We start from the raw sequence: 71,785 nt of genomic DNA, 5'->3' as shown, positions 1-71,785 counted from the left end.
TTGACATTCTTTGGGTTATAGATTTCATTTTAACGTCATTTACAGGTATCGATACCGATAAATGCATTTTTGCTGTTCGGAATTTGAGACAAAAGTGTTCGGAATATGAATCAGTGACAAAAATGGTGTTCGGAATTAGAGACAAATGTGATTAGTGTTATTCTCAGTTTTTCACCATGAAAACATATTTGTGAATCAATTTTTTTGTAGTCAAATGAAAAAGAAGGCTCTATTGTATCCAAAAATCAAATGAATTTCGCGAAAAAGTACCATTTTGAGTAATGAGACACTGTTTAAATGCCATCAAAGCTTAAGTGTTCTTTAGCATCTTTTTTTAAACTTTAGCATCAATTTTAAAAAAGTGTCAAAATTACCTTTTTATAGGGTTGGGAATTTTGCAAATGTTGCAGTAAATTTTAATGTTAGCAGATAAATTTTTAGCATAGTATATCCCCTAAACTCCTGTGAACATGTCATATCGATACGTTCAGCCGTTTTTTCTAGTAAATCGATCAAAGTTTAGAGTAAATTAGAGCAACAATTCAAAGCACACTTTACCAAAATTACAAAATGGCTCCAAATGAACGATTCGTAACTTCCGTTTTCATGCGTTTTGGGGTATGACGATTGTAAGGAGTGATGATACTCACACATATACTTACGTATTTTCACATATAAACACCCTCTTCCCCTCCCCAACGTAGCTTTAAAAGCGGCAGTCCTAGCATTCCCTGATATGTTCAGGACAGCCATGCAGAAGTGTCTAGACGAATGCTACTTTCCGGATCGATGGAAGGTACAACAGCTAGTACTACTGCCCAAGCCAGGAAAGACGCCGGGTGGTCCAGCATCGTATAGACCCATATGCCTGTTGGACACTCTTGGGAAACTTTTGGAGAGAATCATCCTTAATAGGCTGACGGAATGCACGGAGGGAGTTCGTGGACTGTCCGATAATCAATTCGGATTTCGGAAAGGGAGATCCACGGTAGATGCCATTCGCATAGTGGTCGAAAGAGCCAACAGAGCATCCAAACAGAAGCTCAGAGGAAATCGATACTGCGCAGTGATAACGATCGACGTTAAGAACGCGTTCAATAGTGCCAGCTGGGAGGCCATCGCGACTGCGCTCCACACGATGAAAGTCCCAGACTACCTGTGTAGAATACTGAGAACCTACTTCGAGAACCGTGTGCTGGTGTACGAGACAAACACGGGCCAGGCGCAGATTAAAACTACGGCGGGAGTTCCGCAGGGCTCTATCCTGGGCCCATCGCTCTGGAAAAGTATGCACGATGGTGTACTACAACTGAATCTGCCCAGAGGTGTGGAGATCATTGGCTTCGCGGATGACATCGTTATTCTCGCGACAGGGGAATCTTTGGAACGGGTCGAAATGCTCGCGACCGAGTCGATAGACATGATCGGAAGGTGGATGCAAAGTGTGAAACTGCAGATAGCCCACCACAAGACGGAAATGCTGATTGTCAGCAACCGCAGGGCGGTGCAACGTGCAGAAATCACAATTGGAGAGCACTCGATAACCTCGAAGCGAGACCTAAAATACCTGGGGGTGCAGATCGACGATCGACTGAACTTCAACAGTCACGTCGACTACGCTTGTAAAAAAGCAACGAAGGCAATCAATGCACTGACACGAATCATGCCCAACAACTTTGGCCCAAGCAGCAGCAAGAGGCACCTCTTGGCTAGTGTCTCCTCATCGACACTACGTTACGGTGGTCCAGCCTGGATCGCGGCGTTAGAAACTCAGCGGAACACGAAGAGGCTGAATAGTACGTACCGGCTCATGGCGATGCGAGTCGCGAGTGCGTACAGAACCGTGTCAACAGAAGCGGTCTACGTCATAGCCAGGTTGGTCCCAATAGACATCATCTTGGCGGAGGACAGCGAGTGCTATAGGAGGAGGGGAACCAGAGGAATCCGGAAGCTAATGCGGGCGGAGTCGATGGCTAGGTGGCAGCAAGAGTGGAGTGCCGCGCAAAACGGCAGGTGGACGCACAGGCTCATACCGACACTAATGGGCTGGGTGAACAGGAAACACGGAGAGGTAAATTTCCATCTAACGCAGTTTTTGTCTGGTCATGGCTGCTTCAGGCAGTATCTGCACCGCTGGGAACATCGTGGAGGAAATGTGTCGTGACGAGGGCACCTGGAACGCAGTAAACAGTGCAATCGTACATATCATGTCCGAGCTACAGCGGAAGTGGAGGACCGACCAGCATGCGGATAACGCCTGACCATAAGAGATGAATAATCGAGACGGCCGCCGTGACGGAGTGCGCGTCATGTTGGAGGGCACTACCTAATCGGCGCTCCGCTGGGAAGAGAAATCCTGCGAGGGGGACTGTGACGGGGCGCGCGTCAAGTTGGAGGGCGCTTCCTAATCGGTGCACGTCTCGACAGGTGAGAAATCCCGCGAGGGTGACTGTGACGGGTTGCGCGTCAAGTTGGAGGGCAATTCCTAATCGGTACACGTCTCGACGGGTAAATGGATGCCTGCGAAGAGGACATAAGCGCAGTGGAATGAAAAGCGAATAGAGAGAAAAAATGTTGAGAAAAAGGGAAGGACAACGCTAGTCAGCGTTGAAAACTCGAAGAGTGCATGAGCACAGCCGCCCCCTGAAGTAGTCGCCTAGATGTGGTCCCAGGGGAAATAAGGCAACGAGTAGAGGGCTTGGTTTTTGTGGGTGCGATCCCCACTCGACGTCTGGGTTAACCCTTCCCAGATAAGGCTGGTAGAGCGTTCCTCACCTCTATAAAAAAAAACCCTCTTCCCCTCCAATCATTGCTTTGTAAATGCTGTTTATTTATATCCTTGCTAGAGTGCATTTAGCTTTTTGTGCAGAAATTATAGCTATGTTGACGGTCATTCTCATCCGAAGATGACGACAGTATCAACATTCTTCTTGGCCTACGTAAATTGATTATCTTTATTATTGTTCTCTGAGGAAACAAATATTTTTTCTTATGATTGATCAGATACTGGTCAAATTTCAAAATTTGATTTCATAAACATCTTCATCAGAAAAGTCTGAAACAGTTACGTCCTCTAAAACTCTAGATATTTTCGGGCGTCTCGGCATTTTTGGGTTAAGGTTTACTAGATAAAAATATATATTTATAATATTGTTTTTTTTCCCTCAATATAATATAAATATTCACATCTTACTTACACTGCAAACTACCATAACTGTATTTTTTTCAAAAAATCAACCCAATTGTCCGCAATATTGTGAGTATTTCAACTGCACTAATTTCAAAATTACCTATTTCTACCATATACAACAACTGTCAATGAGAAAATATGACCACAAATATGCATCGCAATATATTACAAAATTCTATAAATTTCCCAAATTTTGTGGCTTAGAAGCTGTCATTGTTCCGGAAGTTTTGATTGGCTGGCATCATAGTGGCAGATTGACGTTGTTTCTAAGCAATTTTGGAGTTAGAAACATTGAAAATCACGACCGGTCATTTTGACCGGTCGGTATAAATAGGTATAGCACAAATGTATATCAGAAAAATTGTAAGTGAGAGACCAAAATAATTTATAATATTGATCAAAAAATGAATTTAGAAAAAGTCATAACATCATTAAAAGATATAAAAATTAATTTCAATACAAAACCTTCAGAACAAATTATATAACCGGTTATTTTGACCGGTTGGTATTTCTGGTGTTACGAATGAGGTGTGATTACTGACATGTCATGATATTAAATGATATTAAAACATGATATTAAAATTGAATTAGTATCAATTCATATCAGGGTCGTTTATCAGTTTCATCGTTTTCATTTCATTCAACAGGTGATGAAGACGGCAATAAGCTGTTATTCTTAGAAGATTCGTCTTTTTTTTTTTTTATCTTCGCTTGTTTTACGTCGGCATATTTCCGCCACTTTAGTGCCAATCACCGACATCAGGGAGGCGACTCCACCTGTTCCTACCTATCAGACTCAACAACTCATGAGCCGGGCCAACTTCTTTTACTTCCCTTCCGAAGGAAGACGTAACCAGAGATTTTTCGCCTCAGAAAATCCCAACGACGCCAGCTGGGATTGAACCCAGGCCGATCGGATTGTGAGGCTGTTACGCTAACCACACAACCACTGGCGCCGTCTAAGATTCGTCTTTGATTTTGATGATTTTTGTCTGTTCACGTTTCGAGAACTCCTAAAAGGCCTGACCTGAACCTCGGGTTTAAAAGGCTTGCAATCAGGTAATTTTGATCTTCTTCTAAGTAGTTAAAACGGCCTCTCCAGCGTTTAAAGATGCTCTCATGCGAAGCAAGTTCGGTGTTCTTTTTACAGTCTCACCCTTGTCCAAATACTTTTATGATGATGATGATGATGGTCCCGCCTCCTTCCCCTACAGAGATTTGAGCAAGACGAGTTATCTAAAAGATAATTTAGTTATTTTTTTCAGCATTGAAATCAGTTAGGCACACAAAAAAAACTGATTTTATTTCAAAAAATTCAAAAAATTGCAATGTCAAATGACAAGCCAATACTCAGTCATGTCCGCAACAGAGCCGATACGGTCCCGACGAGGCTCTTGCAGCCGAGTGGTCCACCAGAGCACAAGCCCAACCGCTAGCCTTGTATTGGATTGACTATGAATATCCTCATCCAGAGAAATCGAGAAAATTTCCTTAACGAAAAATTTCTAGACCGGCTCTTAGAAAACTTTCAATTTAATATCCTTTATATCTGTGTTACGAGCGCGACGCTCAAACTTATGTAGACTACTTTTATTTTTTTAACTAATATAATATAAAACAACAAAATAAAAATAAAAATAGTCCATCATCACCAGGATCATGACGGACATAATAGAGAGGACATAAACACAAATTAAAAAAAAAGATAATTTAAAAAATTAAGTTTGCAAAATATAATCCGTTAAAAAAAAACTTCGTCAGTAACAATCTTCGTCATAAAATTTAAAAATATATCGGTCGGCTGTTAATGAAACACAGCTTTCACGTGTGAAATACAGTGCCTCTTAAATTCTGTAAGTGTTGTTGCACATTTAATATGTCTTGGCATCGAGTTGAACACATTTATACCTTTGAAATACAACGAATTTTGTGAAGCACATGTCAAGAAATTGGGTGTTCTCAAATCATTCGCGTTTCTTGTGTTATAACTGTGAAAGACACTTCCTCCTTCAACTCGATCACACAAATATCGAGGCAGCAAATCTTTAACTACTTTGAAAATGAACACCATAGTTAAATAAACAATCCTTTGCTTCACGGATAACCATTGCAGAGCGTCCAACATTAAAGATGAGGAAGTGAATCTGTTACATTTTAGTATCAACCGCATTATTTTATTTTGCAAACGCTGCAATCTCGATATTTGTGCTTCATTGGCCAGAAATAAAATGGAAGAGCAAAAGTCTAAATGAGGAGAGATGATTGATTTGTATGGCTGTATTTTGCTGCAAATAGTCAAATCGTTTTTCAATCGGCATAAGATTCTATACTTCTTGGCAATTTTCTTGATGACATTGTCAATGTGAGTGTTGAACTTGAGTTTGTCATCAATAATCACACCAAGATATTTAATTTCCCGAACGCGATCAATAGTCTCATCATCAATAACAATAGAGACGTTTTCATTTGAACGATTTCGCGAGATTACTATGTATTTCGTTTTACTTATGTTCAATTTTAATTGCTTATACTTCAACCATCTACTTAAAGAATGCAAATCTCCATTTAAATGTGACGCGTCCTGATTTAAATCATTAGCTGCAATGAATAATACAGTATCATCTGCAAAAAGATTGATATCACAAAATCGTAAAACTCGTCGCATGTCATTAATGTACATAATAAATAAAATGGACCCTAATGCACTTCCCTGAGGTACTCCAAGATTATTCCCTACGGGGCTGGAAATGAAATCGTTAAAAATAGTCCGTTGAGTTCTGTCATACAAATAACTTTCAAACCATTTATATGCACTCGTAATTCCAAAGCGCTTAATCGTGTTCAACAACAAGGGCCTAGAAATTGTCTCGAAAGCGCGTTTTAGATCCAAGAAAACAGCAGTGATGCTCTCTTTACATTCTAAATTATCTTTCCATTTTGCTAACACCAAGTTCAATGCGGTTTCACAGGAATGACCTTCCCGATATCCCGATAGTTCTGGTATTAGCAAAGTGTTATGATTTAAATATTCCAACAGCTGGCCTTTAACAAATAATTCCAAAATTTTCTCTAATGTGTGCAACATGTAGATGGGACGAAACTCTTCGGCTTTAATCGTTCCAGCAACCTTTTGAATAGGGACTATCAGGGATTCTTCCCACACCTGAGGTACATGTCCAGTTAGTAAAGATTTATTGATAAGGTCCAGCAAGATGTAGTCAATAACATGAAAGCAATCTTGAATAACTCTAGCATTAACACTATCTACTCCAGCCGTTTTTCCTAAAGAAAAGCTAATAGTTCTAAGTTCATTTAATGTAATTGGGTGAAAACTTTCAAAACTACAATTACTATTAATCGGCTGTTTTATTTCATCAGGTTCATCGACCAATTCAATAGATTGATTGATCAATGAAACACTATTGACAAAATAATCGTTAAATTTAGAAGCTATTATCTGTTCAGACTGTTAAAGTGTGCCATTAAAAGTTATGGATCGCGGTTTGCTATTATTAGGTTTCAAAAGGGATTTCAAAATTTTCCATAACTCTTTGCTGTTGCTTTGATGCTGATCAATCTTCCTCTGAATATATTCACAACGAGTTTTCTTAACAGATTGTGAATATCTATTGCGCGCGTTCGTGTACATATTCCAATGATTTTCATTATTAGTTCTACGAAATTTATTGTACCACCTGTCTCTCTTACGTTTGAGACGCAAAAGATCCAAATTGTACCAGCTGTTCGAGTTTTTCACACATACAAACTTTTGCGTAACTAATCGATTGGTACACGTTTTCAAGACATCAGTTAGAACAGCTGCTGATTCATCTAAATTACTCGTCCCGAATGGAAAATCCAAGCTTCTCAACACAAGATTCGAGACGGCATGTTTCGAATATTTCCTCCAGTACTTTATTTTCACAAAATCATCGTTATTAACGAAATTATCTACTACATTAATAACTAAGGTCTCATGATCGGTTATTTTTAAATTTGTATCAGTGACAGAGCAAACTGTATCAAAATTGGAACAAACATGATCAATTAAAGTTTCACTGTACCTGGATATACGCGTAAAATCATTTACTGTTTGTTTTAAATTGAAAAAGTCTGCTAAACGCTTCAAATAGTTTGGATTATGGTTATCTCGCCAATTGATATTGTAATCACCAGCCAATATATTTAATATGCTGGAATCAAGGAACATTTCTAGCCAATTTTCTAAAATTTCAACAAAACGTTGCTCACTTGAGCTTGGAGAGTGATACAAAACACCATAGTTACCCATCTTCATGCCACGTTCAACTGATGCAGCAACATGTGGAATTACCTCATATATATAAAAGGCCAACGCACTTCTCCTCCAAGCCTAACAGTTGTTGAGTCTTCAAATTAGTGAATTCTTCGCCGATCATAGATATTTCCGATTGCCATCCATGAGGACAGTTCTAAGTTCGTTCGTTCGACTCGGAAACTACTGAACCGATCAACATGAAAATTGGTATGTAGGGGTTTTTGGGCCGGGGAAGGTTTTCGTGATAGTTTGAGATCCCTCCCCCTCTCTAAGGGGGGGCTGCCATACAAATGAAACACAAATTTCTACATTACTCGAAAATTAATCAAGCAAATGAAACGAAATTTGGCATGTGAAGGTTTTTGGGTGCAATAAGTCTTTTTACGGTGGTTAGTTACTCCTCCCACCTCTATAAGGTGGGGGGGGGGGGCTGTCATACAAATGAAACACAAGTTTCTGCATCACACGAGAATTAATCAAGCAAGTGAAACCAAATTAGGCATTATGAGGTTTTGGGTGCAATAAATGTTTCTATGATGATTAGACACTCCTACCGCTCTCTAAGGGCTGCCATACAAATGAAACACAAATTCCAGCATTACTCGAGAATTAATCAAGCAAATGAAACCAAATTTGGCATGTGAAGGTTTTAGGGTGCAATAAATGTTTCTATGGTGGTTAGACTATCCACTCCCTCTTTCCAAGGGAAAGCTGCCATACAAATTTCAACGGGGTCGATTAGAAAATCAATCATTGAACAGTTCTGCGATTGGACCCATGAACTTGCTCATAGTAAGAAAACGTGAATGTTTGAAGGTATTGATAACAAAAAACAAATTTTGGGCGGGACGAAGTTTGCCGGGTCAGCTAGTATTAAATAAAGGTTTGGATTTCACGTAAAAATAATGGATTTCTTTTCCCCAACCTGATATGAATCTTATACATGAACACGTTTTTGTATGATAAATCCCTGTGAAATTCAATAAAATAACTCACCTACACTTCGCAGTTCGCATTCTTCCGATGATGGCAATTGTTCCCATAATTCATCCACACAATTCAAATTTAATACAACGATCAAACATTCAATGAACGATACATTAAAACTTTACTTATTCACAATCACTGTATAGAAAACGGGTTCGTCGTTTCTTGAAGTCACTTGAATGCATTTCCATTTCCCTCTTTCAGTACCACTACCACAGATGTATTCCGGCTCTTGGCTGCAGGCCGGGACAAGTGCAATTTGACCATTTTAAAATTCAGCAAACGGGCACAAGTCACGTCCTACATTCGGAGCCCTATTTCTTTTCCGAACTTTTCCTCTCTTTTCTTCATCTTTGGGTGTCATTCCCGATCACCATCGATCCGACCTGGGTGGGATTCAACGGTGCTCTCAAAGCACTAATATGACAAGCCAGCCTCCGTAACGAGCGTTCTTTCGATGTTACTTTGGTTAATCATAATTAACATGCACAGCTGCCCGGCTAATGGTTAATGATAATTCGATATTAATTTACGCTGTTACTTTGTTTAATTGAATAATAGGAGTGAGTGGGTAGCGTGTGTGTGTGTGTGTACACACACCTGTGTGTGTTAGTATTTTGGGTACTTTGGCTCTTTCGCACATCGATTATCCTTCGAAATGAGAGCCACGGCATTATATTTTACCTCGTCAGAGCTCGATAAAAACTGAAATGCCGCAGAAACTAAAAACAACAGTTAGGTTAATACAATCTGCCTCTTATTTCATCTTGTTGTAATTTGAGGACAGAGCATGCAAAAGAAGACCTCGGCCAGAAACAGCACCTTTACGCGAAATTTTACTTCCAAGGAAAACCAGTCGGCCCAGAGAGTCGGGAGTAGAGTGAGAGCCGAATGAAAACCGAAAAAAAGCCACAAAAACCAAAATTAGCCCCGGGCCTGGTATTTTGTGCTGCCCAAGGATTGTGTGATGGGCGACGAACGAAAAGGTAAATGGACGAAACACCGTGAAAGACAAAAGGTGTATCTTGCACATGTTGTTCTGCTGCTGCTGCGCTGTAGAACATGTTGGATGCAGTTTCTCTCCGGTTGAGTTATTTTCATTTCGAAAAAGCATTTTTGGTTAATCATAAGAAGATCGACGACGAGCCCAAAGAGAACAGGCCGATCCGCAGCGCGATGGGGAAGAAGAAACTATCCACTTCCTGTCGCAACTGGCGGTGCGATTCGCATGCTATTCGGCAGCAGCTGGCCCTCGAATATGCTGTTCGTGTTTGTGTGTGTGTAGTGCACTACTTATGTTCACAAGCTGCTGTTCGTTTTTTGGGGTTTTATTTCGGCACTAATTAATCTTGCCAACGGCACCAGCAGCAGCAGCAGGAACTTGGTATTTGGGGCTATTTTTCTTGGCAGGACAGAGCCAACAACAAAAAAAACGACGTACCACGTAATATAAAGTAAAATGATATAATCTTAAGCATCACACAAGGCTCTCCATTTGTGGAGGTTAATTTTTGGTGTGTTTCGATAGCTTATCTTGTCCGACTGTTTGGTGGATTTGGAGGTACGGAGTTTTTGTGGTTAAATAATGTGTGCAAGTATCTTTGAAATTCAGTCTGGCTGACGGGGCAGATCAACCTTAATCATCATGTGCTGCCGAGCGTTACCCGCTGTCACGGAAGCAGCAGCAAAAAAACGGCAACGGCAAATAAGTCGGTTGAACTGAGCAGTGTTCCTTGATTTGCCCAACATTGTGGCGCAGTTACTTGAGTGTACTTTTTTCAACACTGGCGACACTGGCCTTAATTTTCTATCGAATTTGCTGTTAAAATCTGAGAGCCCTAAACAGGGTGCTGTTTCTGGACCTATTTACATATTTCTCTACGTATAGAAGTGACGTTAACTCTAGACTGAATGATACTTTACTTGATTACTTTCGCAAAATCGCATCAGTTGCGATCTCTGAACAACATGAGGGCTCCGAATGTTTTGTTTCGCGATGTCTTTTATGAAATTTAGATCGATGAAATTCCCACGAAATCTCCAATCTCGGCCGGGAAACATTTCGATCGCAAGGATCTTTTTTGGTTCGTTTAGTCTTTCCCACATATCTCGGCGGACGGTAACAATATTCTGGGCCGGCAACATAAATCTCTCAATCGCTCTCAGTTCGTCGGTAAAATCGAACCAATCGCAAAAAAACATCGCTGTCAGAAAGACGCAGTTTGCGGTTGGAAAATTTGATCGATTTTTACCTGGAGCCATGAACCCCGCGCGCAAAGTTGCTTTTTGTTATTTGTGTTTCATTGTGGGCAATTTTTCTTCCGATTTTCGAAAGGTTGACTCGTCGTGGCTGAAGTTATACCCAAACAGACGTTCGATAAACGAATCGAAAAACATTTCAAAACATTTGTTTGAGTTGACACTGTCACTGAAAATTTCGTGTGAATATAAGACTCTCGAGGCTGCGCAATAAAAGTGAAAAATTGCTGGTTTAAAAAAATCAATAAAAAAAAACAGTAAAAAAATAGTAACAGATTATGGCAACACTTCAGGATTCAAAACTGTAAAAGTGTCTGCATCTCAGCTGACAATATTGTTCAAAACCGCATACATCTCTGCTGTATTGTTCGCGAAACGTTGGCATCAAAAACATGGCCGCCTAGGACGAGGCTGTTAGGCCGAGACGTAGTAAACACGATGCAAAACGATAATTTGGAGGAAAGCTCAACGCGTACCTTTTAAAGTATGCAATATTTTGCCACAAAAACATTAACACAATATCTAAATGGGGTTAAGCAAAGAAAGCATTTGTTCTCAATCGCATTTGAATAATTTTCCAAAGGTGTCGCATATTAATTTTTTCTATACTATATCCATGGTTCAACCGGGAAATTCTCACAATAGGGACAGCCACTGTGAACGCTATTGATAACCGCTTTCTTTTCCGTACACGTATTACTTTTGAATTTATTGCAATAAATATAATGAGTCGGCTGAGTTTTCATAATATTCATTCTGTAGATAAGAATAAATATTATGTGAACAAAATTAAAAATTTAGCTATTCAATCTCTATTTTTGTTCGTTAAGCACGATTGTAAAGATATTTGTGAAAATTGTCTGGCATCCACCAATTGCGTTCGCACGCGACAAAACACTGCACAAAATAGTAGAGTTATGAATTCCATGAATCTTTCCTGAAAATACGTTATCTTAGTTCTTAAGAGATATAACTGTTTTTATTGGAAGAGAACTTAATCCCGGTTTTTTAGTTTAAGTTCTACTTGATAATTAGTATCAGAGTTGGATCTGCTTGTTTGCTATGAAATGTCGATCGTAACCTAGCTTGGGTTCGGGTTCGCACTGGAGCTTGGGTTGACTTGGTTGAAGCTCAATGAGGTATATGTATATCGTGGTGAAGTTGTAGACGGAGTGTACATTCTGTCAAATATATAGCGGTAATTTGTGTTTTCCAAGAAAATGCTTTATTTATCTTCTAAAATTACAGAGTCTTTCAGATTCAACGCCCACGCAAAAAAATCGAATAGCTCCTTATAAAACTTTTTTCGCTCCGTCGATAATATTCGGCTACTCGTTCAGTCTGATCGGATGGTTGTTAGTGTCAAGATGTACAATTTACAAGAGCGTGTATTTTTAGTGAAATCGTATTACTCGAGCAACCGAAGCCTCAATGAAACTTTGTCCTCTTATAGTAAGAATTTAAACATTTCTCGTTGTCGATTACTTCCTCTGGGGGCACGTGAAGGACCGTTGCTATGTTAATAAGCCATACGGTGATCTGAAACTTTTACAGCCTTACGTTGCAGATGGAAAAAACGATCTCAAAGGTAGGGTGGTATCCAATATGAAAACGAAGAAACAAATATCAGTAACGCCGACGTTGACGGACTGGAAATCGTTGGGTAGTACCATATTCGCCTACGCTGAGCAAAACATTCAATGTTCATATTAATGTTGAGTTCCGCTGTTCGGCGAAATGCGGTAAATACAAATAAAAGTCCGTGAATGAGGGAAGCAATATGGCTGTGTGCAAATTCAGAATATCGATGTGACTACTTCTCGATTGAATGACAACGACGAAATAAGGCGCCAACAAATTGGCCGGTATCTTCTTCTTCTTCAATGGCACTAACGTTCCTAGAGGAACTTTGCCGTCTCAACGTAGTATTACTTGCGTCATTTTTTATTTGTACTTAGTTGAGATTTCTATGCCAAGTAACACGCCTTGAATGCATTCTGAGTGGCAAGCTCTAGAATACGCGTGATCACAGTGCAAGTCGGAGGAAATTTCTTTGACGAAAAATTCCCCCGACCAGAACGGGAATCGAACCCGAACATCCGGCATGTTAGTTGTGACGCTAACCACTCGGCCAAGGGAGCACAAATTGGCCGGTATATCAGCACCAATGAAGTTGTCTGTCATATCTTCGGTTCCACAATTCATGATCAGGACCCAACAGTCATGAATTCGGCTGTCCATTCAGAAAACCTATTTTTCACTAACGAGACCGTAATTAAACAAAATAATATTGATTTTTTTTATTCCATTTTCAACTTTAAGACAAAAATATATTACTTTCTTTCACATCACATTTTACTTATTAACATTATTTATTTTTTACTTATTTACATATTATAAAGTGTTAATATCATACACATCAGTTAAGTGAATGAAACACATTGATATAAGATGGTTTGAATGATTTGTTTTTTTTATTGTTGCCGGCGGTCTTCGCATAAAGCGCTCAATTCCTTTGTATGTCATAGCTCTTATCACCACATATTCGTTTGATCTTCATCAACGAATGAATCAAAAACGTAAAACCATTCAAACATACTTACAATATATTATTGTTCATTCAATCACCAAAATATTCATTGGAAATAATTTATTTGGCAGAACAACGTTTGCCGGGTCATCTAGTCTTAATATAAAACGGTTTTATAAGCCCCATTCACTCTTACAGTAAGTAAGCGCTGCAAAAATTGACATAAAAAGTTATGTGCCCGAAAAGTCCATTGGTACGCAAGCCTATATCACAGAAGTGTCATTGAAAACTATCAGTGTCCCAAACTTCATAAAAGATGTTGAGGTGATATAGTGTAACTTAGGTAGAACTTAATTAGAAGACTAATTTCAATGTAGTCTTCTAGGAAAAACAGTTATATCTATGCACAACTAAGAGATATAAATTATGTCTCATCAACAATGTTTCATGATTGCTCTACAATGCTGCTCGAGACAGAACTTAGCTATCCGTAAGTACAAAAAGTTAGTTTCATTCTAACTTAGATGAAATGAAAATGTTCAATTCTCCGGATCAATATTGATCAATATTAAGAACTTTTCTGAAGACACCCAACCTCAATCTTTTCGGTAACAAAGTCCCACTGTGCGTTGGTAAGTTAGATAAATAGATAAAAAAACCCCGATTCCAGTATGCAAAATAGCTTCATTTGCCTAAAATCATGCCTTGGTTCAAATTACTACATTTTCAGTGATTACCAGACGGCGGTTCTAGTTTCAGTAGACAAAACGGGAAATAAATACAGAATCGTGCCGATTCTAGCAGTAACAAGGAGCGACGGCGATTTTCCTGGAAATCGGTTATCGCACAGTGCCCACCCAAAGTGTTCACCGAACTCAACGACGATGTAACCTCACCAAAGAAGATCTGCTTGGTGGATGGTTTCGCTCAACCGATCTTCATGGGTTGCGGTTTCGAATTATGTGCCCACGGAGTCCGTGGTCGTTGATCTTCTACGGAAGGATCATCGATCACCGTGGCAAGGTTCCTGCCCCCGAATGCCTAGGAGGCGATACTGGAAGCATAGTTAGGGTAAATTAGTTTCACATTTGTGACGGTCGCAAATGGCGTTCATATTTCAGCCACCGCAACATTTATCGCTTTCGGTCGCGGCTGGCGAAGACATATAGAGCTACCAACCACTGCAGGATAGGGAGGAATATTATTCGCTGCAGTGCCATCGCAAGTTTTTTTTTGTATGCAACGAGTTCGCACTTGTCGGGGGCAATATCGATGCAACTTTGTAGATCGCCTTCAGTTCTCGCTCAAACTGAATGCGCGATAATTTAGCGGGGGGTTCGTGATGAATCATTATCGCGATAATGTGAAAAGAGACCCGCTTAATTCTTCCGCCACAGGACCGCAGGCTGGCAGATTTTCTCTCCCCTGCCCTCTTCCATTTCATTCACATTTTGCTGACTCCTGCCGTAGTCGGGTAAAATCCAATCTAAAAACAACAACAGCCAGCGATAATTCCAGCCCCGTCATGATGGTGCTCCACTTCGCGAAGGCTTATTATTACCGCCCCACGTCTCCCGATCCAGGAAGAACTTTTCGGAATCGCCAGCCACCAGTGTTCAAAAGAGTGGAAATAGGATTCCGTTAGATGGAATTTTTACGATCATAATACCGTCTCTGCACGGCGCGTCCGAACCTCAACGCGATCTAGCAGCGTTTGTGTTTTTTCTACCATTTGTTTATTTTATTCAGTCTCCACACTCCCACTAGTATATCGCCCTCCGCTTCTCTCCCGGGTTCTTCCATCTTTTTTTCATCTTCGTTTCCTGCTAAACGATTTTCGTTCGCTCAGCAGAACTTGCTGACTGTATAATATCTTTATATCACCAAGCTTAGAGCGGCGGATTCCCGGCTGCACGAGAGACGTGGCACACAATTCAATATGATGTGGAGTATCGTTGCTTTTACGGAAAGTCTTAGCTCGGGGCACTAACGGTGAAAAATTGACTAATTAGCAGGTATACTCCTTGTGTGCCAGAAACACACAAGAGCGAGGAACACGCTGCTGCTAGTGTCTGAGCAGAGCTCTACCCCTTGGAGTTGAGATAGCGCCCATTCGCACCCATCGACCGCGCGGTGAGTGCTTTTGCTTTGTGTTCTTTTACATTGCAACTATCGACACTTCACAAGCATCACATCCCTCTCTCGGATCGAGCGCGAATGACAGCTGACTCAGCGAGCAAGACATAAACAAAGCATGCGTCGTCGAAATGCACAACAACACGATGCTGTTTGTTGAAGTCTGCGGCGGCAAATTTGATCGCGGTGCTGCGAATTTCACTCTAGCCAGCGAGTGATCGAACAAACGTGGAACTGAAGAAAGGTTCAGTCCCCAATCTTGCCCCCCGGTGAAATGAATTCGTTCTGGGCCACCGCATTTCGCAGAAGTCAAATCGGTTTCCACGAATTCGTTCCGGCGACTTCGGCTCTTCTCGTCCCAGACCCAGCGAAGGAAGAAGACGACACGCCAATAGAAACTTTGGCGTAAATTTTTTTCTCTATATTTGTTTGCTGCGTATTGCGGGATTAATGCCTAACTATTACGCGCCTAATTTAAGCGAACGCGGATTAAGCCCGGGAGGGTGCCTATAGCGAGTCAATTGATGACCTTTTGAGCCATTTGCGGCCTCCTCCTTCGTAGTGGGCGTCGTTTCTTATTCTCTGTCTCTCTAGGGATTAACTGTTAGCGGGTTTGTTGTTAGCGTCGGTTTAGTCGGTCAACTGTGGGTTGTTCTGTACACAAAGGTAGCGGTAGTTCAGGTCATGCACATGCCGTGTTAGTCGGTTATTGCTGTGGTTAGAGATGAGGGTTGGTGGGTTCCAGGCTCGATGAGGCGGCGGCTGTCCCCTGCTGTCACTGCCAATTAACGCGCTGCGCTAGATCGGATTCCCTTACGAGCGAAGTTTGTGCAGGTTTAGTGTTACCCGAGCGGGATGGCGAACAGAAGGTGTGTAAGATAATCTTCAAAATGCACCCAAAAAATCCTTTCGAAGGACCTACAATCTGCGGGTCGCCGATTGAAATTGGACGCTGTAGAATACACGCTATATACAAAGTTTTGCGTCCATTTCAATCGTGTTTCAGTTGAAAAAATCTTTCGGGTGGTACTTATTTCACGCTTTGTTCTCCTCCGGGCTCGGGTAACTCTAATCCGGGCATTGTTCGTGTGGTGGTGATATGAAGATGATCCTGTGTGCTAGAGGAATGCTACGCTGAAACGAGAATCAGTTCGCTTGCACTTACGCTCAACGGGGACCCCGATACCTACCACTGCCGTTCGGGTCGTTCATCGACGATCCGTGACTCATGTTGGAGAGATCCTGCGAGCTGGATTGGTGATGCTGGGAAACATGGCCTATATTCGCCATCGTTTGCTGTGAAAGTGGGGGCGGGGGCAGCGATGTGACCGAGTGTGACGATTGTGGTCCCAAGCTGGACACGTGGTGCAGCGTCGAATGGTGCGCATCCAGCGGAACCGGCTGCAGTGTGATGAGCGATGCTGGCGGGAGCTGATGAGCGACATGTGCAGCCGGTTTGCCGTACGATGGGTGCATCTCAAGGTTGTTGTTTTCGTTCAGATGGTGGCCGGATACCACCGGATAGCTCATGCTGTAGCTGGTCGATGTCGCCGTGTAGGAGCCACTCATGCCCACCACGTTGAGCAGGTGTTGCTGTTCTAGCTGAGATGCCGTCTGCTGCTGCTGCTGTGAAGACGAATGCTGCTGGTGCTGATTGCTTGGTAACATTTTGACGGTGTTTTGTTGTTGTTCGATTTTGTGTAATAAATAGATCCTTTTATCCTAAGCGTATAACTTAATATTTGGTTGAGTTGACAGCCTGTTGTAGCTTGATTTTTTTTGTCGTGAAAATGATTGCAGTTTCGCAGTGCGCTTACTTCTAGTACGATAAAAGTATATATTGCTCGATGGAGGAGTATCGTTAGAATCTAGCCTTACACGTAAATGTTGAATATCTGAAATAAGAAAGAAAAATAACATACATTAGTCACCATTCCTAAAACCGTTTCAATCAATTCAGTGATTAATCAGGTTGAACTAGTGTGAACTGCTTCCCATTCACTCCCTCCCACCAAGATGTGCCCGAAACGGAACGATACATCAAACTACAGCTGCTTGCCTCTTCTCTGAATTCCACCCCATAAAAGCATCAACACAGTGGAATGTTTCGGAGGTAAGCAACAGCGTGGCATAACTGTAAAGTCAACTTCGCCTATTGGGATCACAACGTGTGGACCGAGAGGCTGAAATTCGTTCAGTGTTTACAGGGTCACGTTCTCCATGTTGTTCCCCGCTCCCTTTATCTTCTTGTGTGAGCGAGAGTGGTTAATCTGCATACCCTTGCTTGCATAGTGGGTCCCCGGGGTCCAGAGGAAAAATGGAAGTCAAGCAGAACCGTCGTGAAGTGAAGCACCAAAGTGATTTATTTGGAATTGCGTTCACTTCTCCGATGCTAATACGAGACCGTGCAACACGGGAGCCGTGAAGATTGACCATTGCACTATCGGCTTGATTATATTATCAGTTATGAGCCTCGCCCCGAGAAGAATCGATGTATTGTGGGTTCGGAAAAAACATCGACGGAAATCCCACTCGCCAAGTGCATTATAATTTCCTCAATTACCAACAGCATCTTCCCAGTGCAGTCAGTGTGTAGTTTATGATTCTGTTGCCGCGACTCGGACAGCAATGATTTACCAAAGTAATTAAATTTATATTGCTCATTCTCGCGTTGATAATTGCTTTACGACGTTTGCGCTACCTCCCGAGGGCACGGCGGAGGGATCACAAAAGGAACCAAAGCGCCCTTTCGGAGAGATGCAGTGCTGCACATAGGTCCCGTTGCATACACACACGGGCGCGCGCTGACTCCCATCTTGTAAACTGTGACAAAGGTGAACGAACTGATGGAGTGCGCGATCGCAATTGCTTCTCGCGACACGATCGCGCTCGTTATGTCACACACATCCAGCGCCCAACCCAGAGCGCGGCACCCCGAAACCAGTTCAACCGGGTCGACACGATTCTCCGCGGTGTTATTATGTAACGCGCCCGCGTCGTTTGCGCGGTAGACTTTTCAATAAACCGGAAGAGGAACGGCTTCACTGCAGCGTGGAGAGAGAACCCAGATTTTTTTCTGTCCGGACAGAACACAGCTGAAGAAAAAGAAGCAGAAATACACAAAAAACAAAAGCGCGCTCTACTCAATAGGTGCTCTCTCGTACGCGCATATTTAATTCAACCGATCAAGCGCGAAATCGGAGATGATAAATACACTCGGAGGTAGCAATATATCACCGAACCGGCTCGGAGGTGAACGATGAATAGTTAAGCAGCCTATTCTCTACACAGCTATGGGCACGATCTCCACTGGATCTTGTGCGCACAGCAAGCAGACGCTGGAAACGGAATAAATCATGTCGTAGTAGCCATGACGCGGCCACGAGTCGAAATCTCAGCTGGCTGCGATCTGCGCTGTTCGATAGTGGTATAATTTCCATTATTATGAATTGCTCCGTTGACTGGATATAACCCCGCAAACGATGCATCTGACGGAGGAATTCCCCGTTGAGCTTGTCGCACGACATTTGTCGATGACTAGAGCTGCAACTTGTGGTTCTTCATGGATAGATAGTGGTCGAGGCAAATACGATGTATTTCGTTTTATCGTTCACTTAATAACAAATAACTCTTTAGTAATAAATTTAGTGGTCCTGAAAACAACCGATTGGTTTGCGTGGTTTTACAGAAGCAGCTGAAGGTGGTTGTGTCATGATTCATTCTTTCCTTTACGAGAATATTACGACGAGAACGATAATAATGATTTGCTGCAGGGTTGCCACATATATATTCCGTATTTTACAGATTTTCCGCCAAATTTCAGATACAGAATCTGTATATACAGAATTAACAATTTTCAGCAAAAATACAGAATTTACAGTTTTCAAACTCAATTTCAAACATTTAATTTATTAAACTCTTTCGGAAGAAGACGACCTTTGAAGTTGACCTTCAAATCTATTTGTCCGGACTTTTACACTGAACTTGTGAAACAGATTTCTAAGCGATTTGATTTCAGCGATCCGGTTATCAAAACTGCGTCCTTGATAAACCCTCAAACTTCCGCCAAGCTACCAAAACATAATGATTTGATGCGCCAATTTCCTCAATTCGTTGAAACAGGTAATAGACAAGGCTTGGGCAACGAATTCAGGCTACTCATGTGACTCAGGTATAATTTGGTTCCAGCTGTTGGATGTCAGAAGGCGTGATGGGAAATTTTTGTATCTATTGCTAAGGTTGTTTGTAAGACACTTTTGATAATTCAACATTCATCAGCGCGTGATGAGCGAATATTTTCGCTTTACAATGCCAAAAAAAACAAAGTTCAGAAATCTGTTGGCTCTCACAGTGATGAACTCTATTTTGAAAGCAAAGATCTTTGTATCATTTCATCGAGTTCCATCTTGGAATTCAAGTTGCGTACAAAATCGCATCGCGATTTGATGTTGATTGCTCGCTGGTAGAAGCAAGCCAGAGCTATAGAAAATGAGAAGGAGAGAGTAAGAAAAATAGAGAGAGCAAAAGAGAGAGCGAGAGAGAGGTAGTGAGCGAGCTAGAGAGAGATGTAGTAAGAGAGCGATAGAGAGAGATAGAAAGTGAAAGAGAGAAAAGAGGGAGAGATAGAGAGCGAAACAGAGAAAAGAAGGAGAGAGAGAGAGATAACAGAATCTTAATTGATAGTAATAGAAATTGGAAGCGCTCTGCTTTTATGCTCTGTCCGCAATATTTCCTCTCAACACAGTGTTCGTTTAAATGTTGCAATGTTTGTTCTCTGCATATGCATTTAAGGGACATTTCAAGGCTGACTTTTCCTTTGATATAATAGATATTCGTTTTTTAGTAATATTTCATGGTCAGTTGTATCGGAAGCCTTTCTAAGGTCAAGAAAGAGCGTACCAAATATCATTTTGTGATCGATCTCATCTATCAACTCATCCAAAACTCAGTTATGTCAGTTACAGTGCTGCTGCCACGTCGAAATCTGCTTGTAGAAAACATTATTTTTATTTTTAACAATCTAGAAATCATACAGACATCATATAATCATTTATTGAACACTGATAGGGTTGAAATCGGTCGATTGTTATTGAGGTTCGTTCATGCACCGGATTTGAAAATTGGCACATTTCTAGCAATTTTTGGATTGTTTGGGTATGTTCTTATAGACAACAATACATTGGATACGTTTACAATCAAATTCTGCGTTCGTTTTTTCTTATATTCACTGGAATATTATCGGTTCTGCAACCTTTTTTGCTGTCCAGATCTTGTATGATCGTTGTCACCTCAGTTTGGTTTGACGGATACCAAACATATCAATGAGTTACCATCATTTCGTTTAGGAATTTCACGAGATAACTGTGTTCCGATGCTTGAAAAATGTTCATTGGAAACATCAAAAACTTCACCCGACAATATGTTCATCGTTTGAGGATCATCTATCGCTGTTATTGGGGTGGGGATTTCCTGTCGGAGCGATCTACGGGAAGATGTAAGAATCTTTCAAATCGAAATCATTTCCAAAGTTGTAAACAGTAAATCAGGAAAGGTTTGGTCGACTGAGTGAGTCGATTTATACGGGATCACGGGAAACTAAGTTCATATGCCTTCCTCTTAACACAACAAATCTAATGCAAACGTTAGATGTTAGATGTTAATGAGACTGCGCGTCTGGAGGGCGCCCTAGAGGGGTGGGGGAAAACGAATAGTGCGTTCGGTAGCCTGAAGTGTCTGCTATAAACGTGCGAAAACACGTTTTTGTCACTATAGTAGTTTGCGAGCAGCAGTGGTTGCTCCTCGCCAAAGCCTAATATTGAAGTCCGGCTTTCGAAAGTGCGGATTTTTTCCGTAGGATAATGAATAGCTCAAACAGACTTTGTTGGTGACTTATTCAAAGAGTACAAATGGTCGGTGTTAAGTCAGACCGGACCATGTGACATTTTTATGATTTCGAGAAAAACGAGTTTGGTATCACAAAGGGTTTTCAATGAGCATTCGAAACAATTTCGATTCGTTATTCCTGCTGCACCAGTGATTTCCAAATCTGATTAATGTAGTATGCAGCTTACTAAATGCTTAACCTAATGCAATCAATAACTCGAAATTTTCAATTTTGCGACTTGGTCCCTTCTAACTTAACACCGAACAACGAGACACGAGAAAGAGCGGAAGAAGGAAGAAGAAATTAAGAAATTTTGCCTCCTGGCAAAAGTATTAACCTTTAACGAACGAGCGCATTTTTCTAGAACGATGACCAGGGTCGACGGGTTTTTGAGAAACTAAGTGTTTTTTCCAGAGCGAGAAAAGGTGCTCGGAAAGGAATGCTCCAGATCACGTTACATGCATAAAAAGGGCACAACCTAACCGAATTTCTGGAATATATAACGGAATGCCGCATGTATGGCGGCATTCGATATTTTTGGAATATTTGCAATGTCGCGGGTATGGCGGCATTCGTTCGCTAAGGGTTAATTCTGACAACGCTAAAAGCGTATCCTAAAAAAATGTGACATCGCTATTCCGGCGAAAAAAAGTAATTTGTAGATCAGTAATGATGTAAATAAATAGTTTTTTTTTAAATTTCAATTTTCCGAATTTGCTGACCTTCCTTCAGAGTTTTCCAAAAGTTTTCCGATTTTTCTCTCCGCTATATTGATCTACGAGAAGAGACGCATACAACAGAATAAAGACGGCTTGAATCGGACCATTTCTTTTTCGGGTTTTGCGCTTACCAACACATTTGGTCTGTGTTTAAATTCTATAAGAATAAGTACTTGTAAAACAGGTGATCACACACATGCATCTTGTTCTTCAATAAATCGTTATCCAGATATAATAAATTACATCCCTTCGGTCGCTTTACTGGTAAATTTTAAACGATATACCTCGCAAAGTGAAGTATCTAACAGATATCTGACGGACATATGATTGCAATGAACTGTTCCCGGACAGCGCGCACCACACAATGACGGAAGAATATCACATACTCATTATGGTGGTGGTGATGGTGGTGAAAGAAAAGCAAAATTTACGACCTAACTAGAGTTCAATGTCAAACGCGTTGGGTACCTATCCTCCTGTTAACACAGCTCACCGACGACCATTTGTGGGTAAGCGGCTTTAGCCGCGGCAACAACACTCCCACATCAGTCAAACTGATCGCGGCACGTATAGTCGCTCTGTGTGCCCCCCGCCTGCCGCTTGTGAACAGTGTAGTTCAACAACATCAACGACGACAACGCCAGCGATGATGATGATGAGGCCGATGACGATGCTGGATGATATTCAGACATTCTGCTCTATTCACTGGAGAGATTGAACCTAACCTTATAACTGTTAAATTTCATTACGCCGGCACATACAAACAGCAAAAAGGTAAAATGCTCGTTGCCCTTTCGAGCCGTCAGCTCATCGGACTAATGGAAAGGAGCATCAGTTTTATTGACTTCGTGGCTCGTTTTAATACGTTCTTCACCTGGGAGGCCCACTAACATTCCTACATAGCCATACACACACAAACGCCGTACGGTAGGAAGAAGAATCGGTTAGTTAATCATCCGGATCATCACTTCAATTTGCCTATTTTACTATTATTATTCCATTTAAATCTGTGCTTCGCTTGTTTGTACAGCTGCGAGAGGCCGGAACCACTGTTCCCTCGCGCATTGAGCGCAATTTAACAATTAAATTTATTTGACTGTTATGAGCTATTCCAGAACAAGCTCACTCGGGAAATTTGTAAGCAAATTATAACCCAGCTACGCACACCTTGCGCCACAGTAACTGCCCACGAAGGAAGTGGAAAACGAGGGAGCAACAGGTACGAGAGACAATTCGGCTTTTTATATGAATATTCCCACCGCAATTTCAGTGTGAGAGACTGTCGCCATTGTCATTAGCATTAGAGCCGCGCAGACGTGCATTCAATGTCAGGGCAACCAATGTTGGCATTTGTCAAAGGTACATTCACCCGCGCGCGCCTCATAACAGAAACGATCGTAATTGACCAACCATGTACTTGCGCCGCATTTTCCGCGGCGAGGGGAGCAAACGATGATTCCATCGCGAAGAACGTCAATGCTGTTCCCGATGGCGGTATGTGCGAATCCCAATGTTCTGACAGCTTAAAAGCCTTACAATCTGTCATGACTCGGGCGCAAACCTGCGCACACCAAGTGACTCGCCTGTGGAAGCGTTCCCGAGATTGATATTGCACGATAGAGGAGCACCGTTAGGAAGTGAGATGAGCCCCGATGATGGTAGTAAAGTTAATCCCGTATTAATTTAATTACAATTTTAAGTACACGCCGCGTAACGATATTGTTGAATTACGGCGAACGAGGGGAGCCATTATAGTTTCTTACCTCCCAAAGGGCTAAGTTCTCTCTTTTCCTCTCGCAAGAACTGATGCTTCGGCAAGACTGGAGGCTGTATAAAATTGTGGAGCTCACGATCCCACGTGAAGTTTATTTCTAATTTTCCAACAAATAGTTTTTTATTTCTGTACCGTCTTTTCCTCGAGTCCCATAAAACGTGCGGCTGGCTGGCCGCGTAGGCTGCCGTGTGAGGTTTCAATCGTTAATTGGCGCGCCCGTAATTGGCACTATGGTTGCTAGTTATTTTGCGGTGTTTATTGGGAATATGGATTTGAGGTGTGTTAGAGGCCATATTCAGTTTATAACATTACGTCGTCGTAATGATCGTTAAGAATCTTCAATGAGTTTTCAATCGAAGTAGTTCGGGTTGACAGTTTCAACTTGAACTGTGCCCTCTCAGGGAAATCTGACGTTTGGGTGCTATCAGTAACATGTATAAAATAGTCAATTCACACCTCATTAATAAATCTAGATACACATTTTAATTCACTTTCCAGAAGCAGATGGCATGTTCAAATTCAAATTCATTATCTCAGATACAATCCAGAGTTCATATTAATGTTACAGATTCAAATGTCCAATTCTAACTCCAGAACAAACACTCGGATTTTAGCAGATTATGCCTTCAAATCTCAAAGAAAGCTTGTGTTACGCCTTTCAGCAGCTGTTACAAGTTCAGGGTGCATTTCTAATACTAATGAGCGAGGTATCAGGAAGCATTCAATGTCCTTACAGTAGGTCAAATGTGACATGTCTTCTCATCTACTATCTCTGACTAAACTGTCCCGTTTTGTAATTTACGGAATCACTCAATTTAGCGATTAAAAAACATTTAATTATTAACAATCGGAACAACACAGTTACCACCCTGTTACTCACGCCATTAACACTAAGCTTTTCCGTCGAAAGAATTTCCTTGCGCATGAATTATATGGTAACAACTTACGAGCTGAGAAAGTAGACGCGTGCTCGACGCCAAAACTCTATTGTCTGTTTTCCCAGCCTCTAAGCCTAACACTAGCGTGTCGAGCGACGTTTTTCGCCATTTCTCCAGCCCAAAGAGTTAAAATATCATCAAGAATCTGCGGGCTCGCGCCAAGAAAAACCCACGCGCCTGCTATGCCTGGGGAAACCAAACAATGGGGGCGTGGAGAAATTATGCAGTCGCCCTCTTCATCATAATTATGTGGCAACTCTGTTTTGTCTTATCATCACACAAGTTGTTGTTATTGTTGTTTGCACCCTTTCTGAAGCTAATGCTCTCTTTAATTACCAGATATTCATTAACGTGTACAAGCGATCACGCGGAATGGCAGCAGCTAAAAGATATCTGTCTGGCTTTGTTTTACAAGCTGTTTGGCATTCAAGAGTCATAATTTATCAACGCTCATCAATCTGAACATTTTTGTTTGCTCATCTTGGATTTTTTAAGGGTAAAGGTTTACCCCCAAGCAAGGTTCAAAGTATTAATTAGTGTGTGTCTGGTGACGTGGGCACAAGTGATTGGTAATCTTCGATCGCATAAAAAGACGAGTGACTGCGCCTTCAGTTTATGAAGGAGGGTGTCCACACTGTACCGTATACAAGTCAGCACGAAACTGACTTGATTTATTGCTGACTCTAATTCATTGCTAGTAGTTTTACCAACGAATTATAATGGTATGTAAGGAAAATAAGAGCAATTCGAGAAAATCGATTTCACATACTTTTTCATACTTTTTCGTCGTCATTGTAGTGAAATTAGCGTTGGTAGTGATTCTGGTGCGAGATGAAAAATAGAAGGTGGGAAGATTCACGGGCTTTAGTACAAAATCGAATGTTTCAACGAATAACGTTGAAAGAGGATATACAGAAGCTAATTACAGATTTCCAAATAATATTTTCCGCATTATGAAAAAAACAACATATACTAATACGAACTAAAATGTTTATTTTTCCCTTTGATTTCAGAAATAGTATTCTAATGTCTACTATGTTTGGATTCTAGAGCAACTTCATGGAAGTTTGACTTTTGTCAGCAATTGGAATCATTTTTTTCACAATTAGGGTGCGGAAAACTTCGGTCGTCTAAAACTAAGACTCAAGCGGAAAACTTTTCGTCTCAATCTAAGTCATACGGAGTCAATTAAATTTATTTTTCAAGTTGATTTTACATGAAAAAACTTCCAACCTTTTTTCCCATGCACTGTCAAATGTTTATCCGTCAAAGGAACAAAAGATTGTGTGACTCTGACTTTGTTCGTTTACGTTTTTGGTCGACGTAACGAGAAGTAAAATTGAATTGAAATTATATTTAGAACACTTCAAAAATACTGAAATTTCAGTTTCTGTTAAAATGTCAGGCCCTTATGATTTTGAATGCTAGCATTGATTTAGGAAAAAAAAAATCTAGTTCGTTCATTTCATCTGCTTATTTTTACTTTTAATAATAACACTTTTCCTATGTAGTGGACTATTATAAGAAAAGTAACATACATAAACAAAATCTGTGACGTCACAGATTTAACAAATCTTCCCACCTACCATTTTCCATCTCGATTCTGCTGTACTGATGAGGGTATGTGGGAATAATCCAAGGTATGGCCTACTGGGTGCAAATCATCCCAAATTTACAATCGAAATAAACGCTGAGTTCTATAGATTTTAAAGATCAGTCATTGAAGGTATTCTAGTCTAAAAATTTGATAACGATTGATTTTTTTTTAATTTCTGAAGTTTAGACATTCAAGAACATACCCAAGAAACGACATTTCGAAAATCTCATTATTTACCGAGTTATAGCCATTTTAGTAATGCAGTATCTAATCTAGTACGGCATAGACACAACACTTCAAACTCTCTATTGCATGAACCAATAAAAAAGTATAATTTTTTAATTTTACTATTAAAAAAAAGAAATCGTCATAAAAACTAGCTAAAATTTTTTTTTCAAACGGCCGATATTTTGTCAAAAGACTATTTTTTGCTTGTCTGAGGTTCATACCATAGCGGCATCTTTACTGTATCAGAATCTGTTCGATTTTTCAATTCTCGGAAATCGAATGAAGCGCCCCCTTTAAAATAAGCATTCTTTTCAGCAATCTTCTTCATTATGGTAAAATATTTTTAAATTTTTTATTAACCCTTTGCACTCCGATGTCCTCTTCGGTGAAACATGAAAAATTCAAAACTGGACTATTAATTCATTGTGCAATTCCACACCAAATCAGACGAAAAACAGCCGATTTTGACGCGAGCCCCTTCGATTTTTTCCAAACATTGTACATCTTCTTCTTCTTCTTCTTCTTCTTCTTCAATGGCACTAACGTTCCTAGAGGAACTTCGCCGTCTCAACGTAGTATTACTTGCGTCATTTTTATTAGTACTTAGTTGAGATTTCTATGCCAAATAACACGCCTTGAATGCATTCTGAGTGGCAAGCTCTAGAATACGCGTGACCACAGTGCAAGTCGGAGGAAATTTCTTTGACGAAAAATTCCCCCGACCAGAACGGGAATCGAACCCGAACACCCGGCATGTTAGTTATGACGCTAACCACTCGGCCAAGGGAGCACATTGTACATAAGTTACCTAAAATCACAATTTTTATTATCAGATGACTCATCTTTATTACGACTTCCTTTTATAAGAGATTGTATCCAGAATAGTTCAGCTTTCGGAAAATCATAACTCTCAAAATTTGGATGAAATGCGATGTACGGAAAATTTGTTGGGACATCAATAAACTATTTAGGAAATATAATATTTTGAATACAATGTTAAAAAATTCTTCTCGAAAATTGGCATATCAATGAACTATTTATGAAATAAAATATTTTGAATAAAACGTAAAAAAATTCTAGATTGAATTTAATATTAAAAATGTTTATAGCTCAAAACATGTCCCCTTCGTTATTTTTTAAAATATTTTTATTATAAAACCCAGTAAGTGTATCTGAACGTGACTTATTTGAAGTGATCAAAACAAATAAAATCTCAGAAAAAGAGGATTTATTGGAACTGCATAGAATAAGGCTCTTAATGTTTTGTTTATGTTCCTTACTGACTTCGGATAGTAAAATTTGCGAAAAGGTAATTCAAAACGCCGAACAGCAAAATATCAAGGAATTCCAGAATAGATTTTAAGCACATATTTTGTCATCGCGATTTACTAAATTAAATTAGCCCAAAAATAACAGAAAATGACATGACTCTCAGATACTGGTATAGCATTTGTATAATAGGTATTGCAACATACACGACCCCGACCGGGATAGATATAGAATTACGTTAAGCTCTCCTTCTTCCTCTTAGAAAACACTTTCCAACATCATTTTATAATGAGGTGTAATATTAGCAGGCATTTATGCAACAGAACCAGTAGCTATGTGAATAGCGTGGTCGTGTAAAACAGCCTTGCATTCCAGCCGGGCCTTGGTTTGTAAGTGCTGGCTAGCTCAGTGGTACTGAATTGTTCAATTACCTTAGGGTCAGCTCTTACCTATGAACGAGGTGAACTCACGAATACAACGGAGGCTGTTGGTGATGAATATGATTGAGAATATGAATTTTCTCTGAGTTATCTCTTCGTAGTCTGGTACCTGCGAGGTGGGTGAATGTTGCCCGGCGTGTACGGTTCCTAGGACTTGCAACTGCTTCTTCCCTTATTTCCGCTCGCACTTCACTTTTAAAAATAAAACAACGTTAATTTTTCTTCGATCAGTATGGTCTTTTCGACGGTCCGTAAGTTGAGACCGGTTCGAGCCAACCAAATCTTCCTTCACTGCTCGAATCCCTCTTTTATCTCTCTCTCTCTCTCTTTTCCTTTCTATCTCTCTATCCACTTTCTCTATCTCCCCTATGTATCTTCTACTCTACTCCTTCTACTTGTCGTCATTTACGACCAAAAGATCCAAATTCGTTGTAAGGAATCATTCTGAATATGGTCTTAGTTTCACAATGATTTTCGTTTTGAATTTGCGGTGACAGCGTGCAATGCCTTACAGGTAAGTAGGTGATGAGGAGATTTGGGTAAGTGTTATAATCTTACCCAAAACTTCAATTTAAAGTTATATTTCGATTCGTACATTACTACAAGATCTATAGTTTATGTTTTTATTGTTGCGGTTTATGATTTTGTTTTAACGCGTAACAAGTTCGATCCCATTGACATGGTTTGGACTTTTTTTTGGTGAGATGAGAGATGAAAAGAGAAAAAAGAAAGAGATGCCTGGTACCATTCATACAAACATTTTATAGCTTTTGAAACAGATGATTTTATTTGCTCATTTGACTCTTCAAGACACGAAAAAGCATTTTTTCTGGCGAAGATGATATGTTTTCTGCCAACGCTAGTTGGGTGTACTCTCCGTGCACAACTGGAATTGAATGGTAACGTGAAACGCCCTGGAAAACACTCAGTTTTCGGAAGGAAAAGGAGGAAAGCATCGTCCAGCGGGTAATCGAGGCATCCAGAGCCGGTTTTCCGATTGACCAGAAACGTTTGAAGACATCCGTGGCATATCTTCTGCGAACCGTTAAAAGGAAGAACCCATTTAAGGGTGGTGTTCCTGGTTACAAGTGGGCGAATAGTTTCCTTCATTTTATGATAAGGTTTTATATTATCACGCTTTTACACAACAGCACTAGTAGCTATATGGATAGTGTGGTCGTGTGAGACAGCTTTGCATTCCAGTCGGCCTTGGTTCGATCCCCATTGACGTCGTTTGGACTTTTTTTTCGGCACAATCCCAAATGAAATGAAAAAAGAAAAAAGAAAGAGATGTCTGTTCCCATACATACAAACCTTTTTAAGCCTCTAAAACAGCTCATTATTTGCGCATTTGACCCTCCAGCACACGAAAAACACATTATTTCTGCCAAAGATAAAATATTTTCAGCCAACGCTAGCTTGGGTGTACCCGTGTGTTCAACATAGAAGAATCCGCCCATAAGATTTGTTCCAACAAAGGGAATGATTTTGGCACCAGCTGGCGAAAAATACGTCCATGTATCGGCACCGCCATTGGTATTATTCCCTTATAAACGGCGCCTTCCTGCGGAAATTGCAAATAGCGCTCCCGATGGTTGGTTAATGAGTAAAAATAACTCAGGCTGGATGACACGTGAAACTTGTTTGCCAATAAATAAGTAAAACAACCTTTTTGACAGATGAATTTACATTTTATGGGTGCGCAGAATTAGGAACACACCTGCGCAGAGTTAGGAATAATACAATTTAAATGCGCAAAATTAGGTACACATCATATGTTTTCAAAAACGTTTTCAAATGATATAGTTTCAACTGTTTAGTGACATATATTTTGGTTACAAAATGGTTTAAACTTTGGAAAGTCTTAACTGCGCAGAATATGATGGAGTAAGGGTATTTAAATTCTACATCAAAACTGTCTTCGGACGACTTTCAAAGCTTTTCAAGACAAATATTTTGCATTACATAACATGTGAGTAGCTTGATCTTACTCGAAGTTATTGATGTTTTTTTGCCCAAAAACTCATCTTTTAGAGTCGAATATTCCTTTTGAGATGCCTCCAATAAACATTTTTGAACAAACAAATGAAAAGGTCTATTTTTAAGATGAAATTATCAAGAACTTTGAGTAGGAATAAGATATTGACAAGTTCAGCACCGCAAAATGTTTGTCTTGGTAAGCTCAAAAAGTCGTCCAAGAACAATGTGCATGTAGAATTTATAATATATAAGTTGAAGCAAACCAAACATTTTTTCATGGTGACCCTAATGCAACTTAGACAAAAAGCGATAAATCAGTTATGTTAAATGATAGAAAAAAAATTGTACTACAAAGTAACTTGGAATAACTGGGGCTAGAACATTGTCGAACAACGTTTACCTCTATCTATAAAGACATGAAAGTTAGATTAGTTAGAAATTTAGATTTGTTAGAAAGTTAGAAAGTTAGAGACAAACATGCTCTCTATCAGTTTAACAGGTCTGAAGGCAGTTTTAAATTGTTAAAATTTGAATGAACTTCATATCATTACTTGATGTACACGTAGAACACGGAATCCTAACTTATATTCAATCATTTTTCCGTTAATCACTTCACCACTATAACATAAATAATGAATAAACCACAAATTTTGTTTAAAAACTTCTCGCCACTTCCAAAAAAATATGTTATTCTGTAACATAGAATACATGTTTGATACGGAAACCATTATTTTCATTAGACATTTTGATTCAAAAATGTGCTTCTTGGTCGGCACTAACGTTCCAAGTGGAACTTTTGCCTTCTCAACGTAGGTATTACTTACGTGTTTTTATTAGTAGTAGTTACTTGAAATTTCTATGCACAATAACACGTCTTGAACGTATTCTGGGGTGGTAAGCTCTAGAAAATTTTTTGATGTAAAATCCCCCTGCCACGGGAACACCAAATGAGCTTATTGCACCTGAAAAGTCTAATACCCTATTCGCGTCATGAAAACAGAACACGAAGCTTAATGCCGTCGTCGAGAATTACGGAATAGTTTTGATTTCCGATCGAATTTCGATCGAATTACAGAATGCAAAATTGCATTCCGATCGTATAATTCTGACTCAATTCGTTAATAAGAGTCCTCGTATTTCTCTCATAATTGGCATCACTTTTGGTATTCATTTGTTCATTTGAATTCTCTGGAACATATTATTGTGGGGGTATTCTAGTGTAGAGGAACAAATTTCGGACGTTTTTTCGAGCTCTGAACAAATAGAACAAATAACATTCTTTCTATTCATTATTCTATTATTTGTTTACTAACTTTTTAAGAACATGAATATATTCAAACGAAAATGATATTAAACATGTTACAAGCTGATAAAGTGAAGGGGTTCAAAAAAACAGGCCATGGCGTACATGATTTCAGCCCTTCTGGTTGAACTGGTATCTGATATGAACCTCGGAAAAGCTAAAAACAAGTTTCTAGACAAAATGGAGGCCGTTTAAGAAAACTAATTGCTCTCTAGTACGTTTTATAACGATTTCAATTTTTCAAAAAATAGTAAAATTAATGAAATATATTTTTTATTGATCCATGCGACAAAGGATCTATAAAGATGTATTCATATCAAATTTGAAATAAATCGATTCAGTAGAACTTGAGATATCGTGTACGCCAGCTTGGAAAACCTAGTTTCGAGAAAAAAAATCATTTGAAGTTTCAAGTCAAAGTCGTACTAGATTAGATATCGCAATCTCTATTACTCGGTGAATAACGGTATTTACAAAAAAAAATCTTCTAAGGGTACATTCTTGGTACTTCAGAAATACAAAGATTTTTTTTCCAAATTTCTATACTAAAAAAGGGCATAACCCTAATTTCAATTTATTTGCGAGAGAAGTGAACTGCATTCTGGAATTCGATGAGTTCACAATTTGACAAGGACGAAGCAACGGTATGCTTTGAGGTTATACGGACGATTTTAAAACCCGTACCTTCCATGTCATGCAATACAACCGGAACGTTCAAAGGTGGCATGTAACTGCTGGAAACCCGAACCTGTTCAGGACCCCGAATCCTGATCCTCCACATGAAACAAGCAGCTTTCAACTGGTACTATTCGGTAATTATAAGATAAATTTCTATGCGATGAATTCTCGTGAATTTCGAGCAACTCAACAGACTGATACATATTGAAGCGGACACATCCATCCAACCAAACTCAATCAACCAAACGCTAACCGAAGCTGGTTAATATTTGGCACCCGTCTGGGATAAATCACCTTGGCGATTTGCGAGTTGAAGCAAAACACATCTTAACGTTCGGCGCCACCCAAAGCGTGGGCTCGACATTTCAACAAGTAACAAAAAAAACTAACGCGCGTTATTTGATATCGCGGAAGATTGAAATGGGTGAACATACAAAAACCGAGCGTGGTAGTAATCTATCCCTACTTATGACCTTTTATCCGCTCGTTCTCATACAGAATCCAGTGTGTGATCTCAACCGAAAAATTATCAAATTACTCAGAAAAATCGACCACCATCCCTGGGTGCTTACCTGCTTTTTTATTGTAGTAGCTGCTTTAATCCTAAACAGACGTTACTGAAGTAGTTCTTTCCTTTTTGTAGATCTCTAGGTTGCTCAGTCTTCAGAATGAGAATAAGGTTTGCGATGGAACAGTAAAATAAAGAAAATCTGAAATAAAAGAAGAAAAAGAAGAAACGTGGTTTAATTAAAATGAACCATGGTTTTTCATCGCTAATTTGCGCATGAAAATGAATAGGTGAGGTGAAATGTTCGCACTGGATGTTGCCGGTTGCTGATGGTCAACTCCACGCATAGGCCGGGACAAGTGCAATATTAGTATCGAATATCAAAATGTTGCCCCTGTCCTTGCCGATGCGGAGATTGATACATGGCACACACATACACACACGGGGGACGCATTCCCCGCGTAAAAGCACACACAATGAAAGCCCCGGATTTCACACTAATAAATTTAAACTCGTTTCCGGTCGCCGCCGGGATCATACAAAATAACGTTTTGCGTTTCGAGAAAAATCAACCAAAAACAAAATAACACGGCCTATTTATCTGTTATCGATGTGTAACGGCATTGGCGTGTTTTGGAATATCTGTGCTCCACTTCTTTTGTCGGTGCCATTTCCGACAGCTGCCCGAAAGGGCAATTGACACCATCCAGAAAACGTGCTCACATTTGCCAGCTTTAATTTCCGACTTCGTCGATAATTTCATCACCGCAAATTGAGCCCAACAATAAAATATAGAAGAGACTTAAAAGGAAACACACTTCGATCGCAATAAAACGGCATTCGTCGCCACAGCCGCCATATTTGTGATAAATTAGCGTAGCGAACTGCTCACGCTTATGCTTTCGGCGCCGAGATGATGCGAAAGCAAGCCACCTTCCAGGGACGTTCTGCTAACCCACAAGATTGAGATGGATAGTCGATGGCACTGGGTCGTTCGACGACTCGTCTCACCGTTTCTTGCCGAGATCTAGTCGGTACCAGGTTTTTTGTGGAGAACAAGGGCAACCAACAAAGGCGGCACAAAATGCTGGGGTAATAGCTATCATCAAGTTGAGAATCCTTCCCGGGAATTCTTGTCAAAACCGTGAACGAAAGGCAAAGGAACCGTTTTAGGATACGTCCATCGCAGGGAAATCTCGGAACATTGTTTGTCCCACGAACGAGAACCCTGTTATTTAGTCAATGAAACCTATTATTTCGGTTTACCCAAAATCGAAACGATCAAAGCGGGGCAAAGAAGTCTTGTCCATTTTGAGGCACACAACGAACGGGTGGAAATTCGATGCACAAAAATCACGAACAAGAGGAGTGTGTGAAGATGCACACATTTTTCGAGGTTACCCGTCTGAGAAAAGGTAGCCGTGCTCTCGTTGGTCAGGTAATTTGATATTGCAGGAGAGACCAAACGCAAGAGCTTCTTTTCTCACAGAGTACGGAGTGTTGCTACCGGTGCCGGCACCGCAACAGGTTCCGGCGTAACTCGATACACTGTGCGTCCACTATTTGATATTGTTCTAGTGATTGGATTTAGAATGCCTCCTCTTCTGGGTTGTAGCAACAGGTTGTGGGACAGTGTTGTTCCTCGTAACGATCACTATTTCAGTGGTGTGAGTGTAAATCGCACAAAGGAGACAACGACCGGAAATGGGCATTAAACACTTTTATACTGTTTTTTCCCCTTCTGTTCTGAGCTCGATCAGGTGACGCAACTCCACCGCTTCCCATGACGTTATTTGAATGCCCTGCCACCCGATGTGATAAATTGTTATTGCAGGTTTCCGATGATTTTCACCAAAACGGAGATCGATACTGCAACAATTGGGGGGTACCCGGGCGGGTGGTAGACCCACAAGTCAAACCACTAATCAAAAATATACTGTTAAATATAACGGAATAATATCGAACCCAAGCGCAAACAGACAAATGATGTATACGGAGAGAAGCAAAAGAAAAGAGCACAAGTGCTTCACAATCGTGCACAGGTAGGGAGGTGTTCGGTGAGAGGAAGGAGCGATGCTTTTCAGCCAAACTTCGTCTCGCGACGTTTGTTCGGTCTGCGGGATTACCTGTGTCGATCACCATATCGAACGTGCGATCGAAAATAAACAGTAATTAAATGGGCTTTTGGAGAGATCTCGTGGTGACACAGACGGACGGACAGACGAATGGAACAGTCTGATCAACATGCCAACACAAGCCATTACCGGTCGAAACGAATTCACTCCATAAAGCATCGACCAAAACCGGGAAGGGGGCACACCTTTCTGCTGATAAGTGCGCGCCGCTCTTCTCGTTGGTTTTGTCACGTTTTTAACGGTTCCGAGCCGCTGCCGGCTGTGTGTAAGTGGTCAGTAAAACGGAGCCAGAGAGCGAAAACCGAAGAACGATAACGATCTCGAACCTTCCGCTGCTGACATGGCGGCTCGCTTCCTGACATTTTGGGGCATAACGGGATGCTGTATCACGACTCGAGACGGTCTCCCACCGAGAGTTGTATGATGATCAAGTGTGTAGCAAGCGAGACTACTCACGTCCGATCGGGTGCAACATTGTGTGTGAGTAGCATGAATAACTCTGGCCTTTGGTCGCTAATCAATGGAAGCGCTTGCGCGCTCTCCCTCTCTCTCTCTTTATCTGATTGGTCGGTACGGTCGCCAAAGCTGAGTATAATTCTCCGCTTCGAACGGTACATTCAATAACAAATCATACGCAAAATTTTTCCAAGTCGATCAACACCTCATTAAAATTCCTTTTCCTCCTCTCCGCTACAAACGAATAGTTGACTGACATCCTAATGCGACCGATGGTCACTGGAGCGGAGAACGAGGGGGAAACAAGAAATAATTTACCTATTCATAACTCACTATGAATCAAGCACTGTGGAACGCTCATAAATAACTCTTTCAAAAAACTCGCTGAAAGACACTCGGTTCCAGTCCAAGTTGGCCCTCGGAGCGTTAAATTTATCCAGCCATTGAATGCCCCCACAGACCATCCCAGCGAAGCCCAGTCGTATGTCGCACTTGAACAAGTACCGGACAAGTTCACGTTCCGCCTAGCGGGGACTTATTCAAATTGAGCGCTTTCTAGAGCGTCGCTCCTATCGACGTCAACAATTGTATTGTTCACCTGGACCAAGAGGTTGCCGCATCTTGGATGGGGATCCATTTGAATACAGAACGACCGTTGCTTTTACTAATCCACTGACTCTATCTCTCGCCGGCTTACTGCATCGCGATGGTTCAGATGATACGAGAAATAAATTATTTATCTTCATCAGCGCTCTGAGTATGTCGCTATTGAACTTGAATTTCGTCGAACTTGCGACAATCCCGTGGGGCTAAACCGCGGCCGCAGCGCGGAGAGAAACCACCACCTAACGGATTTCACGTCACAACAACACATTTAGAGGTCGCGAGCGCTTTCCCCCAGTAACGGTAAAAATGTAAATCTGCTCCAAGCTTGACACTCGATCGTGGTGCTCCCAATTCACGCCTCGGCCGCCATGGGCCGCCTACGTTGACTAACGTTCTCTCCATATACACGCAAAAAAAAACTGTTAAGCTGTTACTCAATAGCGATATTTTTCAGATGTAAGAAGGCCATTCAACCCTTTTTTATATCCTCCCGCTTGACCGGGAGAGAAGGATGATGATACAGAACTCGAGGACCGGCCTCGCTGTGCGCACGGAAGCTGCTCATTTTTATTCATACCCACTCACTTACTCAGTTATTTATTTATGGATATGATAATGCGCATAGCCCGGTGTTGTTTTTGGTCATCCCAACACTCACTGCCTGATGATGCAGATAAATTCCAATAACGGACTTTTCCGATTTAATTGTTTGCTTTGGACTTCCACCGCTGCCGGCTGCCACCAGTGTTCGGAGGGGCCGTTCACTGCAACACGAAAATTGAGGACGTTTAGCATGCACACGTGAACTCCACCAGTAACGCGCATCGCGATCGAGCTTGACCCCTGCGACCACAACCAATAGTAACTGACTCCCAATAGATCGAGGGATCGTTCAACTTTTACGGCGCGAGGGGCCTTCTCCGAACCAAATTACGACCGGGGAGGAGATGGTTTTTATCTATTCCAGCGGGTTGATTGCGCAAATTCCACCGCCAAACGATCATCAATCATCACGAATTGTGGAGTCGCGGTGTTCACTCTTCCTCGGATGATCACGGGGAACCTTGTTATTTAATAGAATTTCAACATAACAGTCCTTCGTACCTCTCCCAACCACGACCATGTTGTTGCTAATCTATCCAGCGTTGATCGTTTTGTTTTTGATCCGATGTTGCCAATGATCGCTGTTATCAACTCGACAAGCATAAATTCCGTGTATTGCATTGCTCATCCCTTTTAATACAACAATTCATCGAAATCATCGCGAAGCCACCGATTATGGCGTCCGTTCGATACTTAGATCACAGTGTTATTACTTCACACGTCGCTTACTACATTAATGACAGTCACTGGACACATTTTGCTTCCACACTTCGTATTCCGATTGTTGACTGCCAAACCAAAGTTGGAGAAAAAAAACCATTGTTACACGGCTCATTTTTGTTTGAACCTTTTTTTCTAAGAAATGGATGTGGATGTATAGGTGTGTTTCGTTCGTTTATTGGTGTTGGTGTCACTTTCACCGACAACATCTAGCATTCAAAATGCGAAATAAGGTTTGATATATTTTCTATCCAATAATCCTAAAGGGTGAGGCAGAAAAAGATGCAAAGATGATTAAACTTCAAAATTGAGTAAAGTAAATTTTGTGTAACTGATTACTTATTTCTGTTGACAGTGTATTAGTTTACGTTTACGTTCAAGTGCTGCATCAGAACATCGGAATTGCCCTATTGCAAATTTGTGAAAATGTATGCCAAAGAAGTGATTACGATTTTGCTGCTCGCTCAGAAGATGTCGAAAGAGATTGCCAAAGGTGTAGATTTGTCATTTGGCCACCGTTTGTCACATCAAAAAAGTCTCTACAGGATGGTCCTAAGCAGCGGAATCCTAGAAGTGGGTTCCGTGATCAAATAGTTCTTTGCATAGATTGCTCGAAACCTGGTACGTTTCGTCAGGAAACCTGCCAAGGAAGCCAAAATTTCTGAGAAATCCATGCGCAGGATCATCAAAGACTTGCACGCATCAGTAAGCTGGTTACATTGCTTGTTAAATTTAATAAACTTGATATAATTTCAATGTAAAAGATACATAGATTATCAGGTCATGTAAAAGACTTCAAATTATTGTAAAAATACTAGTGCAGTGGCGTCGACTGGGGGGTGCAGAGGAGGCGATCCGCTCCCGGGTGCATGATTTTAGGGGTGTAGAATACACGGAATTAATATGAAGAAATTGGATAAATTTGATTTCTGACGGGGGATGGGGGTGCCAATCGACTCTCCCACCCAGTGTGCGACGCAGACTCTTCCCTGGTTGCGACGCAGACTCTTTCCTGGATGCGAATGTTTCTACTTTTCTGGCGAAAGGGGAGTACAAATCAACTCTTCCGCCCCGGGTACAAATGCTTCACTCGACGCCAATGAATAAAAGCATTCAGATTCCTGATTTGGTATTAAGATTCTTCATTCTTATTCACGGATTTTAATTTCTAAATTTAGATTCTGATTCCATTTTCAGATTCTAATACATAATCCAGATTTATATTGTAAAGTCAGATTCTAGATTCGGACTCCTATTTCAAATTCTAGAATCCAGAGCATCAGGTCTCAGTTCATGTTCCTGGTTCCAAATTCTAACTCTGACTTTGTATACAGAAATTGATCAGACTCTAGATTCAGATTTCAGACTTTTAGATTAAGAACACGAAGTCGGTTATTTTCAGCTTCTAATTTTACTGTCTACACCCAAACAAACGTTGGCAAAAAACATTTCATCTTTGGCAGAAATGATGCCATTCCGTGTGCTAGAGAGTCAAATGCGCAAATAATGAGCTATTTTAAAAGCTTAAAAATGGTTTGTATGTATGCGAGCAGACATCTCTTTCTTTTTTCTTTTCTCATTTCATTTGGGATTGTGCCAAAAAAAAAGTCCATACGACGTCAATGGGGATCGAACCAAGGCCGGCTGGAATGCTATTAGCTATTTCACACGACCACGCTATTCACATGACTAATGATGCTTCGGTAGTTGTTCAGCAAATACGTGATAATATTGCACCTGATTATATAATGAAGTTGGAAAGTGTTTTCAACGAGTAAAACAGGAGCGCATGAAGGAGAACAATATATATCTCGGTCTGGGCCGTGTATGTGGCAAGGTATGCGGAAAGCTTATTTGTCTTTTGTTCCACTCGCATCGTATAAATCTCATATTGCTGTAGCATGTATATTATACAAATGCTTACCAGTGTTTGTGAGCATGTTTGTATTTTAGCATTTTCTATATTAAAATTGAATTTAAAAAATTAATTAAAATTAAAAATAATAAGGGCATAGCAAAGGTAGGTGCAATTGAAGGCGAAAATTATCAGCGACAAATCGCCTTCAATGAATTTTATTCTTTAGTTCGTAAAAATACCATCGTTAACTGGCAACGCAAATGGAACGAAGATGAATTGGGCCGGTGGTTTCACTCAATTTCCCCTAAGGTTAGCCTCAAACCGTGGTTCAAAAGTCTGGACTTGAGTCGGGACTTTATTCGCACCTTCTCTCGACTCATGTCCAATCACTGTTCGTAAGATGCGCTACTCTTTCGTTTCAATCTTGCCAGTAGCAATTTCTGTGTTTGTGGCCAAGGTTACCACGACATCGAGCACGTTGTTTGGTCGTGCGAGGTGTATCTTGTTGCCAGATCGAATTTAGAAAACTCCCTTCGGACCCGAGGTAGACAGCCCAATGTACCGGTGAGAGATGTGTTGGCTCGGTTAGACCTCGATTACATGTTCCTAATATATGTTTTCCTTAAAACTATCGATCTTCGTGTGTGATTGTCCGTACACCCTTATCCTCTCCTTTTTTTTCCTTCGCGAGCGACTGTTTCCCTTCTGACTAACTATAGAATAAGCTTAAATGTATATACATAATAGATATAATAATAGATTTAATAATTGAGTATGATGAGCGTGAGTGTGAATGCGAGTGTGAACATTGTACAATATCCTTATATCCCCTCCTTTTCCAAAAGAAACTATGTCACCCTTCTAATCTCGAGTCGACCGCGAGTAATCGGTTTCCTACTTTATTAACCCTAGATTTAAGGAAACATGTTGATATATACTAATAAAAGTATAGCTAAGAGTTCGGCTCCTTTAAACCTATGTAACTGAGCCTGTAAAAATAAATGACTTAAATTAAAAAAAAAAATAATAAGGGGTTTTCAATGACTGAAAGAACACTCTTTTTAATCGTGATACCGTATTCATGTTATAAAACTGAACTTTGTAACTCAAACGTTATAGGGAGTAATCTAAAGTACCAAATCTATTTGTACATTTTACATTTTATTATGTAAAGAAGTAAAGTACTGGTAAAAAGTCATTGCGGCCTGCGGTTATAATGAAAAATTTGATTCGGACTGCAACACGCCTATTCCTATAATTTTCCAGTAACTTCTGCCAAAATTCGTTATTATAATATAAATTTACTTTCAGACACAATTTTTGCTCAAGATTCTTGTTTCATTTGCAAATGACAGGTTTCTTCGATGCATGGAATACATATTTGATAAAATTTCAACATTTTTACTTTAACATATCAATGTTATAGTCAAAGAAGAGACGGGAAAAGACGTATACAACAAAATAAAAACGGGAAAAACTTTCTTTGGGTTTTTTCACTTACCAACACATATGGCCTACCACTTTTATTTATATAGATTGAAAATATATGAATGTGTTATTTCGTCCAAAATCCATTTCCACCTTCGAACAAAGATTAATTTCGTTAGCGCAAACATCGAATGGATTAATAACGCTCATCATGATGTAATTTTCAAAAATATGGGATTCAATTTTCCGAATTTTCCGACATTTCTTCAGAGTTTTCTGATTTTTTTTCGATTTTCATCTACGGGAAGAAACGACGAATACAACAAACTAAAGACGACTCAAATCGGGCCATTCCTTCTTCGGGTTTTGCGCTAAGCCACGCATTTGGTCTTCAATTTTTATTTATGTAGATTTATTTTCTGGTTTTTTTTTCGAAATTTATTCTGAGGTCAATGTAATGCATAAGAAATCGATGACGCGATCCGAATCCACCGCCGACCCGCCATCGGAGCACCGGTTAGTTTGAAACATATGATACGATCCTTTAGAAATATATACGGTATACGTTGCCCGGTTAATTTGATGATCCAGGGGGAGAGCCGAAACAACGTTTTCGCCAGAAAACTTGGATATGCACGATACCCTTTTCACATTTTCAGACAACAAAAAGTAGCGCGCGGGTGCAGATTATTACCACAACAGCAACAAAACAATCTCTATCGTTTCGACGGAAGGCCGGACTTTTGATGGTAACCTTGGACGCCAGGACGGCAACAATTTGTGTTCGTGCAAAACCTCAAAAACCTCATCATCACAGTCCGCCTGTAGTCGCCGCCCCGTGTGTCACCACCGCTTCTCTGATTAACTCCGTGTGCTCCGAATCAACAATTGGCTAGGAAGACCAAACCATATAATTATTAATATTTTTATTTCATCAGCCGTTCGCCTCCCTCGCCAAACCTTGCGTTGTTGGCTGGCTTTGTAACGCTTTACCGCCTTCGCCTCTCTTGGGCCACCGGCCAGTGTGCTGCTTATAATTTCCCTTTGTTGGCACTGCTGTGGTTAAGTCTTCCGCAGACGACGTAAAGCTAATCGTTGGAACACTTAAAAATGCAGCCCAAAGCGACGCGCGCGACTTTTGATTTCAAAATCATCATGGAGTTTACAGCGTCGACGGCAGCGTCACTGTGGAAGGAAACCACGGTACGCGAGCGTTGTTCTGGTAGTTTTAATTATACTTAATATGTCTTTGAAATAAATTGACTGATTTATACTTCTTTGCCTTATTTTCTCTGCGGCCTCTCGATCTTCACTTTTGACGCTGCCTCGAAACATATGGCACAAGCTTGCCTAGTGGTCTTGAAAACTTTTCCATATGTCTTTAAACGCTCCATATGTCGTAATCGTCGTAGTCTTCTATGGTTCCCGTAAATTTTCCGGTTACATTTTTTCACTACCACTGATTGACAGTTGATCTTCTGCTGACCGATTTGGCGCGAATAGCATTCCCTCAGGGCTAGGTGCAATTTGGGGGCTTCATAATCTTCCGACGGTAAATTCCTGTAATTTGCCATTCGATACACACCCAAAAAAAGTCAAGTTGCGCCGTCTGGCGGAAAAAGACTGCGACGAAAACAAAAAATGGAACCGTCTGCTTTTCGGTTTTCAAAAAAATAGATTCGCCCAGCTCAAACAATGCGTCCAACGAATGACAGAACACGTCGCTCGCGGAACGATGTTTCCGATACGTCCGACGCCGCGTTGCGTGTCAGGCACCAATTTGTCGCTTCACTGATCTTTGGCATAGTGCGCTCGGAGGAGAAACAACAGCTAAAATTAACCGACAAAATATCGGAACAACCCAAAAAAGATGAGTCTGTCTGAGCCAGCAAAATTTGAATTTAATTACTGTTAAAAATTATGGAAATTGAACGAATTTCATGTTGCTCGTTGCATATTATCAATCACACAAATCGTTCGAAACCAGACATTCGACAAACATTGTGGCCCTGCTTAACATTCCTGAATCATAACACAAATCATAGAAACCGCACATGGCCCCAATTACACATCGGGGTATGAACAGTTGGTCTTAAAAGTAGTCACACTCAGCAAATGCCACCATGTGATATCAATTTATTTATCATCCCGTTTTATAAATCCACCACGTCGCCTCGAGCTCTTCGCGTCCAGCATACGCCTCCACCACGTCTCGCGCGTCTTTCTGGAAATCGCGCAACGTGTTCTGTTGTGTTACACAGTGGAGAACTCGATCGTGAAAGGAACTCTTTGTACAAATTAGAATTGAATGAAGTTACAGAGCGCGCCGGTCACCGCTAAATCGCTGATGGCAGAACAAACTATTGCTCCGGGGTAAATAAATATTTGATGTATGCTCGGATACATACATTGGGACCGATGCGTTAGATCTGTGGCAGAAATAGATTGTGACATTATGAACATGGTTTGGAATGTTATTCGAACGATCATGGAGACGCCATCCGCGGAGACGGGGTATACCAATTCGATCGTTAGTATTATCGTTCTATTGTGTCACTGATTGAAGCGTAAAGAATTCTGCATACATGCAATGAATGCAGGTGCGTTGAGTGGTTCTATCTAAGCCCGATCAGAACTCAGATCATCGAACAAAATCACCCTCGTCTAGCGTTACAACAGACTAGTAAAAACGTCCGTTTTGACTCCGCAAACATATTGCCTGCTTGAGCCGAGTCTCTTCTGTGTACAGTAGACACTCTGTGTTAGTGCTAGTTCGGCTTCACGGTTCAGAAAACACCATCATTTATAATGTTATTTCTTCTGTATCTTTTACACCCCCTCTTACCCTACCACATGTTCAGTAAATACGTGGCACCGCTGCGTCTGAATGCCATGGTATAAGCCGTGTATAAGTTTTTGCTGTGTCGAAAATGATCCGACTGTGTGTCATTGTGCGGGGAGTAAAACACTACTAGTTCGTTGTCCCCGCAGGCAGGCACCTCTTCAGAGATAACCTCGAAAGAAGCGTTTACTTCCAGAATCTAGAACTATACACTATGGCGTACAAGTCGCCTTTTGACTCGCCTAAGCTACCATCGAAAAGCACGATATAATACAAGCGCTAGCGTGTGCAGTACCTCGGCGATTTGGCGGTGGCGTACATAAGAAAGTGAACGTTGTCCTTCACCATATGCGCCGACTGGCAGTGATCGTCTTCACAATTCGAAATGATTGCGATTATCATAATACATGCCAATTCGACGCCACCGCCGCACAGACAAAAAAAACAATGGTTTTCCCGGTGTTGGCCCACCGCGAGTGATCCCCCTAGCAGACCTGTTTCGTGTGGGTTGAAGTCGTTGGAACTTAAGGTTTCCACGTACACCGATCAATCTTATGCAGGTAATAGTCGTTGTAAAGAAAACTCCTGGAAAATAGATTTGGCCTCTGTGAAACTAGAGCGTATTTTGAGATTATCGATAAATTGTCCTATAAAAACACATTGGAATGTGAGAGGAGCAACGGAATAGATGCATCACTCTTGATGAAATCTGATGAGCACGGTAGAATGTTACCTTAAAATTGAAGAAGTACTGTGTTACGGTTCTTCCATATGGTTTACATCGCTCTTACTAACACCATTGAACGATATAAAGGATCAAGCTTGTACCAGAGAATGGTTTTTAACGTAAGACAACGTCTTTCATCAAGGGTGCCACATCAGAAAACAGGTCACATTTTTATGAAATAGTTTCAACGTTAATAATAAGTTCTTGTTGGTTTGCATACGAATAATCTAATCGGAAATTCTTTAAAATTTGCTTGATAGGCTATAGGATGATTTAAGTTAAAAAAGATTGAAAGCATTCCCATGTATGGGAATTTGTTCTGCTCATTTGTGTGCTTACCCAGCAACCTTGCAAGGGCAATAATGAATCATCAATAAATCATCTTCAACTGCTTCTACAAAACCATGCAAACCATCGGCGCTTCTCAGGGTTACCAAAACTTTCTACTAGAGAGTTATTTATAAAATTTAACTGCATTCTGAAGTAATATTCGAATTGATGAACAAACAAACCAAATAAAATAATTCCGCAGGCCTACGTTAACAATACAGTCGTGCCTTTCACATGATAGTCTTTCCCAATTATGTATTAGCTTCATATGTAGCAGACTTATTAACCCTCCTATACTCGCGCATTAGAACTCTGCCTGCGAATGACGTATCTCTATAGTAGCATGTCCGAAAAAAAACCTGAAACTATTGAGAACCAGAGCAGAGGGTCCAAAGCCTCTAAGGAGGATGGTTTTCATAGCTGTTATCCATGGTTATTACGCAAAGAAATAAATGGATAAATACCTAAGTCATGAACGCTTTATGTGACCTTCTCAGGTTAAAAATAAATCGTCTATTCATGGAATATAGAAGGATTTTCTCGGCGACCTTCTCAAATTGCTAAAAATAACCTCGAGACAATTAAAAAGATTTTGAAGTGTAATACGAGTGACGAATAAAAATATATAGTTCGCGTGTTTTTAAAGACATTTTCTCAGTGGCCTTCTTGGGTCAGAATGGATATTATTTTCTGAAGCTCGTCTCGCTGAATAGTTGAGAGTTCGCATTGAAATTGGTGGGATTCTTCTTACCCATTCCCAATAACAATTTATCCTTCCATCACAATCGCAAGGGACCCACGCTTTAGAGATGACCCTTCTGGCCTTCGGACGGCGAATATCATAGTAACATTCCTTCTCTTTCTCTGGTGCCTGTAAACACGTGGTCGGCGTCGTTATTGACCTTTCAAAGCTCGATTCACTAAAACTTGCACAATGAGAATGGTTTGATACTCCCAGGTCTATTACGAAGAGAGCTCAAGCTCATACTCCTATACTCGCGCATACGGTCTCACAGACCAAGAATCAATAATTGTTTTGAGGAGGCTGAATTGAATGACGATTAAAACTGAACGAGGTTGAAGAAAAAATATTTTCTGTGGTTTTTTCATTCAAGTATATCTATATCTTTAAATAAATAGCAATAACCCCTAAATATGCACAATAGCGTTATTATAGCGGCACGCATAGTCTGTGACACCGTCCGCGTCCGCGAGTGAACGAGTTATGATTTTGCGTGCGAGTACAGAAGGGTTAACACAGGTCGGATAGCCATGGCGAAGTATTCCAACAAAAAAAAATCAAGCTAATTGGAAAGATAAACCAAAATGGAAATATTTTGACGAAAAAAACCGCAATACTTAGCCAAAATTAATTCATCCAAAGTTTGAGAGAGTGTGCAATAAGTTTGCAGCTCTTTTATCAACCATGAAAAAATGGTAATCTGTGTATAAATACGTAATCGTACAACGATTGGAGATGATCCTCGCAAAAGATGGCCAACGCCAAATTGCAGTCGCAGAAGATGGCAAGGGAATTGATAATGGTTCTAGATTATTGACGATTAACGTAGCATGAGACAGTTATGGGTGTGAGTTGTGGTTGTTTGGTATGTGGCATCAGTGATAATCACACTTAGTGTAGTGTTGCTTTCAGTGAAATTAGTGAAATTCACCAAAAAAGAAATGGCCTAATCTATTGACATATCATATAACTTAGACAGAAAAACTTCAGTATTTGGAAAATTGGTGTATTTGTTCGGTGCGGTTCCTTCAAAGCAGTGTCGTTTTTCCCCCTATACCAGGGATTCTTAAACTAGTTTGGGCAAGAGAGCAGTTTTGCAGAATGAAGTGATACCTCAGACCCCCATAGCCAAATTTTTTTAAAAATGCTCTAGTTTTTTTGTTATTCGAACAAAATTCTTACCAAGTCGAAAGCTTTGCGATTGCACCTGAAGGAATTGTACGCTAAAACATATTGCTTTGAACGGACTTGTTCAAACCTTTCTACTCGCCGAATTTTTCGTCTTGTACGAACCGTGCACAAGTTCGGTTGCATCAACTTTTTAAGTTTTTGGAAAGTACAACAATAATACTTTCTACTAAAATATTATTCATTCTAATAACAAGTAGGTTCATGTAATACAATTTACACAGTATCTTTAAAGTTTCAAAACAGAACTTGTGTTTATTATGAGTGTCAATTTTTAGACCACGTCGACCCCCAAAATCAATATTCGTATATGTAACGTATGTAATGTATATGTAGGTAACCAATATCGACCCCAAGTGGTCCACTTCGAGTATCACTGTATCCATCGATTGGGAGCACGAATTAGTTTGGTCTGTTTTCCGAAAATGGATCCGACTATGGTTTTTTTTCTCTATTATAGTGACTTTCAATACATTTCGGCTGGTTCGTTACTTTGATTTCCATTTTTGGAAGAATGTCGGGAGTGAGAATTGAACTCGTGATCCCTGCGTGAGAGGTATAGATGCTACCACTACGGCAGATCGACTTCACTCCCGACTGTGATAAATGGTTCATAGTGACAGACTTTTCCGTCGGTTTCAGATAGATTTTTTATATCTACTAAGAAGATTCAGCTAGTTTTGCTTTGAGTTGCGTCCTGATTTTTGCTGTTTGAGAGGCAAATTGCAGGTCATTTTCTGCTTAATTCACAAGAAAAGTTCAGTTACATGGTTATAAATTGAGGTTCGTTATAACAAACCTTTTCCCTCAATTTTTGAACTTTTGATGAATTTAAATTAGGTATGCATTAGGTTCACAATAGTAAATCGTAAATAGCAATCAAAATGTGAACTTTCTACTGAACTGAAACTTCGCCAAGAATTGCCGGGCTACCATGATTAAGTCAGTATGTTACACGGAGATAATCTAATACTTTGACATTTTATGATAATCGAACTTTATCCAAACAGTGTATCTGCATCGCAAATTTTTAATTCGGAATTTTTCGGGGAAAATGGAGCAAACGGTGTGCATGTTAACAGCTCTCGGGCATGCGTATAAACTGTGAAATTCGAAATTCAAAAAATGGTTGTTTTCATAATTTTAAATAAAAAATTAAGGATCTAGGAATACTTATCCGAACCAAATATTAAACCCCAGCATTGGACGTTTGTATGATACACAAACCAAAAAAGGCTTACAATTCCAACGCTTTCTCTTCGCTGCTGAAACAGGCCATCGTGAAAAAGGCACGAATATTTCGCGTTAGTTCGAATACGAAGAACCTAAAACGCAGGGACCGTTCGCGGTCGTAGTAGAACCCCTTCAAAAGAGGAAAAACCGTACAATACGAAGATAAAAAAAAAACAAAGAAAAAAACGACCAATGAAACAAAATTCATCCGATTGAAACTTTCAAACGAGGCACAAACAAGACGCGCGCGCGGGCTAAAACAAATACTAACTATATATTTTTTTGTTTTCCTAGTTCTTCTTTATTGAGTGTCTCATTTTTCGTTTTTGCAATTCAGGAAACACGAGCTTTATCATCATTATTACTCACTAGCGATACACTTGTGCGAAGTGTGGTGCTCTGAAGAGCGTGATCATCACCTCGCCACGATGAGACCGATGCGTTCACTTTTTGTTTTCGATGCGTAATGTAGTTTGGGAAAAACTAATATTTTGGCTTACCTTTTGTAAAGCGTATATCGATTGCTCCGTGTTGTCGAATCTACAGGATGAACCACGTCGGAAGGCGTTGGACGGAATTTCAGGAAAAGCTTTTCATCCGCGCGATAAATGCACAATAAGTTCTCAGTTGTCCCGCTCTCGTTTATAACGTCAACAGGAGATGATTTTTCATTTAGTTATATCGCAGCTATGATTACTCGTTAAAGCGATTATCGGTGATGGAAATGCGTTCTTTGTATTCTCGTTACTGCGTGTGTTTGTTTTGAGTTTTGATTTTTGTTTGAATTACTTCCTAAATTGCGGTGCACTCTTACGGCTAATGAAATACTTGTTGCTTGAATCGGTTTCGTTTCGTATTTGGAGCGATTGCAGTGCGTAGATTTGTTTTGTGCGTTGCTTTGCGTATCTTACTGGGTACGGGGTTACATTAATTAAGTTTTATAAGCATTTGACTGAAATCACAAATTGTCAATCTTGAAATAAATAAAGCGCTAGAGCTAAGTACTAAGGAGTAACGATAGTCCACTAATGATTCCTATGTGTCACACTATGATTTCAGCTGATTTCCTTCGAGGATCGATCTTTGGTACGCAGCGGTTCGTGTTCCTATTTTTGCACTTTTCTTCCCTGGAAACTGGCCGGCCGGACGATCAAAAGTTAGTGAACCAAGTCCAAACTAGTCGTCGCGCTTCCACTGCCTTTTTCCCCCTTTCGAGAACACACAGCCAACTTAGGCAGAACTTAAAAACTTCTTTTGTGTTCCTCACGCTAAAGTCGCTTTCCGAGAGCGCGCGCTGTTCATGTATTATTTTCCTGCTTCTCTCGGTTTACCGTGTTTTTTTATGCTTGCCTTATTTAACGTCGTTTCGGTTCGACAATTTTTCACTTGAACACCACGAGCGAGCACAGAGTCGGAGTCCTCGCGAGGGCGAAACATCGGCGCGATATGATTCACGTAACTACTAAACGCACTCTTCTCTTGTCAATCGTTGTCGACTAATTACACTGAGCTACTAGGGCCCACGCACAATCGGCCCTAGAACCGTACAATGTTTTCTTCTTGTGTAGCCAAAGGATCTCTTCAAATTTACTCACTTCGGCTGCTGCTGGTTATGCTGCTGCAAAAGCGTCCAGCTTCGACAACTGCGCGCGCACTAATGAGATAACTTTAGCCGAACGAGCAACGAAAATGCTATTCCGAACCCCAAGTCGGTACGGACCTCTGGCCGTATAGTCAGACACAGCAACAGCAGGCTCTTCCGTGCTGTACCTTCTCTCTTTCCTTCGGGCTGTTTGTCGCTCTCGCATCTTGGGGTCGTACGTATGTGATGTGTGTGAGCGAAAGGGGGAGAGAACGATTTGGAAAAAAAACAAGGGAATGTGATGTGAACTACAAACACGTTTACTAGTCACAGGCCCCGTCATCGTCATCGTCGTTGTGTTGTCGAATTATGCTGCTATGCGCTCTGTTTGCACCGAATTAAAGTGTCTTGTGCAGTTTAGAATGTGGTGGTGTCGCTCAGCATAGGAGTTATTCATGTAACAGTATGCTTTGGTGGCATTTACCGTTGGCGGGCTTCATCTGCTATCAGGTTGTTTGACATCAAGTGACAAAATTTAGCTTAGATTTTCAAGTATCCACAGTATAACATATAAATCATATGTAATATAATATAGACCTTATATATATGAAACAATATTTATGTTAAGGAATTTTTGCATATGCATTCTAACAAACTTTTTTGTTTCGCAAATTTCGATTTTGAAGGTCTTTCGTACGATAAATTCTTGTATATCTGACTACGAGTTTGATTCAAATTTGGAAATACAGTACCCGTTCAATTGTGGCACAGTTCGTTCTAGCACAATGTTTTTTTTTAAATAATGTTTATTAATACAACATGAGCTACAACTAATTTTACAACACTAGGTATTACAAATCGAAATCTTGAGGCATGTAGACAACAACTTGTGAATCAGCTTATTTTGGCCTCTTTGCAACCATAGGCCCACGCAGTGACGTAGTGTACGGGAAGCGAGGGGGCGGTCCGCCCCGGGTGTCACCCGTACATTTTTAAAAAAAAACAGAAAGTGGGTTTTTGAATCGTTTGAAGTTGAATTGTTTGAAGTTGAATCTGATTCCATTCTGAATGAATGAATAAATGAATATTGGGGGACTTGGAAAACGAGAGCGTTACGTTGGAGGATAAAAGGTTTTATACATCCAATATTGGATACGAAAAAATCCTACTGATGGGGAAGAATAATCTTCAGAAGCTTCCCTATTAACTTGATTGAAAAATCACAAACCGAAGTGCATTTGATCGCAGTATTATATGAATAGAAAACATTAAAATATGAACTCTTTCACTTAAATGTAATTTTCAATTCCAAGAGGAACTGGCAGATAGACCAAGAAACAGGAAGAGACGAGCCACAGTGGTACGAAACTAAAAAAGACGGAAAAAGTGCTCTTCTATATGAAGTGGTATCATCCAGCTATCACTAGAAACTGACTTGATAGTACCTTGTCATCATAAAAATGCATCGTGAAGTTACAATTACGAATATTTTCATACTAAATTCATTATTCAAAAAGTTAGCTTGATGTAGTTGCATTATTAAAGGGTGTGTCACATCAAATTGCATCACGGAAAAAAGCTGTAGAAATTTAATTTTTAGGAATTATATCTTCAGCTTTCGCTTTAAAATCAGATAAGGGTGTATAGATCACGTTGGCCATGCTTCACTGTCAATTTTTCGTAAATTTGGAAAAATGACGTCGAACGAAAAAGAGCGTCGTGAATTAATCCTGTGCACTCATTTCGAGAATCCGGAGTTGTCACATCGGGACATCGGTAAGATGCTGGGAATCTTCCAATCCACGGTCAGCAGAGTACTAAAACGATACTTCGAGAACCTAACCATCGACCGGAAGGTGAAGAACGGCAAAAATGGATGCTCCGTCAGTGAAAAAGATCACAAGCGCGTAGTTAAGCAGTTTAGACGTGATCCGAGAAGTTCGGTCCGGGATGTCGCCAATAAGCTGAATTTGTCAAGTTCATTCGTCCAGCGGACCAAGCAGCGGGAGGGCCTGCGTACATACAAGGTTCAGAAGACTCCTAACCGCGACGAAAGGCAAAACATGGTGGGGAAGACGCGAGCCCGGAAGCTGTACACCGAAATGCTGACGAAGCCGCATTGCCTGGTAATTGACGACGAAACCTACGTCAAAGCGGACTTTCGTCAGCTGCCGGGCCTGTTGTTCTTCTCCGCAGAGGACAAATTCAGCGTTCCGGAGGAGATTCGCATACAGAAACTATCCAAGTTTGCCAAAAAGTACATGGTGTGGCAAGCGATCTGCTCTTGCGGAATACGGAGCGCCCCCTTCGTGATGACCGGCACGGTAAACGGGCAGGTTTACCTTAAGGAGTGCCTACAGAAGCGCTTACTACCACTATTGAAGCAGCACGAGGGCCCGACCATCTTCTGGCCGGATCTCGCTTCGTGCCACTATTCAAAGGACGTGTTGGAGTGGTACGAAGCCAACGGGGTCACCTTCGTGCCAAAGGAAATGAACCCGCCCAACGCGCCGGAGCTTCGCCCAATAGAGAAATATTGGGCGATTATGAAGCAGTCCCTCCGGAAGAACCCAAAAGTTGTCAAATCGGAGGCGGACTTCAAGAGAAAATGGATTTCTGTTCAAAAAAAACTACAACCTGACGTTGTACAGAATCTTATGGACGGGGTAAAGAGGAAGGTACGAGCATACGGGCTTGGGCTCGAAGTATGAAAAATGGAAAATGCCAAAAGTTGTTTAATAGTTTTTATTTTACTGTCTAAAATTTTCAAAAGGATCGGTCTACTGGGCGAATTTCTACAGCGTTTTTTCCGTGATGCAATTTGATTTGACACACCCTTTAACATCGTTTTTTCAAGTGTTATGATACGCATTCGGAATGCGGAAAAAAATGCGAACAACGTGTCAAACTATTCGAATGTACTTTACAACTCTTATAATTTGATTACACATTTAAGGTTAAATACATTGATATAGGGAGAGGGAAAGGCATCATGTTAAATAAGCTAACATTTTATTTTTAATAGAAGAATAAAATACTATTCCCGTCGATTCCCGTGCTCCAACAACTATCAATATGTTCGTTTGTATTTATATCAACACATTGCAGACCCCTCACGAGATTTCTCGTGTTTCGCGTTCCGTCTATTACGGTTGGATCACGAAATAACCCGTGTTTTCTACCCTTGATGGTTAAATTCTTGGTCTGCCAAGAATCTAACCAGGCCTACCGATGGCTCGCCTTCGTCTCATCCATACCGAAGGAAACGATCTCATTCGTGGAATCCGAACAAATGAAGCGTACAAGTTTGCCCCAAAACGAGCGGTTCTTAGTGTGTTAAGAGTGTCTGAAGAAAATTCTGGCCAATTTCCGCCTATGGCGCACTGGCCGTTTTTTCCATTCTGCTGCATCGTTCAAGTCAAAGCATCTCGCGCACCGAGGCGCCAGACTCAAATCAAACAGGTATATTACAGGTCGGACTCGATTATATACAGTTTGAAAAAAATAAATATTTCACATATGATTTATTTGAAGAAAAAATGTAATATTTCAACGTTAAGGTAGTGGTTTTGAAGCTTTTGAAGTAATCTTTTGTTGATTTTTGTATTAATGTTATCAGTTAATAAAAATAAATTACTTAAAAAATATTCCTCCTGTTAATTTTTCTTTTTTCTTTTTTAAAACAGTTTAAATGCAAAGAGATTTGCCCAAATTACGGATTTTAAACTGTACACAGTGCATTCAAAAAGTTCCGGGACTACCGCGCGCTAAAATCGGGAAGTGGCGATATCTCTGCTCCAACGCGCGAACAACTTTCTGCCATCTTCTGGCCAGCTACCATTTCTACTGTGAATCACGATTCAGTAGCTAGTTTTGACTGATAAGAGTAACGCGGTGATTTTTCGTCGCGTCACAATTTTAATTATGGAGAAGAGATTGATGGCTCTCTTTGTGCCTCCAGGGCAAACAGTGAATGCGGTTTTCTACAAAGGTGTCCTTGAACGATTATTTGCACGGATACGGCACGTGTGGACTTACAAGTACTGATCTGGAGAATGGTTTTTGCGCAGTTTCTAGTCAAACGAAAGGTGACTGTCATCACCCATCCCCCCTATTCTCCGGACCTCGCCACGGCAGGCTTTTTTCTTGTTTCCCAAGTGTAACAAACGAATCTCTCTCTCTCAAAAACGCAGAAAAAGCTTCCGACGGTCATACTCGGAAGCTTCCTGGCGCGAAAAAAAAGAAGTCTCGCTCTCTAAGTTCTGAACCTCTGGCCGATACGGACGCACCAAAGGGCGAGTGTAATCGGTGCTGAAAAACGCGGGATTATTCCACTTGTGCGCCTTAGAATACCGATCGCGAGTAAAATATATTTGTTGAACGCGAAAAGAAAACGGAAAGGGGATTGGTGGTGCCAAAAAGCGATCCCAGTGTATCGCGAAACGACAGTGCCGAGTTCGCGTTAACGTGGCCGCGAAAACCCGCTTGGAACGCCGGTGGAACACGGGCCATCCTAATCGCTAGGCCGCCCTTGAGTGCTTACGGTGAGTCTGCATGCTCGTGGGTTAGATAACTAACCCCTACTTACATAAGCTAAAGAACGCTATGAAAGGGGACCGTTTTGACTATATTCCAGACATTCAACGAAATGTGACGTGTATTACGAACTCCATACCGGCTGAGCAGTTAAAACGCGCCTTTCGACACCTCTACAAACGTTCAAAAAATCGTGTGGAAAGAGATAGCCTATTTGTAGAAAACTAATATCTTATCTTTTAAGTATCTCGTTTGTTCTTTGTTTTAAAAAGTAGTCCCGGAACTTTTTGAATGCATTGTGTATTTTTATTTTTTTTTAATATTTAACATATTTTCGAAGATATGCCCTCATTAGAACCCAAAATAACTTAGTTGTGCGAATTTCTAGACAGTTTGGAGGTTTTGGTGAAAAAAAACACATTTGCGGATTTCTACCGATCCATGGGCAACTTAGCGTAATGGCAAGAAGCAATATCTGACCAGAATATGGAAGGTCATCATATAGAAGAATAAAAGGAAATAGAATTTGTTTAACCTCTGGTTAACGTACAGTAAAACCTGTTTTTGTGCGGTTTTTTTTGTGCGATTTTCTGTTCTTGTGCGGTTTTTTTGCGCGATTTTTTTTGTGCGATGTGTGAAAAGAAGCATGTTTGACGAAGTTATCGTCCATTTAGTTTTTTCGATGGTTTATATGCATTTCACTGCGAAAAAAGCATATTTGCGTCTCAATTATCCACTTCTGAAATCATCCCCCCCCCCCCCTTCTCATCAAATGCACTAAGTTTTTCTAAGTTTTTGCATGACATGATTTCTAACAGCAACACGTTTCGACATGCAATTAAAAGCACAAAACAGCCACGCGCAACCGGAAAGGCAAAGTGTCCCATCGCAAAGCAGGGAAACAAAAGGAAATTGAACGGTGAACGGCGTGGATTTGAGTTATTTTCTTGGGGGAAACTTTTTTTATGCGGTCCCTATCTACCGCACAAAAAAAGTTTTTTTCAAAATGTGTACCGAACACGATTTTTTAAAGGTGCTGGTTGCACGATTTTTTTATGCGACTTTTTGTGCGGTCCCCATCTCCCGCACAAAAAAAGGTTTGCCTGTACACATCCGCATTCATTGATCCATAAAAGATGAACGACTTAAAAATCTTACCACAGGAGCAAATTACTTGCCAAATTATAACTTTTTTTTACCGAATTTCTCAAAAAAATAAGGGTGTCACCGAGGCCGACCGAGGGGTCGTAACAACAATTTTACGTATCTTCCGTCACACATTATGATGCAATGGTAATTCTTGGCGAAAATTCTATCATATAACATCCGAGCCCTTGATTTTCCGCTGGCAGCCTGCAGCCATAGGGGGTAATTTTGGTTGCATTTGTTTCTTATAGGTCTTTAGATTCAATCTCCCATCTTTTTGGACATTTCACGAACTGAGATCCCTTTTTCCTCAACGGAAGCTTGATTCATTTTGATGTCCAATTTTGGGTTCTTCGATCCTTTTGAGGCACGTCCCTGAAGGAAATCTCTTTGTTGTTTTTTTATGGCCCTCGTTCCACTTTAACGCCTACATTTTCCTTTTCAGTCAACTTTATCAATGTAACAGAACACGACGTTTACAACAGAAATTCTTCCTGTTTTGCAGTAGAGTTTGAGCTTGAGCTTGAGCTTGGGTAGACTGTACACTTCGTAGCTGCTCTCCGTGATTGACCTAAACCAGCGAAATTGCACAAAGAACACACCGAATGACTTGGTTGGTTGTTTGCAGGTTATCTTTTTTGCCGATGTCGTAGTCCGTGAGTCCCATGTTTGCCCTAATTGCTCTCAATACCATCAACCTCATCTTCCGATCGTAATTTCCACTACGACGCGTCTTCTAATTAATCCAAACAACAGTTGTACGTTCACGAAAACATTTCAGCACATCGTACACAGTCGATTTGGCCACTTTCAGCGATTTCGCGATTTTAATAACTCACCATGTCGGATTTGTGGGTGTCCAAAATCAATCAATTTTCTTCTATCCTGAACAATTTTTTGAAAACAAAACGGATCAACGTGATTTTTTTACCGTCGAAAGATACAGGTTTTCCAAACAATTTGCTGTCAGAAGATTTCAGGTACTCCTACTACGACCACTGCTATGAAATGGACAGTGATTACGGATTCCAACTGTATCAAACTTCATGTATCGATAACATGAACATGTACACTAGCAAATCCGGCTCTGTTACATTTGACAATGCTAATGAGCCCAAAAAAATTAGCGTATGAGAGAAAAAAAACACATTCACACAGTTCTAAATTCAAAATTATACCAAATACTAGTACTAATCCTTGTTTTTTTTGCAGATGATCTTACACGTCATACACACTCCTTCCTGTATAAGACATCTAACAACAGCTCCACATTTTCATTCCCTCCATCAAGTGGTCGGTTTCCTGTTTCGTCTCTGTATTATGTTTGAATCCTCGATACATCTGTCCCCCCTCAAACAAACCGATTTACGCACATTCTGCTGTTCGAATGGTTCAGAACAAAACTTCCCTAGTGTGCGTTTTGTTAGCCGGCACTATTCCTGATGGGGAACCAGCATAAAATACATGCTTTCCTCGTGTTCCCACTCCGTTCGCTAGTTATTTTACAGCACTCCTTTATTCACAAAGGGACCCAGCATAATGTTACTCTCATCATCTTCAATAAATTTGGGGTTTGGTACATGTGTTGAGCGCATTTGAGTTTTCTGAATTTCCAATCATCGCAACCGTGACTTGGCTTCTTCCCCAATACACACACCCGATTCCGCGAAAGTGGATCTCTTCGGAACAGCCAGTTTTCAATTCGGTCGGTTTTTTTCGCACCATCTTGTCTGCATGTCCACCGTTGAATGAGAATGACCCCTAATCATAAACCAGAGAGATATATTGAACGGTTTTTCTTCTGCCATCAACAGAAGCATAGTTTTGTTGTCATTGATGTAGTTATTGCTACCGTAGCAATCTGATCACTGCAATCTTCTCTAGGTCCAGCCAGGGAGGGGAGTGCGTGATGAATTGTTTTGTTGTAGTTGAGTTTAGCGTAGAGTTTCTTCGAGAGGGATTTCTTCACCGCAGGAAGGAAGCATGACTCATTTTTGCGAGCATAATGAAGCACGCATGCGCATCGCAAAGTGGGAAACACGTGGTTTTGCTGTTGAGGGAAGAAGCTGCACAAAAAACCCCACATTTCAGAAATGACGCAATATGTTTAATTACGAATGAGCATTCGCTACACGTAAACTAAATCAGAGTAATGATTGTTGTTTGAGGAACTATTGTCAAACCATCACCTACGTCCAGCTCCAGTGATTTGCTGGATCCTGGATTCTTTATCTGCACACTCTGTTCTTCTTGCGAGTTCACCTCAAGCATCATTCATGTATTCGTATGAGACTATCGATTTGTATTGACAACCTCGAACCTTTTTCCTCAAACTTTTCTGATCTTTTGTATCTTCGATCCTATTAACGGAAAAGTCTTGTGGAGCCCCTAGAAAGCAGGAATTCCGTTCCTGCGTATTTTCCAACTTCTACCCAAAATTCAGTCCAGTACATAGTGCTGTTTGTCATCGAAATCTCAACTCAGTACTGACGTAAATTACACACGTAATACTATAAGGCAAAAGTACCACGTCAGTACCATGCAAGAAGTGGTATACAAATCAGAGGCGAATGAACTGAAAAGTTTAAAGCCTCTTAAAAACAAAGAAAGGAATGGAATATGCAAATCATCAAAATCTGTTCGCAACAACAATTAGTTATGAGCCCCAACATTATTGAGTTGGCACACTTACTAATAGACGTAATCCTACTTCAAAAGCGATCGATATTACTTTTAGGTATGATTTTTACGATATCTGGTTTTAGTGTTTAAACTTTGAACTTAAATTTGTTTGAGCTCTTCTTTTTTTTAATTTGACAAAAAACTATGGGTGGGTTATACCCAGGGTTGCCAACTATAATTTAAAAAAATCAGTGAGACCTGACCTTTTGATCATTCATATTTTTTTCGAAAAAACTACAAATGTTCACTGAATTCATCGGCCGTGCTATGAAATGCATCTTTACTCAACAAATGAGGAAAGCTTATCAGCAGTGGAAGACTTGTTGAATTTTTCCTCATTTTTATGTTATATATTATGGTTATAGATACTACCATATATATACCATATTCCCATAATTAAACTTTATTCTTCTTTGAATCAAACTAAAAAATTATAAATAAAATCTCTTTATATTGACTGTGGATTAAAAATTTTTCTCATGAGTAATTTTGCAGTCTGAAACGTATTCCTACATGAATAACTCTGGGGATACATCTACACATTATCCTAAATACAGTAATTTTGTTCCTCAAACTCAATCTCATTGTAATTTCATAAATTCGTCAGATAATCTGGTTTCATAAAATTTTCTAGCACTGTTCTGAAAAGCCACGAAACAATTGAGGGTAGAGATAAAAAAAAGTTAAGTACAGCTTTACGTCTAGAGAATTTAACTAATTGTAAGATATATTCAAGTGCGAGCCGCAGAACTATCTAACAGAAAACTTTGGCCTGGAAACCAGTATATTTATCACAAATAAAGTAAAGAGTACAAAAATCAGGAAAAATCAGGATCATTTCAGAAAAATCAGGATAAATTGAGCGTTCGTCAGGATATCAGAGAGCTTGCTAACAAGTGTGGGAAATCCTGAAAAATCAGGAAGGTTGACATCTCTGGTTATACCTAAGATATAACCGCAAAGTTGACGTAAAACTTTCGTTGGCTTAGTAATCATTTGAGTGCATTGATTGGATTATTGATGAAGCCAATAATTGAATGGAACAATTTCGGAATTCAATTGCGAAAAAATCCCAATTGAGGTCAATTCATGCATTGTGGTAGATTATGTTCTTCGTTGCAAGTCTGCCGTATGGAATGATGCCTTGTTCATTTTATTCATTTATTGTAAACTTCCAAAATATGTGAACGACTAATTACTTTAGAAATCTGTGTTAGGGAAACACAATTCGGTCTATAGAAATGCATGCGGGTATAAAAGTACCACCGGCTTGCATCTATTTTACAATGCTGATTCCCATTGGCTCATTAATTTGTGTTAGGGAAACACATTTCGGTCTGCAAAAATGCATGCGAGTTTAAAAGTAGCCGCAGCTTGCACCTATTTTGCAATGCCAATTTCCCCAGGCTCACAAGATATGAAATCTGCCTTAGGGAGACACATTTCGCTCCGCAGAAATGCATGCGGGTACAAAAGTACCATCGGAATATATTTATTTGCAATGCCGATTTCCTCAGGCTTTTAAGTTTCGAAATCTCTGTTAGGGAAACCCATTCCGGCCTGCAGAAATGCGTGCGAATGCACAAGTACCACCGGCTTACATGTGTTTGCAATGCAGATTTCTCCAGGCTCATTATTTTCGAAATTTGTCGGTTTACAAAAATGCAAGCGAGTATCAAAGTATCCGCAGCTTGCATCTATTTTGCAATGCCAATTACCCCAGGCTCATAAGTCTTGACATCTGTGTTAGGAAAACACATTCAGGTCTGCAGAAATCCATGCGGGTACAAAAGTACCACCGGCTAGCATTTATTTGCAATGCTGATTCCTCCAGAAAATGCAAATCGATGTTAGGGAAACACATTCCGGTCTGCAAAAATTCAAAAACAAAAGTACCCGTACCATGCATATATTTTACAATACCGATTTCTCCAGACCACTCGGTTTTGAAGTCTGTGTTAGGAAAACACACAGATCCCAGGGATCGTACAACAAACACTGCGCAATCATAACTGAATTTATTTTCGAGCGGGCATTCGTTTATATACAGATTTGTTATTTTTGTTATTTTGTTGTTATTTGTTTTGTTATTTCGATAACCTATTTTCAAAGCAATTTTTAAGCTATTGAAACAAGTTTACGGGTCAACAAGATCAACTCTTGGACATTTTATCTTTCGAATGAGCTTGGGTAGACTGTACACTTCGTAGTTGCTCTCCGTGATTGACCTGAACCAGCGAAACATTGTGCAGCGGTGTGTTGCGGTGATTCGAGCTCTAAATAGTCAATAACGACGCCGGTCACGTTCTTACAGTCACCAGGGGAAGGGAAGGAATTTTAGTATGATATTCGCCGCCCGAAGCTTAGAAGGGTCGCCTCTATAGCGTGGTTCCCTAGCGATTATCATGGGAGGGATAGTTCCACTTCCTCTACCACTACCACTTCAGGAAACTAAATTCCAAAGCACTTATGTGTAAGAAAACGCGGCAGAAATTATCTTTAGGCATCCTGAGAAGGAAAACCTGTAAAACTAATTGAATCGGCTATATATTCTGTTATTATCACACTTACTTTTATCGAGCTCCAACCATGACAGACTAGGGTTACCTTTGGGAAACCTGAGAAGGTAACCGAGAGAACTCCACTATAACCAATAAAACCAGCAATACATTCCGTTACTTATCGTGCATTCCCTTTTATTGAACTCCAATCATAGCTACGGAGAGTTATCTTTGAGAAACATGAAAAGGCAACCGTGAAAACACATCTAAAACCAATGAAAACAGCGCTATATTCCATTATTAGACACGCGTATTCTACATCGAACCCCAATTGCGATGGCGGTGATTTAACTGTGGGAAACCTGAGAAGGTAACCGAAAAAACTCTTTTTCAACCAATTGAACCGGAATATTCAGTTATTAATCGCGCCAACTCTGTATCGAACTCCAATCTCGACGATGGAAAAGGTAACAGCAATAACACTGGCAATATTTTCCGTTACTATTCGCGAGTATTATTTTTAAAAAAATTATCGCGACGGCGGAGAGCTATTTTTGGAAAACCTCAGAAGGTAACCTAGAGAACTTCTTCAGAATCAATCGGATCCGCGACATATATTTGGTTGGGGAAAAAGTAATCCATTATTTTCCCGGTAGCTGGCTTTAGTGAGCGATATCTCGCGTAATATCGATCATACAATTTCAAGTTTAGGCTCGTTGTGAAGGTGACATTCAACACTAATAAAAATACTTCTGCTCCTTGGACATTTTATCTTTCGAATGAGATGATTAACATTGCACTCCAAGCGTCACGCTTTCCTTTTTCGAAACTTTGAACTTACAACTCGGTACAAAAATGAAAGACGTAGTCCTACGTCAAAAATCAGATCGCATTATAGTTGCTAATCCGTACTTCACTCCTCCAGTGCTCCATATGTGCTAATGATTGGCGACAACCAGTCGCTGTACAGTGCCCAACCATATTGAACATTCTTCCGAAACATCGCTTGCTCTCGTACTCCCAGATCGTAATCTGCTGTGCGCTTGCTACTTGATCGCATTCAATTTCGCTTGGGTTAGCACATTAACACGTTCGTCGTCCAACGCGACGTTTCTGAGTTTTTTGTGGGGCCAACATGCGGATAAATTGAGTTCCAGATACATATCTACAGTAGTCGGTTGGATTGAAGAACATAGTGTAGAATACAATAGCTATCTTCATTTATAAGACTGGTCATTTGAACTTTACTGTTGTGTTCAGCCGCAAAACATTCAAAAAACTAAAATTTCAGTGTTTCGTAGCTATAGAACCAGCTGTAAAAACTATCACTCCTTTACAAAATTAACGCCAATTTCACATGAATTATAACAAGTTTCTAATTCGTAGGAACCTTAGTTCTCAAACTGTTCAAATAACCCATTCGGGGTGGTTTCGACCAAGCTGCGTCAAACCACTCATACTGCTTGTAAGCAGCATATACCATTCGTACGACCACTCCTCATAAGTTATTGGCAGGGTTTTGATTCTGTAAACAAGCTGACCAGCCTAGAATCTAAAGCCTCAAATCATTAAATCATGCCATGGCCTTTCGGATTTGGTGAATTGATGCCAAGTTGCTCAATTATCACATTGTTGTTGACGGAAAAACAGCAGTAAATGATTCTGAAGTACTTCGTTGCACTTCTGACTGTTCATTCGTGTTGATAGCAAGCTATTTATTTATTTATTTTAAAAATGTTCTTTTTTTTCAAAAATTCTTCATTTTGAGATAATCGATGTATCAAATTAAAGCTAATGAACTGGTCTTCTTTGGAAAAATATTATACTTGCGAAATAAGCTGGATTTTATTTGTGTAATTATTGATTGTATTGTTTTTTTTTTGTTGTTTTCATGGCTTTGAACTAGAGGGCTCTATATTTTTTCTTAAAAGCTAAGGTTTTTTACATGACATACCCAAAAATCAAAGAGGCATTGTTTTTCGTTTTTGAGTTTCATTTTTTAAAGTTTACCGTAGCTCAAAAGTTATGAATTTTTTATAAAAGTAATTTTTGGAAAAAAAAAAGCAAAATTTTAATTTTTTTGTATCACCCTTAAAGAAACAATTATAAAAATACGAGTCTAATATTTTGTGATAAAGAACAAAGCTGCCACGAAAATCTGAGAATCACTATATCGGTTTGCCAAGGAATGGCTGAATATGGTTATGATTTTATGCTTTTTTCTACATATACTATAGTTACACTTGAGTGTCTATTCTATCAAATTCCTTTTAAAAATCCTATTCAATTTAAACGAGGAAGGTGTCACCAACTCGAATGCATTTTTTAAATATTTTCTTGTTGTTATACTTCACAAAACATGCATAAACTTCCGAACAAACGTTACCGCATGGAACCAGATATAGTTGTACCACGTCGACCACAAATCTCTTCAAAATCTGATTTCCATGAAAATTCGTACAGTAAAATAATTTTTATTCTCTAATTGAAGCCCTACCGCCCCATCATCGGCAGCATTTTGAAGGGAAAAAAGCCGCGCAGCGCAAGAAACAACCTGGAGGATGTGGTTTAAGACGAGAAGGGATAACAAAACTATCCCCTTCCAACTTGAAGTAAATAAATACTTGGTTCCGAAAAGGTGCACCAGTTGTTGGTTATACGCCGCTTCATATCGCATTGATTCAAAAGATCCAAACGACAAGGTACACGTAGGTACGTGAATATACGCGATACGCTTACAGCCGGTAATATTATTTTCCTTTCTTCGCGATAAAGCGAAGGAATAATAAAACTCGCGTACGGATGAATGGGAAGCAAAAGATGTGGAAGAGACCGCGGGATGACAAACAACGGCGTGCGGAGGAACCGAACGGGGTTTGAACATCTGCCTCTCGAACGTCAACTGTTGGTGCTGTCCGTGGGCAAATGGAACAAGCGGAAGACGTTTGGGCTGTTTCGATTGTTGAAGCAATGAAAACGCGACTCGAACTTGGTCAGCCGAACAGTTGTTCTACGAGAAGACATTGCGGCCAGAGTTTTGGCATGATACATTGATTTGTCCTTACAGCGACTGGGTGATATTTGAACCCCCTTTTCATTAGGGTTTGTTTGTATCCTAGAGGAAGGAAACACGTTATACGCGTCATGTTGCTATGGAAAGCCCTGGAATTTTATCAACTCTCCGCAGCGGAAAGGGGCTGCACAATCAACCATGTTCCTTCCTGTGTTCATACATAAACACCGCTGAATAAGAAGGGGTATTTTATTTGAAACATACCCACGGGTTAACCGGAAAGAGGAAACTTCCGATTGCAGGTTCAAATTTCCCATACAAATACCAAAGTATTTTTTGGTGCCTGTTCATTGTTGTTGTTATTGTAAAAGTGCATTCTGCTGGTAGTGGGCCTGGTTTCAAGGTCAAGTGTAACTGCCACCAGCAAACGAAAAGCAAATGGTAGTGGGGAATGAACAGCTATGGAATGCAGTGCGAATAGTTGTTTTATTCTAACAGGTAGTGAAATATAAAACAACGCTATTTCATTTATTACACAATTTTGTCTTCAATTTAACCATGTTGTATGTCGAGGAAATGAGGAACCATTAAAGTTTCAAAACAAAGACCATTCGGAATATCTTACACTGGGTCGATCTTAGACAACTCCATCACATAGAGCTCCAGTGGCGCAATTGGTTAGCGCACGGTACTTATAAGACAGTACACGTAGCACAGCTTGTCTCGTGTTCAAGTATGAGAGCAACGCCGGGGTTGTGAGTTCGAGCCTCACCTGGAGCAGATGTTTTTTAACGAATGGAATTAAAATATTGCTGCAGCTTTGTTTTTGTAATTACAGAATCGAACCATTAATAAAATTTAACATAATATATGTGTTGATAGTTTGTAATAAATATATTGATGGCGAAAATAATAAAAAAAACTGTTGGTGAGTGTTTCGCATTTACACGCTATTCGAATGGGGAACAGAGACATAACCGAGTCTTTGTATCAGTAACTTTACACTTATAGGTATTTTAGTTTAGACATTAAGATTTTTTTAGAAATGTTAAGTTAGTATCAACATGGCGCTTCTTTTCCGTGTGGCATTTATATCCATGGGTTTTTTTTTCGCATGAGAATATTTCTAGTAGGCTTCTGTGACATTCACTTTTTCCTCAGCGGTTATTTCCATTGCTATTATTTCTTTCGCAACTTTTTTCCGGGAATCGAACACTATGATTCTTCCCAGGGTCGGCTCAATCACAGCATGACTAGATTTAGAACAAGGAAAATAGACGTGTATTTGCTGGGCTGTCGACGGCAGTTTGTTTTAAAATCCAGAATTCCTGAATTTCCTAACTTTGATTACACGTTACTCACAGTGTATGTGTGGAAGGGTTACTGAGATCTCAGAGGAAAGTGAGAGGAATTCATGAGAAGAACTAGCATAAAAAATAGCATATATATTTCTACAATACGGAAAAATTCATATTTAGTACACTTTTTTGATTTCGTGACGTGACAACGCTAGTGGACCCTGTTTTTTGCGCAGAGCGTGTTGTTACGTCACAAAATGCATGCCGATAGTTGTAAGGTTCTTGCAGGTTATCTGGAAATCTGGATATACTGTTACATCTATTGTTAACAAATCATAGAACAAAATTCATTTGTATGTTTTGAACCAGAACCAAAAATACAACATAAGGGAGGGACCCTTGTCTGGATGGTCGAAAAACAATGAATTTCCATGATTTTTTTCGGATTTTAGGAATAAAGTGAAGTGTTCGAGTATTTGATTAAGGTATTTTTGAAGGTGTATTTTCCGTGTACGAATAATGATTATCACGCGGTTGACAGCTGGACCCGTAGATACTGTCTGAAATTCGGTACCCTACTGGTGGTATCGGTTTATTAAGCAACGGAGTGTCGCAGATCGAGTTCCAATGAATATTCTGAAGCTTTAGGACAATACCCAAAGCGTTACATAGCGGTTTTTGAAAATTCGAAAAATTGCCAAAATGGTGGCCATTTTTGTTAAAAATGAGTTATTTCTCATGAAAAATCGCTGTTTGGAGGCTCATAAAAATCTCATCTGTGCTCCCGTGGCCGAGTGGTTAGCGTCAAACCTAACATGCCGGGGGTTCGGGTTCGATTCTCGTTCTGGTCGGGGAAATTTTTCTTCAAAGAAATTTCCTCTGACTTGCACTGTGGTCACGCGTATTCTAGAGCTTGCCACTCAGAATGCATTCAAGGCGTGTTATTTGGCATAGAAATCTCAACTAAGGAACGTTAGTGCCATATAAGAAGAAGAAGAAGAAGGCTCATAAAAAATCGAAAAAATTAAATATCATAAAACGGCTACCGTTCTGAATCATATTTCGGGCAACATCACATTTCGGACACTTTGTTCTAATATCTTGAAATGCTTAATGCACTGATGATATAACTATCAAATAAATATCACAATTACTTCTTTAGAGTAATCCCTTGGTTTCTCTATCATTTCACATGAGAACTACATTTGAATTATAACATAATCGGCAGAAATCTTACAACACTACTTATTTATGTTTGTGTTTGACGTTTCCTTAGCGTAAGCACGTAGAATTTACCCGTTAATAAATATTTGAATTTCTCCCGTGTTTCATCATTTATAATCATCGTTAACAGTTTACTGTGTTTGCTTGGTAAGTGTTTCGCAGTTGACTATAAAATAAACTTAAGTGTAATGTAATTTTCGTCCGAAAAATTACAAAATAAAGTGTCCGAAATTTGATTTAGTGTCCGAAGATTGATTTTTATTCGCTTCATTTGAAAAGCATTTCATTCGATGATTTTTCATGTTTTCAATCAAATAGGTACCAAAGTAGAAAGCTTAAAAGCATATTGAACTAAATTATTAAAAATGTCAACCAAATAATACCTGTGCATAAAGTTTAGGTCTGTTTTCTGCATCATATGCCTTAAGCGTCCGAAATATGATTCAGAACGGTATGTGATAATTCATTTTTACATGCTGATAGAAAATTTCAGCCAAATCGGCCGAGTAGATCCTGAGATATCGATACCACCAGTTGTAAAAGTCACAGGAGGGTTGTGTCCGAGACACGACCGCATAGTTGACGTAGGATTCCGTTAGGCTAGCTGTTGATTTTGGTTTTTTGGTTTGAAGAATTACTTCGTTAAACTCTTTGATAATGATTTGGTGGCCCTGAAAAGGGCCGTTTTGTTTGGTTATTGGGTATTGTTTGTTCACTCCACCAGTGTTCACCGAGTGATGATGACAGGAGGATGGTAAACAGTCGTTGGATGGTGCGTATCAGATAAAAATGCCGAAGTGGAACGAGATGCCTCCTATGTTATGTATAGATAAAATAAAGAAAAAAACTCACCAATTTAATAGAAGATAATTACCAATACCGAACACAGTTATCATTTTTTGTCATCAGTAAAACATGCTACTTTAATATAGAGAAAACATATTTGAACTGGAAAAGGTAATTTTCTTTTATAACTTTTACTTTCTGAGTGTTTATTCAACCCATTGCGAGTTTTAATTGGACTAACAGCACCTAATACTATATGTAGAGCATATGGGAAATCACTTTTTCTAATATTTGTTCACTTTTCCAATTTTCTCGCCGTATAAGCTGTCCTTGGGTGAAAGTGAACACAACAAAACAGACAGCTTAAACCAAACGACTCGTTCTCGAGCGAGAACACACCTTGGTTTTTTTTATAAAAATTGAAATAAATCGTTTCATATATCAAGTCATTTTTAACACAACTGCTACCATATACAATTTTACACATACACTTGTGCACAATTTTTCACAATACACAATCGGTCATTGATATGAAATTTCACGAAGCAACCAACTTTAAAGCTCCAAATTTGAATTTTATTTGCTAGAATTAATCGTATCACTCACCTTACTTGCAAGAGAAAAATGCCCCCAACTTGCAAATATTTGCAATGACGATTTCCCCCATACACTTTGGTATGACATATATTATTTTCTTCAATGTAAAAAATTGTTATGGAGTGCCGAAATCGATTGACGCAAAAATTTCTTCAATCCATCATAAAATGACTGAGCAATAAGCGTTTGAAATTGGACAATTTTCACGATGTGCTCGATTTTCAATTTTCAGTTTGTACCCCAATGTGTTTCCGAAAGACGTAATCCTCCGTCAAAAACATGGTTTCGACAAAAACGCGCTCAAAAATTCGTACTGCAATACTATATCCCTTGAGGTGAGCTCATGCTTTTGACTGTAACTTTCCAACGGAATCAAATATCGAAAAATCCTTTTGGGACAACGTTTTTGAAGGCATAAGCTTTCCAAAAATACAAAAAAAGAAAAAATTGATTTCTTCATCTTTCCAGACCGGGGTCCCTCCTTAATGTTCAAGAGTCGCAAAATGCGAAAAGGCTGGTTTTATCACAAAAGAATTTGACTGGCAACAAGCGAATTCAATTATAAAATATTTTCCAACTAACGGGTGTTAAATAAAAAATGAGAATTTTTTCAATCACATAAAAAAAAATTTTGTTTTTCATCGATTTCAGTATTTTTTATTAATAACATAATGTATTTTCTTCAAAAAAATGTCAGTGAATGTTTGAGTGAGGGCCATGGTCTGCTTTGTCGCGATGCTCTCACAAGAACGTTGTACGGCACATACGTCCATTTTCCGGATACAATTCCTGATTCTTGTAGTCAGTTACTTCGTGTCCTTGGCCCTCCAATTGTTTTTATACACTAGGGCACTGAGTGGGCCAAAGAAATCCTCTATTGGGCGGCACTGGGGCAAGTTTGTTGGGTTACGATCTTTCGGCATGAACGGTGTCTTTTTCTCCTCAAGATACGCCAGCGTCTTCTTGGCGTAATGGGATGACCAGTCCGGCCAGAAGACGTACTTCCCATCCGCGTGATGCTCGTTCAGGAACAGCAGCAGGATTTTATCGAGGCACTCTTCTCGAAAGATTTGTTGGTTGATTGCCAGACCGCTCGGCTTAAACCAAGGCTTTGAAATGGCCCGATCGGAAATGGCGATGTACAACAGGCGGTGTGGATGACTTGTCGCTGGAGTAGTAATTATCATTTCCTGGAATATGCGTTTTGGACAGAGGAAAATAGCTTTCGTCGTCCAGAACGAAAGACGTTCCGCGGTATTTTTTTGGTCATCCACCAACACTGTGATTTAACTGTCTCAATCTGCTCCTCCGTGTACTCCGGCGATCTCGTCTTCTTCCTGCAGACGATTCCTTCCATCTTGAGGGTCCGATGGATCAATACGTGGGAGCAGCCATATTTCCGACCGGCGTCTCGCAGGCTGGTTGCGTCCTTGTTGTCAAACAGCTTTTTTAACGATGTCTTCCTCTGCTTCATCATTATCGTCACCGGACGACCACTTCCGACCTTCCGTTCTACGTTCAGGGAACCCAGGATACGTTATACCGTACTGACAGGTACATTTTCTTCCTTAAAATGTGCCATCGTGAACTTTTTTCCTTGCTGGAAATGCGTTTCGTAGATGGATTGATTGTTCTCGAAAAAAAATCTTTTATACACTTTCTTTTTTGTATAACTTTTTATTGCAATTGTGGATAAAACTAAATTCGTTCAAGGAGACCCAGACGACCCAGCGGTGGACTGGCAGCGGAAGAAATGCGAAGACAACCGCACCCGTGAACGCAAGGAAGGTGAGGGATTACTTCAAGCGTAATCACAACCTTTCGATTCGAGACGTGCCTAAGATGGTCAATTCTTCCTACTGGCTCGTCTAGCAGACAATAAAGCGGACTTAACTTTATGTCTTCAAGGTAAGGAAAGCACCTAACCAAACCGACAAACAGAATACGGAAGCTGTACCGCGAGGGGTTGGTGCATCCGAAATGCATCGTAATGGACGACGAAACGTATATTGAAGCGGACGCCAAGCAGATCCCCGGCCTGAACTTTTCAGTCGGCAAGCCCTGTCTGTATGTTCCGGAGACGTTCCGGAAGGTCGACAAATGAGCCAAGAAGTACTTGGTGTGACAAGCGCCGGATGAATTTAGATTCAATTTATCAGAATATTTTTTTCTATGCATACTGTTTGATGTTTAGACAGGGTGTTGATAGTGGATCAAATGTTTATAGCCTTTCAGAACACTCAAGGAGCATTTTGATTGCGATATTTTACTTTAATATTCGATCGTTTGTATAGCTGTATTCATCACAAATTTATGAATTGTTTTGCAATCGACATCAATTGTTTTTCATTCTTTTGCGAGTTTGTCCAAAAATTTGGAAGAATTAGGCAAACTGAGCAAATTATTATTGCCAAATATTTGTCTATTGGGTGAAATTCGGGGTAATTGAATGGATTTAGGTTCATGTCGATGGAAGTCACCCCATTGTCACAGCTCCACTGAACAACCTCCCGACTGTTATGCCAACATGCCAAATCAGGCAAAAACTTCGCAGGCCCTTGAACCTATGGAAGCCAGCACACATTTCCTGAAGCATTCATCTTTGTATAAATTCAATGCCATCGTCTTGTTTGTAACAAAAACCTTGGGTTTCACTCCACAGATGCAAATACCTTGGCAAAACATGAACATCTCCATCGTACCGTGGCTAGGTACGATTATTAACCAGGAAGCTGTTCGAAGTCCATTCTCATGTAAGTTTAATCATTAATAAGCAGCCGGCCTAATCAGAACATGGTCATAATACTTCCGTACGTTGGAGATTTTCGTAGCCCCATGGTTTGTGCGTTCGCTTACTAAGCGACCGATCGTGAGTTCGAAACTCAGGGCCCACCAATTGATCATCTTTATGTTGTTATAGAATAACTGTGTCTACACAACAATTATCAGTGATGGAGATTGATTCACGGTTGGAGTCCTGGCCTCTTTTCATCCATACAAACTTTGCTTGCAACAAAAAACATCGTGTTATTGTGCTATGAATAACACAATGATCATAGCACCTGTCTCCGCTATCCGGTCTAACTGAACAATGGAACAAAATGAATACTCTTACGCCACAGTGGCCAGTGTAATTTACCATGTGTATAGATGCGATAAAGATGTAACATATACACGATCAAAACCTGTAAACCACGGTTAAACTGTTACAGAGCCGCAGTTATAATGCTAATGAGCCTTAATAAATAAAGAAATGGAATAAAAACACGCGAGTTTTGGTGAATAGACTCGACCTCAATGTCCTTTTTGGTTGTTCGCTTCATCGGTAAGAACAAAATACTGCTCGCAGACAGATTCTTCGAACGGTACTATGAACAGCACCATATTTCATATAATTTCTCGTCTCGTCTCGTCTTGCATCTCGAATAACTTCTGACTCGCTACACGAAAAGTCGTGAAACTTTCATCACCGTAAGAGCCTGCTTTATAAACAAACCGCTATAAAAAAAATCTTGTATCGATCACCAAACGTGACGCCACAAATTATACAACGCGTACGAATTCTAAGTGGACAATACATTAGTCGTTTCACATTCGTATTTATGTAAATTTTAGCACATGAACAGCTTTAAAAAACAGATTCTATATTCTATATTTGAAAAGGTAAGTACTATAGAGTTTTATGTAACTTCTGAAACTTCCAAATGATTTTCTAAATGTATCTAAAATGGGTTTGCATAGGAAGTTGATCTGCAAGAGCTTGCAAGAGATTGCAAGAACATTTTTATGCGGAATGTTTTCATGCTATTATGTTGTTTGTATGTGCTATTTCATACAAGAATATAAATTTTAAAAATTCTAAGAATAATTTTTTTATTTTATTTTTTAGAACTATTCATCTAAACACCTTGAGGTGCACCGATATTTCTGCGCTTTTCATTCAACCCGCATCAAGAGAGCGAGAGAGCACACGACGGGGAGATCTTGTAGAATATCAGTGTCGGTCCCAGCTTCCAGCTCTATTTTACATTGAAGATGATAGTCAGAAATTCGCCCAAAAGTAGTCACATTTTGTAACGAATCCGAAAACAAACCATATTTTTCTAATTTTTTACTTTGTAACTGTAGGTTGCAGTTACTAACGCTTTTCAAACAAAAAGTCAATTGTCAGTCCAGAGTGGCCGACGCGGCACCAGTGCTATTCGGAGGAATTTTCTTTGACGAAAATAAATCGCCAAGAACGGGAAAAGAACCCGTAATGCCCATGACGAAACCACTCGATTGTGGGGCCACTTACTGAATTTATTCTTTACGATTTCTTTTGAGGGTTAATTTTTCAAACTTTTATTTCAGACTGTTCACGCGTCATTCGTCAAATATGTCAAACAGACAAAATTGTTGCATTTGTTACGATGATAAGTCACAGACACTATAATAACTGTCATTTATGTTTATACGGATTATGTTGTTTAGACAATTTTGAACAATTTTTCTTCTATGTTATATTCAATTTGTTTTTCAATTTGTATTCGTCTCTATTATGTTTGTCATGATCTTGGTAATAATGGACTATTTTTATTTTGTTGTTTTTATATTGTAGTAGTTGAAAAAAAAATAAAAGTAGTCTACAAAAGTTTGAGCGTCACGCGATATAAAGGATAAGAATCCAAAAGTTTTGTAAGAGCCGGTCTAGAAATTGTACGTAAAGAAAAAAACTCTAGATTTCTCTGGCTGGGGATATTCAAAGTCAATTCAAAACAAGGCTGGCGGTTGGATTTGTGTGTTGGTGGTGGTCTGGCTGCAAGGGCCTTGTCGGGTCCGTATGTGGCAGGTTG

General features: G+C 40.1%; 1 protein-coding gene and 1 non-coding gene across 4 annotated transcripts; one reads left to right on the top strand and one right to left on the bottom strand.

Annotated features, from left to right (window-relative positions):
• Positions 1 to 11,270: 11,270 nt before the first annotated feature.
• Positions 11,271 to 49,227, bottom strand: LOC129779668 (uncharacterized). 3 transcript variants are annotated; one of them, XM_055787279.1, is made up of 4 exons: positions 48,086 to 49,227; positions 32,782 to 32,919; positions 16,590 to 17,294; positions 11,271 to 16,533 (listed from the first exon to the last, which is right to left on the bottom strand). In XM_055787279.1, exons 3-4 carry the CDS (start codon positions 17,065 to 17,067, stop codon positions 16,529 to 16,531), a joined length of 483 nt encoding a protein of 160 aa, XP_055643254.1. In that variant the 5' UTR covers positions 17,068 to 17,294; positions 32,782 to 32,919; positions 48,086 to 49,227; the 3' UTR covers positions 11,271 to 16,528. The 3 variants fall into 3 exon arrangements, with proteins under 3 accessions (XP_055643254.1, XP_055643253.1, XP_055643252.1); XM_055787278.1 differs by having other exon boundaries at positions 11,271 to 16,528; XM_055787277.1 differs by having other exon boundaries at positions 11,271 to 17,294.
• Positions 49,228 to 63,704: 14,477 nt separating this feature from the next.
• On the top strand, positions 63,705 to 63,825 carry Trnai-uau (transfer RNA isoleucine (anticodon UAU)). Its single transcript has 2 exons — positions 63,705 to 63,742; positions 63,790 to 63,825. It is a non-coding gene; the product is annotated as a tRNA-Ile (tRNA).
• Positions 63,826 to 71,785: the final 7,960 nt, after the last annotated feature.

Source organism: Toxorhynchites rutilus, chromosome 3 (assembly GCF_029784135.1).
Source record: "Toxorhynchites rutilus septentrionalis strain SRP chromosome 3, ASM2978413v1, whole genome shotgun sequence".
Classification (NCBI taxonomy): domain Eukaryota; kingdom Metazoa; phylum Arthropoda; class Insecta; order Diptera; family Culicidae; genus Toxorhynchites; species Toxorhynchites rutilus.
This window is presented reverse-complemented; position numbering and strand designations above follow the sequence as displayed.

Excerpts from the sequence above, each read along its gene's own strand:
- LOC129779668 (XM_055787277.1), bottom strand. The coding sequence starts at position 17,067 with ATGTTACCAAGCAATCAGCACCAGCAGCATTCGTCTTCACAGCAGCAG.